This window comes from Dipodomys spectabilis, unplaced genomic scaffold (assembly GCF_019054845.1).
Source record: "Dipodomys spectabilis isolate Male_0828 unplaced genomic scaffold, ASM1905484v1 ptg000145l, whole genome shotgun sequence".
Classification (NCBI taxonomy): Eukaryota; Metazoa; Chordata; class Mammalia; order Rodentia; family Heteromyidae; genus Dipodomys; species Dipodomys spectabilis.
This window is the reverse complement of record NW_024870822.1, coordinates 10,127,003-10,199,091: the sequence shown is the minus strand read 5'-3', so window position 1 is coordinate 10,199,091 and position 72,089 is coordinate 10,127,003. Positions and strand designations below refer to the sequence as shown.

General features: G+C 40.6%; 1 protein-coding gene across 2 annotated transcripts; it reads right to left on the bottom strand.

The window, feature by feature from the left end:
* Positions 1–18,586: 18,586 nt before the first annotated feature.
* Positions 18,587–50,499, bottom strand: Bdnf (brain derived neurotrophic factor). Of its 2 annotated transcripts, none has more exons than XM_042691563.1 (2): positions 50,417–50,499; positions 18,587–19,710 (listed from the first exon to the last, which is right to left on the bottom strand). In XM_042691563.1, exon 2 carries the CDS (start codon positions 19,687–19,689, stop codon positions 18,946–18,948), a length of 744 nt encoding a protein of 247 aa, XP_042547497.1. In that variant the 5' UTR covers positions 19,690–19,710; positions 50,417–50,499; the 3' UTR covers positions 18,587–18,945. The 2 variants fall into 2 exon arrangements, with proteins under 2 accessions (XP_042547497.1, XP_042547496.1); XM_042691562.1 differs by lacking the exon at positions 50,417–50,499 and adding an exon at positions 34,381–34,599.
* Positions 50,500–72,089: the final 21,590 nt, after the last annotated feature.

Sequence of the window (72,089 nt, the reverse complement as noted above, 5' to 3'; positions counted from 1 at the left end):
GAAATATTTTTACCATCTTCATCACTGTTGACATTTCCTTGGAAAGAGAATAAATATTTTTTAAAAGAACATTGTACTCAGAAACTGACATGTTGAATTGAGACTCCTTTGTACAACTACGCAAAGAAAATAAATTCTTTTTTCTTAACAGAAATCTTTCCTCCTCAGGCTCAGCAATGAGGCCCTTGGAAGGAGAACAGGAAAGACCTCCAGGCCTAGCAATACTGCGTCTCAACACAAATGTATCACTTGCAGAATGGTGAAGATGTCAAACCTGGGGAACTCCTTCAAATTAAATAGTAGCTCATTTAACTCAAATAATTATTTCCTGACAACCTACTTCATACCCACAGTATGCTGCATTTTGTAAAGACAGAAATTTGACTTACAATTCAAAAGTAAGCCTGGCACCAGTGGCTCATGCGGTTCAAAGCCAGCCCTGGCAGGAAAATCCATGAGACTCTTATCACCAATAAACCACCAGCAAACCACAAGTGGTGCTGTGGCTCAAGTGGTAGAGTGCTTACCTTGAGCAGAAGAGCTCAGGGACAGCGCCCAGGCCCAGAGTTCAAGCCCCATGACCACCCCTCCTTCCCAAAAAAAGTAAATGACATTTATACAATAGAGGCTGGGCAGCACAGTGTCAAAAGTTGGAGCCACAGCACCAGCCTAAATAGTTGATAGCAGTAAATTTTTTAGCTCAACGTTATGCTCTTTCTGCTTCTAGTTCTGGATTCATCAAGTGGAGGCTTTCTGTCAGTCTCAGTGAGGGTCATGAGTTTAAGAAAAATCAAGTGTATATAGTCTGTGTCATAGTCAATACGAGAGTGACTGATTTTGTATAGGATCTCACTGGGACACATCCTAGCTCTGTGATGTAGAAACCATCTCTCTTTGATAGAGGAGTAAGTGGAAGCTAGAAGGTCATATAACTTTGCCTAGGTTCACCTTGAGTCAAGACTCAAACCTCAGGTCTGTGTACCATAGATCCCTGGCCTCCTTAATTCTGCCATGTATTGCCTTAAACACAAACCTTGTTCTCAAGAAAGCTGTGTTCTAGAAAATATGTCCTGGCTGAAAATACTAAGTACCATGAAAGAGCCAGAAATAATATAGGATGGGCATTTCAGGGTAAGGCCTTTGGGAGGCTGTGCATAGACTGGGAAATCAGAAGACACTTCTAAGGGGAAATGGAATGGAAATAGAGTCTGGAAGGACAAGTATGCAGACGTAGAAGGGAAAAAAGAGCTAAAGGGTTAGGAATGGGAAAGTTAACATGTAGATAAGAAGCAGCCAAAGGCTAGTTCACTAACACTGGATCCTGAGGTCTGTACTAGAAGAGAGATGGTAGGATAAAGCCTGAAGCCACAGCTGAAGCCAGAGCACAGGGGCCTCAGGTACCAAACTAACAATTGTACATCTCAGATTTAAATTTTTCTTTCCTTCTTTCCTTCCTTTCTTCCTTCCTTCCTTCCTTTCCTCTTTTTTCCTCTCTCTCCCTCTCCCTCCCTCCCTGCCTCCCTCCCTTCCTTCCTTCCTTCCTCCCTCCCTGCCTCCCTCCCTTCCTGCCTCCCTCCCTCCCTCCCTCTTTCCCTCCCTTCCTGCCTCCCTCCCTCCCTGCCTCCCTCCCTCCTTCCTTCCTTCCTTCCTTCCTTCCTTCCTTCCTTCCTTCCTTCCTTCCTTCCTTCCTTCCTTCCTTCCTCTTGGTTAGTTGTAGGGCTTGAATTCAGTGCCACTGTCTCAGAGCTTTTTCGCTCAAGGCTAGTGCTTTACCACTTTGAGCCACCATGCCACTTTTGGTTTTCTGGTGGCTAATTGGAGATAAGAGTCTCACAGACTTTCCTGCCCAAGCTGGCTTTGAGCCATGATCCTCAGATCTCAGCCTCCTGAGTAGCTAGGATTGTAGGCATTAGCTACCAGCACCCAGCTTAGATTTAAATTTCTTAAAATGTCTTTTTAAAAATATCAAATAGCAAAAGAGCTATGCCAAAAAAATAAGGCTTAAGACGTTGAGGCATAAGGCTTAAGACTTTGAGGCATAGTAGTTATTAGTTAGTTGAGCCTGCTGCCTAACGGGCCTCAGGGATCCTCAGTTCAAGACCAACATGGGTTATACAAGTAGTTTAAGGCCTTCCAGGGAAATTAGCAATATTCTGTCTCAAAGGAAAACAGGCAGGGGAGACTAGAGATATAGCTCAATGGTAAGCATGTGCAAGGCCATGAAGAAAAAGAACTGGCAAAAGATGGACTTGCTTACATGGTTTATTCTTTTCTGGAAAAAAAAATTCCACGTTAAGCCAGGCATAGTGATACATGCCTATAATAGCAACATTAGAAGTAGAAACAGGAAGATCAAGACTTTGAGCTAGCCTGGGCAAAATTAGCCAGACTTTATCTAAAAAAAACAAAAACAAAACAACAAAAACAAACAAAAAAACCCACACACCACAAAAAAAACTTCCTTGGTTACAGAGAAAAATCTTTTTTTACACCACAAAGTGAGTAGATTTTGCCAACAACATGTTTGTTCACTTTAAAAGTTCAAGTATTTTTAAAATAAAATATGATCTTCTTTTCATATTTAAATAAAAATACAATTATAGATATATTCCTAGGTTGGATAAAATAGATCCAGAATTTTATCTGTGGCTTCTCTTCTTCCTCTTTCCCTCTTCTTTTCTCTTCTTCCCTTGCATTTCCTTTACTGCTTATATTTGAGGTTTGTTCATTTACCTGTCCTAGACAACAAGTATTTTCTCATTGTTCAACTCTAACTGCTTCATGTGTTGAATTTTGCTCTATATTCAAATCTCATATTTGTTGTGACAAAAACTCTGAACCACACAGACATTTAACACCCCTCTCTTGACAGAGTTGAAAGGAGTAATAGATGACTTCATCTAACAGTCATATTCCAGCTGAGAAGACACAGACTCAGAGAAAGAACATGACCTTTTCAAGCATGAAGAGCCAGTTCAAGGCAGAGCTGGAACTTGGACTTCCAACGCATTAATGAGTCCATGTGCAACCTGTGATTTGGGAAGAAACTCAGCTTCTTTGAAATGGTTCCCAGAGGCTCAACAGATTTCTCATGTACTGCTCTGAGAGTTAGAGTCCATTCTGTATTTATGGACAGAGGAAACCTATAGATAATCAGATCCAACACCCTCTTTTCTATGGCCTGAATGGGTCCCTCAAAACTCATCTATTGGAGATTTAATCTCCAATGTAATTTTAGCAGGTTTGTTGTTGTTGTTGGTGGTCTTGGTGCCTAACTCTGGGCCTGGGCATGTCCCTCAACTCTTCAGCTCAAGGCTAACTCTCTACCATTTGAGCCACAGTGCCACTTTTGGCTTTTTCTGCTTATGTGGTGCTGAGGAATCAAATAGAGCCTCATGCATGCAAGGCAAGCACTCTACCACTGAGCCACCTTCCCAGTCCCATTGTATTTTTGGTCATGAGGACTCTGTCTTAATGAATAGATTAGTACCATTATAAAAAGGCTCCTCAGAGGAAGTCTGGCTCCTTTCCTCTCTTCTGTCTCTTCTGTCATGTGAAGTTACAATGCTCCTCCACCTCGGTAGATACAACATCAAAGCACCATCTTGGAAGCAAACAGTAGCCCTTGGCCAACAGCTAACCTGCTTTTGCCTTGATCCTGGACTTAGCAGCCTCCAAAGTTGCAAGAAATACATTTCTATTGGGATATTATGTTATAGTAGCACAAATGTCTTTTTACAGAGAAGACAGAAACAAAGAAAAAAGGGGGGGGCCTGCCCAGTGTATTTGGCTCGAGAAGGGCAGAGAAAGGTCAAGAATTCCATTGTGTTGACTTTCAGACCCACATTTTCTCTGCTGATGCTCATTCTTATTCCTTAAAGCCTCCATTTCAAGAACCCATCTCTTAACAGTCACATATACTGAAAGGAATTCTACTTCGCAACACCTGGAAGAGCCTCATGTGGAATGTATCCAGACCAGGAAGGAATCATGCTTTTAGCTTTCCTCTGGATGGTCAGTTGAGGTCAGTGTGTGGTAGGGGTGAGGTGTGGAAAGCTCACCGGTTCTGCTTCAGCAAGCACTTTCTCCTTTTGTCCTCAGGCAGTGCTACGGTTACTGAATTCTTGGTGAAATGGGAACCTTAAAGAAGGAAGGGATCCAAACCAGGAATTTAGATCCTAGTGAAGCAATACCAACCCAGCCAATCTCCAGGTCATCATTTGCGCAGCGCAGCGGTTGTGGGAGCAACTTGTCCATCACAGGCTTGAAGTGAACATGTGACTGAAGGTTCAATGACTATTTGGTGGGTGTTGCGTTGAATAAATGTGCATTTGTGGGTGACAATACCGTGTAAATGATAAAACGTACAAAAGGGAGAAAATTACAAAAACAGTTACAAAGAGACCTAGAATTCTTTTATTATCCTGTTCTCTCTCCTGTATCATGAATTAAACTCAGAGAAAATATTAGGCCAGATCTCTAACATCTACCTTTAGTCTTCACCCTTGCTTGTGTGATAAAAATCACCTGGGAGCTGTCAAAATAATATTATACCCAACTTTCAACCCCCAAGATTTTGATTCACTTGATCAGGGATGGAAGTCTGGACATCGTACTTTTTAAATTCCTTACATGGCTAACATGCAACTATGGTAGAGAATTAACTCACTTAAACTTTTAAGTAGATCTTCCTGATTACTGATACCTATTCTTTGTTATTTTAGTTTTTAGCCACTTGAGGCCAAATATGGTCTTACAGTTTCTGGCATTTGGCTCGATGGATTGTAGTGGGTGCACAGTGAATGGAAATGTCCATTGCTCTAGAAAATGATAGGATAAAGGAGTCAGGCAACTGCACAAATAACTACTAGAAACAATTTTTTTCTGGGAAAATGATTAAGGGCTCATGGAGGCCTTTGAAGATTTTGTAACATGTAGGAATAGTTTTTTTTTTTAATCTTTTTGGGAGGAATATTTCCTTTGTAAAAAGAGACCTGGTTAATTGAAACGTTGTCTTGGTAGTATATAAATGAGCCTTGGGCAAGTATGTGTGTTTGGAAGAGAATGGGAGCAGAAGAGAAGTGAAAGAAGAGAGACTTTGGAACAAAGAGAAGAGGCTCATGTAGCCTTTTTTATGTGGTGCTAAGGATAGAACCCATAGGCTCACATATATCTGTAGCCATCATGAGGTCGTTTTAAATAAGAACTTGAATGTTGGGAGCTAGGTGTAATGGTCCATGCCTGTAATCTCATCCACTCAGGAAGCAGAGATCAGGAGGATAGTTTGAGGCCAGCCTGAGTAAATATTAGCAAAAAGCCCTATCTCAACCAGCAAGTTAGCTATGATGGTGTATGCTTGTGATCCCAGCTACATGGAGAAGTATAAATAGGAAAATCATGGGGCCAGACTGTCCAGGGCATCAACATGAAACCATATTAGAAAATAATTAAAGCAAAAAGGGGTGGAGGCATGACTCAAATGGTGGAGTGTTTGCTTCAATTTTATCGTCCTGAATTCAAATTTCAGCACTGGGAACCCAAATGGTTGTGTATTATGGATTGTGAGCACTATTTTCCAAGTTTCCTACTAAATTTTCTATAAACTACACATTACTCATGAATGATTTGGTAAGAGTGTAGCTTCTGTGTAGAAAATAAAAAGAAGCACTACTTTTAAATGGCCAGAAGGGAGCCATGGGACAGTCATTTATGAGCAAGGCTGCCAGATGTTGGAATTAAAATTATAGGGTACCCAAGTGAAATCTGAATTTAAATGAACACAATATTATAGTGTAAATATGTTCTGTATTAGTCAGCTTTTTTATCATTATAATGAAATACCTGGCAGAGGCTAACTTTACAAAGAGGTTTCATTAGCACATAGTTTTGGAGGCTGAAAGTACAAATAGCATACCACAGGCTGGCGAGGGTCTCATGGCAAGTGGTGGAGCATGCCAATAAGGAAGTGCCACATCTTGAAGCAGAAAGCAGAGCTAGGTAGCACCAGGGTTTTATAACACCCTTTCCCCCAGAACTGAACCAGACTCCTAGAAAAAGTATCTTAATGCCTTTCAAGGGCTTAAGCTCAGTGCCCTAAGGACCTCCTTCAAGGCCTCCTACCTTAATGGTTCTGCCACCTCTCAAGGTCATCGCCATAGGATCAAGTCTATTAACACATAAACCTCTGAGGGACACTCAAACCATAGCACAAGATCTGAATAGGCATATTAAACAATTTCCTATCTGAATTTCTAACTTCTTCTAGCATTGTGTATTTTATCTGGCAATCCTATTATTATTCATAATCGTTATGATGATTGGGCAGAACATTTATAATCAGGGCAGGATGTAGGAAACAAACACACAGAAGAAGGAAAGGGTAAAATATACACAGAGAAGAGGAAGAAGTAGAGTTGGAGGCCAGTGCAAAGTTTATTGTGAATTGTCTAGATATTAATGGGAAAAACAACTGAAAATCACATCATAGAAGACCTTGAATGTCAGCCTCACTGATTTCTACTCGGTCAGAAACCAGTCTCCTTTCCACTGGTGAAAGGTAGTGAAATTATAATTACTTATCTATCTGTATAATGTATCTGTAACAATGTGGCACACTAGAAAAAGTACCTTCCTTCTAAATTTGTGTTGATTGCTATGCTAGTGCTCACTGAGTAATTTTCTACAATTCACAGCCTCTCTCAGCCTTAGTTCCAGATGAAGTGGGCATAAGTAGAGTTACAGCCTACATTTCTCACAGAGAAAGGACAAGGTCACCCTGAATGCTTTTTGGAAGACTCATTTGGAATCTTCAGCATTATGTGCAAAAAAATATATAGCCTGTTGCCGTAAAACATTTCTCCCACTCTGTTTCCTCCCTTACAAAAACACTGTGCAGTCATTGTTAAGAAAGGAACTGCATCTCCCCACCTCTTCTGCAAAAGCATTCATATGTGTGTAGATGGGTGTTGCGACTTGTGTGATGTGTTACAAAGTGTTTTCACACTCATTATTTCGATTGAATCTTCAGAGAAATCATCCAGCTATCATTAGAGGCTAACGTGGATGGGACCAGGAGTAATAAATGGGAGAGAGTGAGACCACTGGACCACTGCTATGATATTCCAGGTGAGATGTAATGAACACCTGAACTGAGAAAGGGAGCTGCAAGTGCAAAGGGAGGGAAAAAAAGAAACAACCCCAAAATAAAAAAAAAAAAAAAAAACAAAGGGAAGTTCTGATACCTGCATTTTGGTCTCCTTGACATTGCTCCATTTCCTCTGGGGACATGTCCTGGATACGGGTGAAACTGGATGCTCCTTGGTCGTTTCAGATAACAACACCCCTAGCTTTCCATTGGATAAGGTGAGGCCCAAAATAGCCTCTGGTCCCATAGGCTAGCGATTACTGGGACTCAGATTCCTATTCTGAAAACATGGGGAAGAAGCCAGGCATTTGCCCACTTACCCTCTCACCAGCTGACCAGGGGCATTAGCACCCTGGTGCCTGCTGACTCAGAGGACCTGCCAAATTCTATTAGTCCTGTGGCTTGGCTAAGCCAGGCATGTCCTGCATTGCTGCTAAAAGAAACCCTCCAGGAAGGGGTTGAAAGACTCCAAGACTCTTTTTTCCATACTGTCGATCCCTGTTGACAATTGAAGTAGGGGTAGGGGGAATTGATATAAGGGTAAAAAGAGCAGACAACGCCAATAGTAACCGTTCTTCTGAAAACAGAATACACTCCAATCTGAATAGTTTATTTTTCTTTACTTGAAGTTTTCAAAGTTCTTCAGAGACCAGGAGGATAAGCTGAGTGTTACTTACCGTGGCTTATTTCTAGTCCAAGTCAAGTTGTTTGATGGTGGAACAAATGAGAAGTCTATGCGCTTATTCCCTCTACCCCTGGGCCAGTAGACACTCACGTGTGGACTCACACTTTTGTAGCCTCTTCTGTCTGTTTCTGATCACAGGGAATCTGTAGGAACTTGAAGGTCTGGGTCTAGGAGTTCAGTGTTAGACTGAACTGCTGAGAGTTTCATTCTGACTCTGAATGCCAGTGCTAAAGTGATTTCCTTCTTCTGTTTGTGTTTCAATTTGTATTCTAGGACCTAGTTCTTGCCTGGTTAATCTCTAGTCATTAGAATCCCATGCCTATGTCCTGGTCACCAGGTTTGGACCTCATTTTCTTTGGACTGAATTCTTTTCTTTATCAGGGAAAGAGGAATCTAGGGTAGCAATTCTACCCTGGCCTGTCATTAAAACCCATGGGAAAATTCACTAAAATACAGATAATTTGGCTCCACTCTGCTAAGATACAAATGCTTTGGCTCCACTTCCTAGAGATTTTCTGATTGAACTCATCTGAGGTTGAGCCTGGGCAAAAAAATAAAAATAAAAATACATTTTTTAAAGTTCTCTATGGGATTCAAATGTACAGGTAAGAATTAAAAGCCATTGGGTTAATGGTTTAAGATTAAGGCTATGACAGAAATGTGTCTTCAAATCTTGCCTTACTAACTGCATGACCTTTGAGAAGTTATTTAGGCTCCTGCATTCTGCATTTCCTTGTCTCTAAAATCACAACTGTCTCATGGCTGATGAGTATTTTACATAGCATGCAAAGCATTTAGCATGCCATCTGGGACAAACAAGAGATGAAATACTCTTACCTGTTGCCAAACTCTTGACTTTGTGTTCAATCAGTTCTTCAGATAATCCCCCTTTGCTGGTGCCTCACAGGTGGATTGTCTCTCAGAAGCCGAAAGGCCACACTCTCGAGTTAGATACCTATAGAACATGTTTCACCCTTTCACACCTAACTTCTGCTGGACCTCAGGGCCCATCCAGTCCTTCCTGCTGGCAGCCTCCCAGCTGCCTGGTCCACCCTCTACTACCTATGAGATCTGTTCTCCAGAAACTGGGAAACTGCAAGAGCAAGGTCACGTTATTGTTTAAATCATTTCTATTCAGTTGTCAGTGATTACAGGTAGCAAGACCTTGAGGAGGGTTCTGAGGCTGAAGGTAAACTCAGCTAGGACTTTGATATCTGCCATATATAGGAAAGTGACATCCTAGAGTTTTGTAGTCCTAGCAAGAGTTTGAGTCATCATCCTCCCTTCTCTTCTCTACCAGTCTCAAATACAAAAAAAAAAAAAAAAAAACTTTGGAAGTATTGCCCCAAGGAGGACTGGGCATTTCTAAGTTCAACAACTGGCAGATGCCTGTCTATCCCATCATAGCAACTCATTGGAACCCCTTCAGATCTGTTATGATGTTAAAGGGATGACAGCTGCTTCACTTCCAGGTATTGGAAACAGCTGGCCCAAAGCTCCAGGAACCCTGCACAGCCCAGAGCAGTGCTATCTCCACTCTGGGAGAGGCTGACATGCAATGTGAGCTTGTTTGCATGTTAACCCTTCAAACAACCAACCGGTGATTTCTGGAAAGAGCATTCATGTTCTTTTTTTTCCTGATGGAAGCCCAAATTCATGTTCTTTTTTTTCCTGATGGAAGCCCAAATCCTCTGTGATGCATAGTTATACCGTTTTTAACTTCTTCTTCTTCTTTTCTTCTTCTTCTTCTTCTTCTTCTTCTTCTTCTTCTTCTTCTTCTTCTTCTTCTTCTTCTTCTTCTTCTTCTTCTTCTTCTTCTTCTTCTTCTTTCTTCTTCTCCTTCTCCTTCTCCTTCTCCTTCCTCTTCCTCTTCCTCTTCTTCTTCCCTCCTTTTCTCCTCCTCCTCCTCCTCCTCCTCCTCCTCCTCCTCCTCCTCTTCCTCCTCCTCCTCCTCCTCCACCTCCTCCTCCTCCTCCTTTTTGTTGTTTGTTAGGCCCGAACTCTGGGTCTGAGCACTATCCCTCAGCTCTTTAGTTCAAGGCTAGTGCCCTACCACTTGAGCCACAGTGCCACTTTTAGCATTTTTCTGCTTGTGGCCTGCTGAGGAATTGAACCCAGGGCCTCATGCACTCTACCACTCAGTCAACTTCCCAGCCTTGCCCTTGATATTTTTGATTTCGCACTGGAGAGCGACTTCAGACACAAACTTCACAGAGTCCAGCCCTGCTCTGCTACTCACTAATACTGTGGCTGTTGGCAACTTGATCAGTTTCTGTGTGCTTTAGTTCCCCCATCTCTAAAACAAGAGTGGAGGTACTGTAGTGGATTGTTGTGAAGTGGGTCAATGGGCATACATGCCTGGAATACTGCCAACTTTGGATCCACTCAAGTCATTGTTGAATGGGTTGGATGGCTGTCTAAAACTGGGGTAGAAGACTGAAGCGGGATTTTCTTGATGCACCATGACTCTTTTCAGGAATGTTTACTGTGGTTCTGTTTTTCTTTTAGACTAAGTAAGTTCTCCCATTCCACCCTGGCTTTGATCTTTGCCATTCAGGTAGGGTAGATGCTTAGAGATAATGGGCTCCATCTATCATGTGCAGTCTAGAAAAAAAAATACTGGTTAATGTACTTGCCTAAGTGTGTGTTAGTGGACATGGCTTATCTGCCAGGCAGTATTGCTAGTGAATAAAGTTGTTTCTGTGAGTCTTTCTTCTAGAAAAGACAATGGCCCTAGGTGCTGATACAGACAATATGGAATCCCTCTCAGGACTCAAGAATGTTGAAGGGACTCTGAAGTCTGACTAGGTGAATCTTGCATATCTTCAGTCAGCAAAGTGACTGCTAAGCATTGGTAAATACTTTTTGAGGCTGTTCCACAAGCTCACCACTTTTCCAAGTGCTGTATATGTTGCATCATTTGAGTCCCATAAAATCTTGAGATGATGTGCAAATGTTTTTTTCTGCTCCATTGCAGGCAAGGAAACAGAGTAACAAAGAAGGCAAATGGCTTTTCCATAGCCACACAGCTCTAGTAGCCACAACCAAAGATCTATAACCTTAACCTTAGTATGTATCTACTGTATAACTACTATACTATGAGAAGTAAGAAATATTTTTCAAGGGAAAAACAGAGCTCTGAAGTCAACAGGAGGAAAGCCAAGCATCAGTGAGTGAGAACTGTATTATCTTAGAAAGAAAGCGTAAATTGCTCAGAGATTCAGGCCTAAAGGACGCTGAACCAGGAATAAACCGAAGTCAGGTGACAGGAATGAGGAATTCCAGACCCTGGTATGCCAGTGAGGTTTGTCTCCTAAGCTGGACATTACTTCATCCAGAATAACCTTCCCATGACTTAATCATGAGACACACTTGTGCTTAAAGACATCCTCTCAAGAAAACTATCTAGGGTGTTTAGAGGTGGCAGTGAAGCAAGCTGAGAGCTACACATCCTTGTGAAAATAACTCACAGAATCAAAGATGTAAGTGTATTTTGTTTCAGAGTTCTAGAAAGAGCTACCCTATCATCTACAAATCCAGTAGTTTAATCTACAACTCAGCCAGACACACTGGATCTCCCTTTGCCAGCAATCATGCAATATGGCATGAAGAAAAGGGGAAAAAAAAAACATAGGTGAATAATATTGTTTGGCATTGAAAAAAACGAGTTTAGAACCAGGAATAAGAAGTGTACACCTAGAAAAAAATACTTGGTCACCTTCCTCAAGATATTTTCTGCCTGCTTGTAACAGAGTTGAAAACATTTTTAGTTGTGTATGAAGTGAAAACCTTCCTTGGGGCATACTACTCCACCCTATTCCCTATCCTGATCCAAGATGCTCCCTGATTCCATCTTGTGGTAAGGGGTGATGGGGCAGGGGTTATTTCAGAATGTTACCCAGCCTTTAAGTTCCTTGGCACTCTCTTATTACTGTAGACAAAATGGAAAAAATTGAAACTGTAGTATCTCAAACCTGAAATTGGCCTCTGACATGGTCCAATTCAGCCTCTTCCTGTGACAGATGTAAAGCTTGGAGACTGAATCCCAGAATGGGTTTGATGCTTTAATTAATAACTGAGCTATTTTGACAATCGACTTCTAAGCTGAGCTTTATCAAATTTAATTTCCCATACTGCCTAATGGTCAAGATGTCTAATAGATTTAGATACCCCCTCCTTCCATCCTATGAACACAAAATCTTAAAATACAATTTGAAGTCTAAAATATGTAAGGAGAACCAAGTATGAGCATGCATACACGTATGGGCAGGTGTGCACACACACGCACACACACACACACACACACACACACACACACACACACACACACATGGGTGTAGGGGCAGTGATGGGCATAGACTATGTCCAGGTCCTCATTTATTGAAAATAGTTCTGGTCAATCTGGAGTGGTGCACCAAGGACTCTTCAATTGGATATAAATGGCTGAATAATTCAAGATGTTTATTTATGACTGATACAGTCTATTTCAGGATAGTGCTGGCATGTGTAGAGCCCAGCTCCACAGATGGAATAATCTTTTCCTTATTAATTTGCTGCACGTTGCTCTTCATCTCGTACAGTCATTCTAAATGTGTTACAAACGACTACATGCCCTGGGTCCCCAATCCACTACTGCGGTTTCTTTGAAATGCAAGAAAATAAAAGAAATGTTGACTATAACTGCAGCGAGCCTTTCTGGCACACATTTCCTTGCTCCCTTTAAAATGATCAGTGCAACACGAAGAACTGCTCCACCTCTGAGCGAGGATTGCTCCTGTTATAGGAAATAGAAATCTAGATGTTTCAGTGGTGATGTTAGAGCATGATGCAAAAAAAGTAGTGTTGTGGCAATGATTGGAACTCAATTTCAAATTCTTGGATTTTGCCAACTTCCTACCTAGAATACTTTGTGGAAGACAGTTGTCTTTTTGTCCCCGTTGGTAATTCTAAAGTGAACAGAAACACCTGGTGGGGGAGGACTTGAAAAAAGCAGATTGCTGAGCCCTATTCCCACAGCTTCTGATTATATAAGTCTATGAAGGTGCTTAACCAGAGGTGCTGCTACTACTGCTTAGAGGCCATCCTTTGAGATTCACTGAGTTGATCTTGAGAGACAAGCAGAATGCTACTAATCCTCCAAGGAAACATTGCTTGATCCTTAAGGTTTTTGTTATGTCTTTATTTCCCCTTTTGGTCTTTTGATGTGAAACTATTATACAGTGTTGGGCCTCAATGGGATATGTAGCCTGATGAATAAATTTGAATGTGCACTGTAATACTTGATCCTGATTTTCCTAGAATATGAATTCTTAATCTAGACAAAATATTTCTCTTGGGTTCAGTTAATGTATATAGACCAGCTCCTGGTTTTGTTTTGTTTTGTTTTTGAACAGAAAACATTTGAGAGAGTAGACAGTACACTACACAAACATCTCTCCTTTCTAAAGGTAAGAGTGCATACTTTAGGTTGAGTATTTCACCCAACACTGCTTGGTCATTTAACATGCCATGTCATTATTACAGCATTTTGTATGACTTTTTTTTTTCAATACAGCAGATTCCCTTTTCCAAGGGAAACTCACCTTTGTTTTGCCAGATGAAAGTAGTAGCTCACACATAAATACATGATGGATGCAAAGGTCTTGCTTAGTGCGTGTGTAATGAGATTTATTAATTGGGAGATGAGTCTTTGCAATTCCATGACTACTGCCCTTACCAAGCACATATGATAGCTATTATTCAGAAAAGCAGTCAGGTTTGAGAACCCGAGCAGGTGGTCTGTGCTTATAAAATTCCAAAAGGTAAAAGCCTAGGAAATACTACATTACACCCTATAAATAGCTTTTGGTTGGTGAGAGATATGTGATATAGACCACAGTATTTTTCTTTTAATATTGAGGTGACTTAATACTGCCAATCACATATCAAAAAAAAAAAAGAAGCAGTTGCATTTTTTTCCTAATAAAGAATAGTAGCTGGAATTGAGTGAACAAATTTTGATTTTCGGTGTTTTCTAGCTGGATTGTCCATGAATGAGGCTGGTATCAAGGGATTGTGGTCATTCTAGTTACTATTCCATTCTTTCTGCCACCCCTCATTCTCAACCAAACCTTTGAAGCAACAACTAACCCACATCTGAAAGAATGGCCCAGGTTCTATCAAATACTAATTTGAGTTTGGATTTTTAAAAATGCATGGATGATTCTCTGTAGGCTAAAAGCCTTTATCTATATTTGTTTGGTTCAATACATTGTTCCTTATTCTATTTCATGGCTTACCAACAATGCAAAAATGCATTTCACTTGAACTGACCATAGAACAGTCTTGAGGTTAGAATAAGTTAGAGAAAGATGGATAAACTTTAATGCTGTTGGGAATTCTGTCTGAAACAAGTAGGACCTGAAGTTGTCTATTGGGAATTAGAAGGTATTTGATATTTTCTCTAGAGTTTGGTAATTAAGTTGAATAAATGATACTTTCAAATAATTCATTCTAAGACTTAAATCGCCACTTATATTATTCATAAAATTAGTATAGCTAGTACAAAAAAAACTTCACAGGCATATCTGATGACCACAGAGGTCATACTGAAATGGTGGAAAGCAATAGGTCAATGATTTATTTCCAAGATTCTAATGTTTAAGTGCTTACCCAATGAACTCAGTACGAACTGGTTACTTGTTAATTCTTAATTTAGTTGATACCTTCATTTTTGTTATTGTTATGTTTTCTCTGAGTTTCCCTTCTAAGGAAGATTTCTTCATATGTATCAAACTTCCTGAAATACTTTTAGGGGGTGAGAGAATGGTGGGGTTTGAACTCAGGGAGGATACTGGGTTTGGATATAAAGCCTTGCATCTGCCAGGCAGGCACTCTATCACTTGAGCCACATTCTCAGCCCAGCTTTAAGTAATTTAGATGTCACACTTAATTCTCATTTCTTATTACTCAACCCTGTCAGAAAATATTTTAGTTTTCATCAGCTATGAAAATTGGGTAAGCCTGAAATATACCAAAGTTCTAATTCCACTGCTGAGCTGTCCTGACTGACAGCCGAGGGTTTCTCAGAGAGTTTAATACACTCTGCAAATGGACTGGACAGATTAGAATAGAGTAATTCATCTCATCTGATCTGTTCTTCCCTATATACAACACACGTCAATGTTTGTTATGACTTTCCTGATCCTTATTTATAAGACAATACAGAGGAAACCATGTGTGTATGTTTGAAATAGAAATGATACATCACACAGATATAGTTCACCACGTTCTGGGATGGGTTGTCAGTGTTAAATGGGTAGTTTGGAGAGTAGGAACAGATGCTTTTTTTCCTTAATGGCCCTTTCTCTAATTTAAAACCCTTCCATTTATTTCCCTAAGATTTACTGATAACTTTAAACACTTTAACTAAATTACCCAGCGGCTTGGCAGCCATCACGGAAGCAAATCTTTTTAGAAATCCTAGCAATCTGTTAGATCATGGATGCTATGATACAAAATCTGTGTGCTCCACGTACAAAAATTAAATCAGTGCAATGGATACAAATACATAGCGCAAATGCCATCCTTTCCAAACAAGAGTACATGACCTGTCTCCAAATATTGAATTTCTGTGTTTTTATTTTTTAAGCCATTGACTTTCTAAATTTGAGCCAATTTATTTCATTATCCCTAACTAAGCTTACTTTGATTTTTTTAACAGTTATTTTATAATCAAATAGAGACAGCCAGCCCTGATTCATGGATCCTGATGTTGCTAGGATACATGGTTTGGTATTTGATGAAAGCATTATCACTTCAAAGGGGAAAACTTTCAAGTGTCCTAGAAAATGACACTCCTCTCTGGCACTGCAGAAGACAGGCCCAATCCTAGAGCTTCTCAGAAGCTCCAGACTGCAGGATTGGCCTCCCAATACTTGGATAAGCATCCTCTCTGGAGGATGGTTAACTGCTACTGCTAATCAGGTTAATCTTAAAGCAAGGAACACACGTATTTATAATAAAACACGTTCTCATGTTCATTTTATAGTGAAGAGAAAAAACCCAGAACCCCCAGATTTTATGTACTTTGAAAATATATTTAAAAACATTAAAAATTCTATATTTAAAACATATATTATATGTTAATTGGTACACTTAAATAGAACTTATATTTACAATAGGCTTCTGATGCGGTTACGTTTTAATGCCAATTTTTTCAATAACATAATTATATAAATATACTAAAATACAATAAATATTTTTTCTTGTTTTACATGGTGAATAATATCTTTACCATAGAGAGAACAAGGCCACAGACATTTACTTACATTTTCAATGGGAATCACTATAAAAAAAAAGCAACAGGTCTGCTGCCATGCATGAAACACTTCTGCCACAGAGACCACAGCAAGACTTTAAAAACGAAACAGAACAGAACGAGAACAAATAGCAACACAGAGAGATTTTAACAAAATAAATCTTAGATCAACATAAACCACCAAGCATGTGACTGTGATGTATCTTATTGGGTAAGAGAGAGCCGCTGACCACACAATTGCTGAATGTCTCCTGTGAAACTCTTAACAGATCTGACCCTTGCCATACTTTCAGATTGTGATAGGGACTTTTATTTTGCTGTTGTTGTTCTTTCTTTCTTTCTTATTCTTTCTTTCCTTTCCTTCCTTTCCTTTCCCTTCCTTCCTTCCTTCCTTCCCTCCCTCCTTCCCTCCCTCTCTCTCTCTCTCTTTCTTCTTTCTTTCTTTCTTTCTTTCTTTCTTTCTTTCTTTCTTTCTTTCTTTCTTTCTTTCTTTCTTTCTTTTTCTTTCTTTCTCTGTCCCTCCAAAAGAAGCTGTGAAAAGTTAATATTCAGTAGATATTCTATGCTTTCCTTACAGATTAAAAATAATTACAAAGATAATATTGTCAAAATGCCACACACACACACACACACACACACACACACACACACACACACACACACACACAAATCTATACTACAAAAAGTCTTTCTTTTAAAGACAGGTATTCAAGTTGGTATGGTAAAAGACAAGCTAGTTCAAAAGGAAACACTGAACAAACAAATTATTTGCTGATGGTATCTTCACTCCCTGAGTCACGGTGGACATAGTCTTTTGCTCTTACCCTACCAAGATGCAGCAATTGCATGTAGCCTTTTCTGATATTCAAGTTCAGGTAGTAACCCCTACCCTTTTCAAATATGGAAGTGGGTTGGATAAGTAAATGACCTTAGCACAATTTTCACTGGCTCGGTCCATTTTCCCCCAATTTAACTTCTCTCAATCCCAAACAGCAGAAGTATAGCAGGGACCCTCTCCATCAACAGACAAAATGGACACGATAGTGCTGTGGCCTTCACTGGGGAAATCTGTCCTGATCTCTTCTATGGAGCAAGGCACTTTCCCAAACTTTGTCTCTGGACAAGATTTTTAACTTATCAGGCCTTCATTGTTTAGCCTGAGTTTTGGGGGCTTTTCCTGTTCTCATTCTTTCTACCAAAAGCTCTCAAAAGATTAAAACCCTGGTTTCCTCAAATTTAGCTTAAAAGCAAGTAAGTGTTCTTGTAGCAAACATCTACCTCAGTGTACCAATCTCATGATCATAAATGCTACACTTGGCTCCAGACCATACTTTGGGCTAATCGGACTTTTTGCACACTGGATCCAGCAATGGGATGGAGAACGTAAATCAGCTTGAGCATGGTTCTCCAGTAGAGAACCTCTTGAGCACAGTTAGATAATGTAGGCACTTAAAGCACAAAGTCCAAGCAACTTGACACGTCATTCTAGAGCCAACTGTAAGGGGTCTCCTAAGGCTTTCCCTTTGGAATGTCTCAAGAACCATTTCCCATCTCTACCTAGACATCAAGCTAGGCCCTGAGAAATTCTTCCTGCACTGCCAGAAAATGATCTGTCAGCTCCCCTCAGCCTCCATAGGGCTGGTTCAGTTTTATTTCTCTGATCCTGCTCTGATCACTTGCAAGACATCAGTAAACCTTACCAAGATTTTTTTTTCTTTTAGCATTACCAATGATTTACTCAAATGTTTACCCTCATTTAAAAAAAAAAAAAGTCTTTATTTTGGGGTTATTTCTTATTGTTCAAAAAAAAAAAAGTCACTGATTTCCATAGTGCCATTCCATGCCATGACACAATTTGATCACAGCAGTGGTAAAAGATTTCAGAGCACGTAACTAATTTTTCTCCTCAAGATAAAACAAAATAGGGCAACCAGAGGGGGGGGGAGGGAAAGACCATGCTCTGAGCAAATGCAGATCTTTCTGATATACGCAGCTGTCCCTGACCCACACCCAAGGGTGAGCAGAGGTACCTGGGAAATGCATCCTGGGAAGTGGAGTGTGAGCTCTTTATTCAATTGCCTTAATTTGTATTCACTTTCCAGTCATCTGACTGATATTGCAAACATCTCTTACAACAAACAAATGTATCTATTTATCAACCAAAATAGATACCGAAGGAATTCTTTCTCCATCCCTATTCCTTGTGAGAACTGAAAAAAAACAAAACAAACAAACAAACAAAATAAAAACACAAAACAAACAAAAATATAACCCTCCCATCCCCCATTCCCTAAACCAGTAAAGCAATGACAACAGCACCTTGACATTGTTTTAATTCCAACTCTATCAGAAGTTAAAAGCAGTAAAACAGAGTACTAACAAGAACGAAGATACTTACTGTCTAAAATGTAAACGGAATGTTTTGGTTTCAATTTTTTGTTTCTGGTTTTTTTTTTTGTCTGTTTTCTGAAAGAGGACAGTTTATTATCAATTCACAATTAAAGCAGCATGCAATTTATTATTATCATTTTTTTAGACTTTTTTTTTTAAAGTTTTCAATTCTTGGCAACAAACCACAACATTATCGAGGAATGTAATGCAGATTTTTTTTTTTTTAAAGTTGTGCGCAGATGACTGTTTACGTTCTGGTCATGGATAGGTCCAATAAATAGGTTGTCGAACCACTGTAGTGTATAAACTTCATTTATACATGCAGTTCATAAAATTAATTTTTTCTTAACTGAATAATTTACCCTGTTATGTATATATACAAATAGATAATTTCCGTCTCAATATAATCTATACAACATAAATCCACTATCTTCCCCTTTTAATGGTCAATGTACATACACAGGAAGTGTCTATCCTTATGAACCGCCAGCCAATCCGCTTTTTGCTATCCATGGTGAGGGCCCGCACGTAGGATTGGGTAGTTCGGCACTGAGAGTTCCAGTGCCTTTTGTCTATGCCCCTGCAGCCTTCTTTCGTGTAGCCCATGGGATTGCACTTGGTCTCGTAGAAGTATTGCTTCAGTTGGCCTTTGGATACGGGGACCTTCTCCAGGACCGTGACAGTCCCACCCGACATGTCCACTGCAGTCTTTTTGTCCGCCGCGGTCACCCACTCGCTGATACTGTCACACACGCTCAGCTCCCCACGGCGGGCAGGGTCGGAGTGGCGCCGGACCCGCATGGACATATTTGCAGCATCCAGGTAATTTTTGTATTCCTCAAGCAGAAAGAGAAGAGGAGGCTCCAAAGGCACTTGACTACTGAGCATCACCCTGGAAGTGTACAAGTCCGCGTCCTTGCTGTTCTCTTCCTTGGGTGGGATTTTCTGGTCCTCATCCAACAGCTCTTCGATGACGTGTTCGAAGGTGTCAGCCAGTGACGTCAGGCCGCGTGAACCTGCCTGGGGCCCATTCACGCTCTCCAGAGTCCCATGGGTCCGCACACCCGGATAGGCCAAGCCGCCTTGTCCTCGGAGGTTGGCTTCTTTCATGGGGGCAGCCTTCATGCAACCGAAGTATGAAATAACCATAGTAAGGAAAAGGATGGTCATCACTCTTCTCACCTGGTGGAACTGCAGGGAGAAAGCAGAGAAAGAGGCAAAACTGGTTAGCAGATTGCTTCGCCGGGATACCATGTGGCCCATCTGATTGCAATTCAGACCATTCTGTGGGGTCAAGGTTTTTGGTGATTTTTTTTTTTAAAAACGTCTTGGTGATCAACTCCAGCTGTACTATACACAAATCAATGTCAGCAGTGGGCTCTATGGGGTTTAATATAAACCAGAGACATCCAGTGTTTTTCCTGAGACTTAGCATATAAACCTGAGATTAAATGTCTTCTAAGCAAGGTGGGGGGGGGGGGGGGGAATGGCTTCATTTCCCCTCCTTTCTCCCATTTTAACAGCTTTGTAAGTTTAATTTTTAATGATCTCCACTCAGGCTGTCATGAGAAACACAAAATCAGAAATGTTACTAAGCAACAATTGCAAGTGTAGTAGGAATTTTTTTTTCCCCGTTAGCTCTATGGTCCTTTGCTAGCGTATGTGACAAAAATAGAGTGGCCTGAGGGATTTGGTGGGTCTTTTGAGCTAAGGGATGTCTAGAATAACAGCCAAAAGCTGTAAGAAGCCTTCACGTTGACACTTTTCTCTCCCCTAGAGATAATCTATTATAACAAAGAAGAAAGGCAATTTCATGGGGCCACCATGTTTTACATAAAGAAACCAAAGACCATATAGGACTTGTCTTCTGTCATGAACAGAGTTTATATTAGTACGCAAGCTCCTAACCCCAGTGTTCTTTGTACTACACCTGGGTGGTCATGACTGAAAAAAAAAAATGTTGTACTTATTTCCAAACAGAAATCATTTTCTATAGGTTCATTTTAATGATGTGTCTATGCCTGAGGCTGATGTCATGAAAACAATGTATCTGGCTAGAAGAAAACTGGAAAAGTCAGTGTTAATAAGGCATTGAAAGCATTTAATCAATTTCAAATACCTCCCATATGCACACTTCACATTGTTCTCCACATACACTGTGAAGTCCCTCAGCCTTTGGCTTTTTCTGGACAGATTTTGTGAGTGTGTGTGTGTGTGTGTGTGTGTGTGTGTGTGTATACAAGTGTTTATGAATGTATGTGTATGTCCATGTGCATACGACTCTGAGTTTATCAAACTTTTAAAAGGATGAGCAGCTAGTGCTTCTTTCTGTGCTTTTTGAAGTTTTCTGGGAAGTCCCTTAACAGCACACCACAAAATTAATCTCTTCCTGTTTGCCAGAGGGTTACTGTACTCAGAATCTGGCTTTACGTCTATTAGCATGCTCCAAGAAGCCAATTAGAGTGAATAAATAAAATAGAAACATACCATACCTATGGACCAACCCAAGGTTATCGTCAGGTGGCGGAAGACTTCAGAATCACTTACCTGCATCCCTCAGTGGTACAGAGAAGCTGCCCCCAGCCCTGATACAGAACATTATGTTCTGGAGCACAGACTTTAAAAAGACACACACTCCAATCACTAAGGCTGTGTAAATCCACAGGAAATGAGACTTAGTTTCTGTCCTTGATTTGTCCCTACACCACCTAGGCAACCTACCTCCAAGCCAATACGTCACAATGCAAAAACGGCTGAAAACTCTGGTACTAAAAACCCAGGATTTCTATTATGCACTCTGGAAAGATATAGCACTTTCTACCACTAGGGGAGATTTCAATATCATTCCTGAATATAACATTTCCCTATAGATTCAAAGTTACTCTGCAGAATAATGAGCAAGCTCAGGAAAGCACAGCTTACACAGTGGTCTAAGATTAGGAAGAGAAAACTGGTTTGCGTGAAATGCATACATTCATTCTGCTGATACCTAAAGTTTTGTGAATCTTTTGGATTCTGCATCATCAGAGAAATGGATTCTCCAAGGAGGTTTCTATTCTGGGTAGATGGTAGTTATACTACTGAATGAAAACTCTTTCTTCTCATATTCCCAATCCAAATTAAACCACCCCAGGGGCTCCTCCAATTGAGGTGGATGAAAGAATGCAAATTTAAAATACTTCATTCCTCTGTATTTCACTGGTGTAGGTTTGTCATGGTTGACTATTTCAATACCCCATTTCATCAATTGTAAGTTACCATTACTTAAAAACTCACCCATTTATGTACCACCCAAACAAAACTGCAGGCAATATGGTCTTCTTTACTTAAAACTTTACTGTATACTTACACAGAGCATTGTTTTAGATTTATTTGGACACATTTTTTCCTAGGTAACTTTTGTGCATGCATAAAGCAGAAAAGGAAAGGGAACTGGTAAAGGCAGCAGCATCCACATCATGACTAGTTAGCCAAAAAAAAAAAGTGGCATCACCTGGGAGACACAAGCCAATTTGAGAAATGTTAAAATATGAAAAAAAAAATTAAAATAGGAAAAAGTGAGCTTTAGAATTAACGAAATGTAAGCTTGAAGTACATATTCACTAGGTGCCCACAGAAATTGCTTAAAATGCCTGGAGGCCTTGAAGCCTTTTAAGGCAGAGTTAGGAAATTGTTTTATTATCACTACTACAGTAATGAGTCTTTCACTGAGACCTCTTTATATACTTGACTTGAAGTACTACTTAGAAAAAGCAATTAATGCTTTGTATCATTTTCTCATCAGTTCCCCATGCAAATATTCCAAAGGAACAACTGGCATCTGGGTAAATATTACTTGGCATTAATTAAAGTCCACACATGGGTATCAGTCAAAGCTGAACACAAGCACAGATTCAGTAATTAACTAAATGATGATGAAGTCCACCTCCATACCTCCAGAGCTGCCCTCTGAGTGGCAACTCTGAAATTCTGCTGGCCTATTTGAGATAAGCGGATTAAAAGTAAAGTCAATACCTTCTGTCAAAACAAGGGTTTTGCTTTTTAACAACGGTTTCCCGACATTGTAGTTAATCCTGGTGTTTCTTAGAAATTTTAGAATGGGGTTTGACTGTACACTTCTTGCATAGCTTTTGAGGTAACTTAGTAAAAATATTCTACTAAAATTTTTTTCTTTTACAATATTCCTCCTATCCCTTTTTTTCTTCACCCCACTGCCACCATCTTGGCTGAGTCATTACCATCTCATTTTTCTGTCTACAGTTATCTTCTTGCTGAATTGGATATCGTTCCTGTTCTATCTGAGGTAAAATAAACATGTTCAACTTATTCTCTTACATGAATACTTGTAGTGGCTGTTTGATTCCTTCAGATCAAATTTAATCTCCTCTATCTGTTATTCCATACCTCCAAAACTCTGGCCTTATCCCACTGTGCTAATATTGTTCAAAATGCTACCAACTGTTCTCTAATAGGGCCAGAATCCTTGAAGCCTTCTATGTATTAGTGCTAAGAAGTAATTTATTATACTATTCTGGCAGCTCTCTTTCTCCATGCTTACATGTATCTCTTCCAGTTGGGCATTTTTCACAACCCTCTTAAGCATCATATCATACATGCAACCTTCTCTAATTACTTTCTCCTCTAAAATTACACAATACTATCTTATTTAGAATTCCATTCCCAATTTGACTGTTGCTAATGATATTTTCTAATTATGATCATTTCTCAGTTAGAATTAAGATTTCTAAGGAAATGGATCATACCATAACACCCATATGTTTAACACAGAAAAATTACTCGTAGTATTCAATAAAAACTTACTAATAGCTTTATGAAACCAAAAGAAAAGAGGGCATTGACACAATTTATATAAGAAAACTTTTCTTTTGGAAGTCATCTGTGAACACATTGAAATTCTTGAGTAAATTCTTGATTAGTGTGCTAACATCAAATTATGAACTCTAAGGAATTTAACTAACAGATGACAAGTATTGGCTAGAAACAAGTTCTTGATTTCTTCTAATGGGATAAAATTTTTACTTGAATGTTAAAGAACAAATAACACTAAAATATTTGAACTCTCCTACTATGTTTTATGTAGCTCTGTTTCCAGTGAATCCATTGATGGGAGACTAGAGGAAAAAACATGGATTAATACAAATAATAGCAAAATCCGGATTATTTTTACTCTTTTAAATCTTTTTCTTATTGTTAGAAACTGTTCAATAAGCAAGTTTATATTTAGGCAATCATAAAAGGTTGGATAAAGAATTTCTGTTATGCTTGAATATGTAATATTTTCTAGAGGCTCGTGTATTGAAAGCTTAGTCTCCAGCTAGTGTTACTATTTTAGGAGGTGTTGGAAACTTTGGGAGGTAGGGTCTGGCTAGAGAAAGTAGGTCACTGGGAGTATGGCTTTGATGGTGTCTTGTCCTTGGCCTCTTCCTCTCTCTTCTCTTTGCTTCCTGGTGTCATGAAGTGAGCAGCTTTCCTCCATCAAGGTCTTTGTCTATGGAGCTAGCTAACCATAGACTGAAACAGTGAGTCAAAATAAAGTGTTTCCTCCTTTTAAGTTGCTATGTCATAGGGATAAGAAACTAACACAGCTTCCATGACGATTCTCACATTTTTAACCTTGAGATGAATCGATATGCAAAAGGAAAAGGAGATGCGAAATGCTGCTAAGTAAATCGTAAGTTTATGCCTATTTTTACTAAACAAATTTATTGGTAACTGCCTAATTTTTCTGTTAGGCTTAACAACAACCTAACCATGTCTATAAAATGCTAGGAAGATTTTCATAGTTCTGCTCTAAGTACATAATACTGAAAAGATAACCAAGAAGATTGAAAGAAAGTTTATTTTGAAGTCTGAGGCCACAAGTCCTAAACACTCAGCTAAAGAGTACCTTTAGATAGCATGCTTGTCCTGCTACATTGCAGCAATAACTTGCATTTGTCAGAAAGACTATAGAACATTCCCAAGCATTAACTAATTTGATGGCTACAAGTAACAGGACAGGTAATATAATCCCCATTACATGGATGAAGCAATTACACTTCAGAAAGTTTAAATAACCTGTCAAATGTCACAAAGCTAATAGGTTACCTGTCTCTGGTCTAAGCTTTTACCACTAGAACATAATTGTCAGTTTCAGACTATTAATTGCAGGAAGAGAGAAGCTAGGACAATGAGGGAGCTTATAAAATAGCAACAGGGGCCAATTTGTTAAAGGTAACACTAAGATACTACTTTGTTATGGCTTGAATCAAAAATACCCTTTAAGAAACTCATATGTTGAATACTTGTTCTCCGCTCCAGTTATGCTCAGAGATAGGCTTTCTGGAAGTAATTGTCCATGAGGACTCTGATCTCATCAATATTTAATCCATTGATACAATTGGACTGAACAGACTATTGAGTCATGTTGCAAACAGTAGGAGAAGGGCCCTCGTTGAAAGATGCAGGTCACTGAGGGCTTGCTCTGAAAGTGGATCCAAAGTTTCTCAATTGTTCCCCCCTTCCTTCCATTTCCTTCCTCTTCTTCTCTCTCTTCCCCTTCCTTCCTGGCTACTTCGAGAGCCACCTTCTCCACTCTACTAGACCTTCTGTCGCCATGGCGTTCTGCCTCTCTATAGGCTTAGAAGTAATGGAGCGAACCAATCACAGACTCGAATCTCTGAAAGTAGGAGCCCACATAAGAAGTTTTTATCTTTCAGGTTGTTCTTCTTGGACATTTTGTTCTAGCAATGTGAAACTAGCACAATTATGATCTCTGAAAACCTTCAATTTTAAGTTTTTACTCTACTCAATGGCATTTCAGAGAATGGAGTTTCTAAGGGATAGCTTTGCACACATTTATATATATTACAACCACATCTCTATAAAAAGGGGAGCCAAATAATGATAAAATTGAAATTCATAAATTTAAAAAGAAAATATTAAAAAAATTGTTCCTAGTCCCTTTGGATTTGTCTATGAATATGCAATCAAACAAAACACAGTTTAATCATAGAACGGCTCATGTTATACAGCCCCACAAATAATAAGCATACTGGCAAGGTTGAAGAAATAATATGTTGATTTTTAGTTCCTAATATGTAAGATGTTGACAACATCTTAACAAAGTCTTGTCAATGAATATTAAAAGTATTGGGCTGGGAAGGTGGCTCAGTGGTAGAGTGCTTGCCTTGCATGCATGAGGCCCTGGGTTTGATTCCTCAGCACCACATAAACAGAAAAAGCCGGAAGTGGTGTTGTAGCTCAAGTGGTAGAGCGCTAGCCTTGAGCTGAAGAGCTGAGGGACAGCACCCAGGCTCAGAGTTCAGGCTCCATGACTGGCAAACAACAAACAGACAACAAAAAAAAAAGTACTTAGTCTGCATCCAGTTTCACCACATCTATATATTAGCCTTCTTTTTGTTTGTTTAGTTACCAGACATTAAATCTACTTTCCAGTTTCAGTCTAGGAGGGAGGGAAGAGAAATGTGTAATTAAAATATAAAGGTAGAAATTACCAAGGAAAGGTAGGAATGAAATTCCAGAAAGGAAATGAATAATTTACAAGTAGGGATGAAGAAATGCTGGTTTAAAAAAAAAAAGATTGCAAAGGATTTGAATGTCTCCACACAAGACAGCAGTAGATGATAGTAGCTTGGTTAATGGCATGGAAGTGTGAAGACATGAAGTATCTGGAGAGAAGAGTTCTGGGCTATTAATAGTGAAAAATAAATTGGAATGGTTACCCAATTTCGGAAGACTCTACCTGTGGTAGGAAAGAGATTAGATATTGCCTCATAGGCAGTGAAAGCTTCTAAGCAGCAAAATGCTTTAAGAAGACAAGTTTAGCCAGCTACTGGGTGCTCATACCTATAAATCCTATCTACTCAGGAGGTTGATGTCTAGAGAATCAAAGTTTGAAGCCATCCCAGACAGAAAAATTCAGTACATGTCATCTGTAACATAATAAGCTAAGCCGGGTGTCGGTGGCTCACACCTGTAATCCTAGCTACTCAGGAGGCTGAGATCTGAGGATCGCAGGCAGAAAATTCCATGAAACTCCTATCTCCAATTAACCACCAAAAAACCGGAAGTGGTTCTGTGGCCCAAGCAGTAATGCTCGCCTTGAGCTGAAGAGCGCAGGGATAGTGCCTAGGCCCAGAGTTCAAGCCCCATGACTGACCAAAAATAATAATAATAATAATAATAAGCTAAAAGCAAGGCTGGAAGTGTGGCTAAAGTGATATCATAGAGCGCCAGCCTAGCAAGAGCCAGGCCTTGAATTCAAACTCCAATAGTACCCCACAAAAACACTAATTTATCATCACACATGCAAGAGAATTGAAAGAATGAAAGACTGAAAGAAACAAATTCCTGATTTTATTCCTAGTGACTACCAGGTTTGTTGTTGTTGTTTGTTTGAGACAGCCGTTGGCTATATAGTCTGGGGTCTAGCCTCAAGCTTGCAATCCTCCAGACTCTGGCCTCCTGAGTACTAGGATTACAGTGTGGTATTACCACACCCAGCAGTGAACTTTCAAAATAAACAAGCAGTTACTTAATATGGAATTACAGGTCTGGATGTGTCTTATCTATTAGCTGAAATAGGCTACAGCAAGGGAAGAAGTTACAGAAGTATACCGAACCAGGTGGCAATGATCTGTAATGTCTGGGTTGGCAAAATGAAGAGGACAGAAAGAGGTGGAGGTGAGGTAAAAATACAAACTTTCATTCTAATTATAATTACACTGAACTTTGGTTCCATGGCTCAGCACTTTTAATTCAAAGATCTCCAGACACTTTGCAAATATTAAGTAATTAAGACTCATAGGACCCTAGAGGTGCAAGTAACTATAATTATCTCCATCCCATACCGGAGGAAAGAGGATCAGAGTTTTTAATCAACTCATCCACTCACTGTGGTTCCCCTGATAAAAACAGGTCAGAACCTAGATTCCAAAAGAAGCAAACCTTAAACTACAGGTACATCCATCTACGTTATTTCCATATAATTTTCTCATTATGTTTGTATTACTAATCCAAGACTAAAACAAAAACCAAGACAACATTAAAAACTCCCACACATAAAGCCAGAAAATAAAAACTGTGATGATCATTGTAGATACTCATTTGGATGAACCTTCTATGGAAACCAATACATATTTTAGAAGATGCTGTCGGACAATGTGGACCCAAAACTTCAATGCAGTTTTTAAACTGTAGTGTAGTTTATGTCCCAAGTATCCAAATATACTCCTGTGATGGTTAATTTTAGGTGCCAACTTAACTGGATGAAGGAATGTTTAGAAAACTAGTAAAGGATTATGTTGAAGTGCATCTATGAGGGTATTTCCAGAGTAGATTGGCAGGACCATCAGTGGATTCCATTGAGAATCCACCTTCAATGTATATGGACACCATCCATCCAATCAACTAGGGCTCAGAGAGAACAAAAACAGAAGAAAGGCAAAAATATCTAACTGTCTGTCTATCTATCTGTCTATCTATCTACTTATCCATCCATCCATCCATTCATCCATCTATCTACCTATTTCCTGGAGTTGGACTACTCTTTTCGCCTGCCATAGAACATCAGGATTGTAGGCCCTCTGGGCTTGTACCAGTGGCTGCTCAGGTTCTCCAGCTTTCAGACTTTGGCTGAGCCATGCTACTATTATCTCAGGATCTCCAGCTTGCATGTAGTCAGTCATAGAACTTCTTGCCTTCCAAAATCATGTGAGCCAATTTCCCTAATAAGTTCTCTCCCAGATACCTATATCTTCCCATCTATCCCCTCCCCAAGTAATAGAATCTTCTAAAAACAAAAACAAAAAACAAAGACCTTCATAAAAAGAGTACTCATTCATCCCCCAGTTTTCCCTTGGTAGCACTTGCAAACATTATTTAATGTCAAAGTGCCAGAGAAATGACTGGTACCTGTAGTAGTAAATATATGTAGCTACTATGAGAAAAACAATGCATATTTCTCTACTCATCAAATTGATACATAATTATTTGATAGAAAGCCCCACAGCTTTCGTCTACTCTCTCAGCCTACTCATGGGGGGAGGGGATGCAGTGGGGAGGGGGAGGGAGAGGAAGGGAAGGAATGTGGGACAAACGAATTGATTTTTCTATTGGCAGAGAACTGCCTTCATTCAAGAATTAGGAATAGAGGTTGGGCACTCTCTCCTGAGCTATCACCTAGAGAACATTGTACAGTATGTTACACAAATGAGGTTCTGTGGGCACTGAATAACTCAATTCTCTTTGTAGTGGGTACTATTTAAATAGTGTTTGGGGTGAATTAAAGTATGAACAGTAAAGTCTCAACGTGAGCTGAAATGAGGTCTTAAATTTTGGAATAAAGGATTTAAAATACACCTAAAAAAAGGACCAGACCTGGGCAGAGAACAATTTACCTGACATCCTAACCTCTAGCATAGATGTACCATACAAGTAAACCTAAGTGCAGCCTTCATTACTATTTCAGAGAAACTACTGTTCTTCTGTATCAATGGAGGCTCCCTGAACGCCAGAGAAACACAGAGCTGGCAGTCACATCCATGACTTGACCTTCTCCTCTGCCCCTTGTCACAGACCCAACACTGCACAAACAACACACAGATCTAATCTATAATAAAGAAGTCTTATAACCTTTCTTCATGGTGTACACCGTAATCCCAGCACTTAGAGGCTGCGGCCATATGATTGGGAATCTGAGCCCAGTCTTGGCTACCTAGTGAGACTCTGCTTAAAATAAATAAATAATAAAATCCTTAACAAGAAGCATGCCCAACTTGCTTGCCTATTAAATGAGTAGGTTGTCAGAAATGCTTTTCTAAACATCCTTTGTAACTTCAGTTTTTTTTAGTTGATAGTTTCTAAGACCCAAATGATAGTTGATGGTCAATTAAAAAGTGTAACTTCTTTAATTAGGATTCTGCTTTCATTAAAATTTCGGGTGGGATTAATTATAATTCACCAAAGCAAAGTTAGAGTTAACAGTATAATATTTACCAAATTCCCATACATGGTGGATAGTGACATTAATTAAAAAGATAATTAATTCCAGTTAGTTCCATGAAGTTTTAATGACTCACTCTGTAATGAGCAAACTGGAAAATTTGTGAAGTAAACATAACACTTAATGACAGGTGTTCTTCAAATATTATGAAATCACAGGAGTGTAATCCTTTGGAAAAGGGACAATGACTAGAAATGGTGAACAGGAGGATTTTTCAAAAACAGGGCTGGAATTGTAGCTTAGTGGTAGAGCACTTGCTTACTCAACAGTGCCAAAAAAGAAAACAAAAACAAAAGAAGCAAACTAATTGTGACATCATTGTGACACCAACCCAAATAATTTAAGCCTGATTAAGTTGTACTTATATCTCTCTATATATACTTCTCCATTTATTAAAATTCCAAATATGAATTTATTTTTATAGTCTAAACTCCTGAACTTTAAATCATATTTTGAGCGTATTATTACAAATTCAGTGAACTGATATAATGCAAAGTTGTCAGTAAAAATTCTCCAGCAAAAGAGATTTATGGGTCTTGAATTTATAGTGTTAGGAAATGAAGGCATGGGATAAAACTCCAGAGACTGAAATAAAGTACAACCTTCCTTCTTGCTCAGTGTGATCAAGAGAGAAGCAGCATTAGCAACACCTAAGAGTTTAGAAGAAATTCGGACTCTCGGCTTTCCCTCCTCACTCCACCCCACCCAGTCAGAACCTGCATTTCAGCTAGATTCATACATACCCTTCAAGGTAAATCATATTGTCATTACAGTGAGAAGCACTAGACCAAGCGATAAAGAGCAAAGAAGCCAAGAAAGATAAGGTAGGAAAGGGTTAAAGTCAACTTAAGTACTATGGTACTTTCTCAACATGCCATGGGTTACCTATCATCTTTCCTCTTTGGTTCAACTTGTTTTCTTGGGACACTCATTATGTGGGAACGTATCTTTGCTTTTGTAATAGTATTAAATACAAAACCTGGGTTCTCTTTATGGTAACTGGCTTTTCCACTCCAGTGCAGGATACCTATAAATGTGACTGGTTAAATCAGAATTTATAGAGTACTGCTGATATAAATCTGGACTGCTACTCAATCATTAATTTCTAACTAAGTGCTACAAGGCAGGTGCAAGCATATCTGGGCTCCCTAATCACTTAACATAGCCAACCTAATATTATCCTCTCCATCAGAATCATACTGGAAATGATGTGACTAGCTAAAGCAGGTGGTAGATTTCCAGGCATTTTGTTTCAGCCAGATGTCAAATTACTTTCAGCCAGATGTCTGTGGTCCTTGTGAGTTCTTTCTACCTTGCAATGGTGATTTCATGAGACAGAGAAAAATTACTCACTCAGTGGTAGTTTTCCAATTTATAGACTCTTCCTGAAATTCATATATAGATCCAATTCTCTACTACCAAGTGCCATGAAACTCAAAATAAACAAATGAAAACCTCTCTAAGTTGGGCACTGGTGTTTCATGTCCATAATTCTGCATGTTTGGAGGGTAAAGATCAAGAGAATCATGGTTTGAGGTCCACTTGGGAAAAAAGATTGTGAGACCTTATCTCAACCAACAGTTGTCTATGGTGGTATTTGCCAGTCATCTCAGCTTCAATAGGAAGTATAGATAGGAGGACTGCAGTACAAGATAGCTCGTTAAAGAACATGACACTGTCTTGAAAATAACTACTGCAAAAAAGATTGGATAACTGGCTGAAGTGGTAGAGGGCCTGCCTAGCAGGCACAAAGTCCTGAGTTCGAGGCTCAGTAGCAACCAGCTCCCTGTCCCTGTCTCCCTAAGTAAAAGAGCATTAGCAACAAAATCCTAAACTATATTAATGTATGTTTCAAGCATCAAACACCTTCCTCCAACTCATCTGAAACTAAGTGCCCTCTAAGTAGCCAGATTTCTCAATTAGTAGCTAATACTTGAGATCATTTGAAGTTCCCTAAATGGCTCAAAAAGAAAGTTAGAAATCCAAAAGGAATGAAGCAGAACAAAGATGTGAGTTTCACTGCTGAATTGATTCACCCTTTGTCCCACCATTTCTGTGCTTCCCCTTCCGCTCCCCAAATCAGATAAACTTATATACAAGACAAAAGTACAGAAATCAAAAACAGCAGTGCCATTCTTTCTGATGAAGGCATAAAATTCCATTTTACACACACACACACACACACACACACACACACACATCACATCACATTTTCTTGATCCACTCATCTACTGAGGGCATCTGGGTTTGTTTCATATCTTAGCTATGGTGAATAATGCTGCAATAAACATAGTTGTGCTGGTAGCTTTAGTATGGTCTTGTTTGTGATCATTTGGGTAAATGCCCAAAAGTAGGATTGCTGGGTCATAGGGGAGCTCTATGTGAAGTCTTTTGAGGAACCTCCATATTGCTTTCCAGAATGGTTGAACAAGTTTACACTCCCACCAACAATGTGGTAGGTGTTCCTTTTGGCCACACCCCTCCAGCATCTGTTATTAGATTTCCTGATAATAGCCATTCTAACTGGGGTGAGGTGGAATCTCAATGTTTTGATTTGCATTTCTTTTATGGCTAGAGAGGTTGAGCATTTCTTCATGTGTCTATTGGCCATTCTTATTTCCTCTTCAGAAAAGCCTCTCTGAACCCCAAGATAGGGACACAAGAGGTTTTATCTTTGTTGTTGTTGTTTTTAATGTACTTATAAGGTACTGTGTGATTTTTTTTTGTTTCTTTTGTATGTTCTTCCCACATGGTATAAACCCTGTTTTCACAGTATTTGATTCTGGTGCCCTGCATCTTGTATATACATTTTTCTAATTTGGGGAGGGGAAGGGAAATAACAAAATGCTGAAATAAGGATACAGGTTGACCCATTGTAGCAATGAGATGTACAAGACACAATGTTGAAAACAAATTTTACAACTTCTGGGGTTGGGAGAGTAGTTGGGGTGGTGGGGAGGAAAGGGAGGGTAGGGGAAAAACAAAGGAGGGAGTAACAATGCTCAATGGGAAATGTACCCATTACCTTACTCATGTAACTGTAACCGCTCCATACAGTATCTTTATAATAAAAAAAATATTTTAAGGGGCTGAGAAGTTGGCTCAGTGGTAGAGAGCTTGCCTCGCATGCATGAGGCCCTGGGTTCAATTCCTCAGCACCACATAAGCAGAAAAAAATGGGAAAAGGCGCTGTGGCTCAAGTGGTAGAGCGCTAGCCTTGAGCTGAAGAGCTGAGGGGCAGAGCCCAGGCCCAGAGTTCAGGCCCCATGACCGGCAAAAAAAAAAAAAAAAAATTAAAAAAAGAAATTCAAAGCAGGGACAGAAGGGAATAAACAAAGGAAAAATACACAAACAATACAATTTTTTTTAAGAAATGCTCTTGCTTCCATTTCTTAGAGTTAATTTCCAGAAATGTTTTATATGATCATATGTACTTAGTTATTGAGCCCTTGTGATCCTCTCCTAAGAGTATCCCCCTATGTTCTTACTGTGTGAATGTCTAGACTATTTAATTAATCAGTTGTGGCAGGGAGGGAAGTTGGAAGGGGAAAAACTGGGAGAGACTGAGTAGGAGGGTGACACTGTTCAGAAGGAAATGTACTCATTACCTGACTTACATAACTGTAACCCTTCTGTATATTACCTTTACAATTTTTTTTTTTTAAAAAGAACAAAGATGTGAGGGAGTTGATGAGGCAGTTTTATAAACAGAACTTGAGACTAGTCCACATTCAGGCTCTTTACAAAAGTTCATCCAGGATTGCTGGATTTCAAATGCCAAGAAGTCACCAGATCCATCAAGGACTCTCAGTGGGAACTCTGATATGTTTGGCAAATAATTTGCAAACAGGTGGGGGCTGAGGTGACCCTGAGCCTTATTTTCCTAGGTAGTATCTCAAAATGATGTTAGTTTCCACCTTCAATCCCAGATTAAAAAATACAATTGCCAACACAGCTAAGGGATTGTATGCTCTAAATTCCACACTGGCCCACCTACTGGAGGAGAATGTTGCGAAGGCAAAGCAAAACCTCATCTTCCTGCCTCCAAGCGTAAGTGTGTTTGGACCAAAAAATAATTCAAGGTGATGCAACTGCAGTCTTTGTACGTAAGAGAAGAGTGTGTGGTAACTCTCAGACCAGAGGATAAAGGGAGTCCTCCTTTAAGAAATTTTGTTTGCCAATATGTTGGTAGGTTGAAATTGTGCCAGAATCTCAGTTTAAAACAAGAGAGAAAAAGAGAGTTCAAGCATTCTGTCTTATTTCAATCTCTCAGAAATGGTTACTTTAATCAACAGTTTGCCTATATATAGGTCATTGCTAGATGCCCTGAATTACTGCCATGAGATGCTATGAGAATCCTCACAGCTGACAGCCTATAACCTACCTGATACTGCAATCTCACAGTCACACTCTTAATGGATTCCAAAGCGTTGGTAAAGCCTTTCCCTTCCTTCCCAATTTTTTCCACAATTAATACTCTTGAAATGCTCCATACCCAATATATTTCAATTAATAGAATATCTTACACAAGTTTTAATAATAAAAAGAACAGCTGTACACAATTAGGCACTGGTTTTGTTAGGCTCAAACTAGTGTTGACATCATTAACCAGAAAAGACAAGGTGAGATTGAGAGAGCTAACGTTCACCTGACAATGAATTAGACCTTATCTTCTGAACACTACAAAATATGAGAGGTAAAAAGACATAGAGGAAGAAACTAGAAAGATAAGTTGCCTCTGGAGCCAAAAGAATATCATCCTTCTTCAAAATACTATTCCACGATCTAGGGGAAAGATCTAAGCACAAGAAGGCTATTCGTTTCCAGTTGCTCACCTTTATGAGACCATTTTCAGGAATCGCTTTGTTCCATTCCACTGAAGTGCAGAGGCAAACACCACAGGCCATCTGAGATGCACAGTCATGCCATTCAGATGTTTGTGGGTAGGTGCTGCAGCATGTGTGGACACGCAGCCCTTTCTGTAGAAACCCAGTATTCTTAGCATTAACAAGGATTAACCTGCACACATGGAGAAAACTGGTGGTTCCACACATCCAGTTGTCCTTCGGGTTATGTTTGTATCCAACTCTATAATTTCTTTTAATTACTTACTGTGACACACAGGAAAGTGCTCATTATATCTGTAGCTTAATGCAGGGGGAAAAAAATTACATAGGTTTTTTTTTTTTTCTCCCTGCCCATTGAACTATCCCAGCTCTTAATTCTTCTAAGCATCATGGCTTATCAGAATAGTGCAAATTAACAGAGTATTAGATCTTGTGTCTATTCAAGAAACTGGCTATGATCTGAACTACTATAAAATATAAGGAAATTAGTATCATCTCAGATGACAAAAGATCCATATGGCTGAGGAGAAAATACCTGTATTAGTTAAGCCATTAGAATGAATGGTAGTGCCCTAACTATAAGAGCAGAAAGAGCTCTGCCTTTCTCCATCTCTTTTAACTAACCACTGATTCCCGCAAATGACATGTCAATTCAAATGTCAAAACTTTTAATCTAAGCATTGAGATGGAGATAGTATTTCTACCTGGAATCTATAAAGTAAGTATTACTGAGAGAAGCAATAAGTAAGAGGAAATTTTTGGAATATGTTCTAGCTATCTGGATAAATAATTTGTACCAAGCTTTTCTTTGTATTAAATGATCCCTCAATGTGGCCAAAGGGGAACACTACTACACTGTTGGTGGGAATGTAAACTTATTCAATCATTCTGGAAAGCAGTATAGGGGTTCCTCAAAAGACTAAACAGTTTCCCTATACCCAGCAATTCCACTCATTGGCATATCCAATAGACCACAAACAAGGCCATGCTAAAGCTACCAGCACAACCATGTTCATTGCAGCATTGTTTACTACAGCCAAGATAGGGAATCAAATCAGATACCCCTCAATGGACAAATAGATCAAGAAGATATGGTATATACACACAACGGAATTCTACTCATCCATAAAAAAGAATGATATTGCATCATTCATAAGGAAATGGAAAGACTTTGAAAAGATTATATTGAGCAAAGTAAGCCAGATCCAAAGAAACATAGGTTGCATGTTGTACCTAGAGTGTGCCTATAAATCCACAAGTAAACAGATCGGTTGGTAAAAGACAAAAAAATACACTTGGACATAACATTTTATACGAGATTCTAAAACACAAAGAACAAAGGAGGCTACTCTTGGGAGAGGATCACAAAGGTTCAATAGGTATGTGCATACAGAAATGATATTTATTGAAATGAACTCCAAGAAATGGAAACAAGAGGTGTTTTTTTTTCCTTTGATACTGTCTTTTGTTTTCTTTACCTCTTACCTCGTTTGTTATTTTATCTGTCTTTGGGAAGGTACAGGGGGACACAGAAAGGGTGGGCCAAAGGGTGAACAAATGCAGCACTGATACTCATTAAAGACTATGTTGAAGATGAACTATATACCTTGTGGGTGGGAACAGAAGGGGAAAACTGGGAAAGAATAAGGGAAGGGGTGACACTGTTCAAAAACAAATGTTTGTTTTTTTAAAAAATTGACTCCCTAAGTGGCCTAACATCCACTCATTATAAAGCAAATAACTGCACCAAGCAGATTATAGCTAAAGGAAACCGAGGCTCAGAGAGATTCAATCAATTCCTTAAGACCATGCACCCAGCATAATGGAGATGACTCTGAACCATGGCTGCATGCCTCCTCCATAGGGGTAGGGATGGGGGGATCAGATGGGATCTAGTGTTTTGCATTTGGAGGGAGATCTATGTGGCACATATATGCACAGTCCCTATGTGTTTATGTATTTAAGCAAAGCCCTATATGGCTGCTTACAAACTCATGCCACAGATGTTGAGTATAATCCTACTATGTCTTTGTTACTACTTCCCCCTAACATGAAATTATTCCCTCAAGGTCCCAACCATACACACATACTTAATAGGACCATGTCAAAACAATCCATGAAGGTAATTTGTTGGGACATGTCAGAACATTTTCCCTTGGAGATCTCTTTGGGCGTTGGAAAAGAACCACACACTTTTTAAACCAGTAACCATAGCTACCAAATACTCTGTCAATTCTGCTTGAGTAACAATGATTTCAACCAAGACCTGTGGGCCTTTTAAAATTGTAACAGGGACATAAAAATTTATTTTTAATACCTGAACCTCGAATCCTTCCTATCTGTTACTCTATGTCACCTACTTGTGATCTCTGTCCTTTAAAGAATACAGTTGAGAGGTTAAGATGTAAGCAGAAAGATAGCTATCACAAGACAATGTCATTGAGGAAAGTGAAGCCACTCCTCCTAAGAGCATCCGTTGGGTAGGTATAGTTGAGACAACTACTGAAGACCCTCGGGCCAGTAGAAGAAATGGTCTAACCTTCAGTGAACATCAGTGCAGACTGTACCACCAAGAGCAATGAAGTCAATACAGCCCAAGAAACAAAGGTCTCAAAATTATCTCCCATCATACTGCCTTTTAGAGGCCTATAGTATGAATGGAGGACAAAGACAACAGTGCCCTCCCCCCCCAAATACATCTGGACTGACATCCCATGTGCAATGGTGGAGTGTGTGATGATGTCACAGTGAGAACACTTTGCTTCTGCCATTGTCCGCCCTTAGGAGAGAAAAGATTTTTCACAGAAGCTGCTGTAAAGAGCCAGAGAGCAAAACTGGAAATGCCTGTTGTGGAAGCGTTCATAGACATTATCATTGAAAGAAAACGTATTTGTCAGTGCTGTGTCAGGTAGCTTTTCACAATCCACCCATATGCCTGGGAAAGGTCTCTCATGCAATGCAGATACAACCAGGAATGCAACTTTCCAGGTACAATGATTCTACACACAGAAAGAAAAATGGCTTTCCTTCCTTCTTTTTTTTTTTAAAGTCTACTTTTACAAAAGATCACTTTGATTGAATAACTTTTCTGTCAGACTTCATTTGCCATACTTTCTGTGCAATGGAACTAAAGGGATTTTTGTTTGTTTCTAAAGAAGAGCATACTGTTTTCAGAGAAAAATGAGCCCGAGGGTCAATCTTTCTGATAACAATGGTAAAAACTTACAAGAGGTCAACCTGGAATATATCTAAGTCATACACAGGTGGTGTTTTCCATGGATTTGCATAATACACAGAACTGCCTGGCAACATTAAAGAAACCTAGCAATCCTGTGTCACAGTTCAGTGTTTATATTGTACTCTGGAAGTTTTCATTTATCTTGTAAATTACTAATTAAGTTAATTACAAACCTTTAGGGAAGTGCAGAGTCACTCCTCACAAGAAGCATCCCTTGGGTAGGAAAATTCTAAGCTTAACAAGACTTCCTCTGTGATTTGAGATATACATCTCTTACACTCTGTCCCTAGAAATAATGTTAATAGCTGAGGAAAGAGCACTGCAAGCCTGGTACACAGTGTGTTTAGGCAGAACAATTTTCTTTTTTTTTTTTTATATTGTTTCAATAAATACTGATGTGCTCTTGGGAGCCAGCATTGCTAGTTGGGCAAATAATGAATACAAGCTCAACTTTCCATTACAGGAAAGTCTACAAGTGACAATGTGGGTCCATTCTATGTCACAAGGGCTGGCATAAGCCCATATCCATGGTGAGCTATTATTTCCATTGAAATTGATGCCTGCAGCAGCTCTTAGGACTGCACAGTAATTCCACCACAAGCTAAGCACAAAGTAAATGTCTCAGTCTTCAATTAGAACTTTGTCCCCCATTTCTCATCTCATCTCTCAGACTCCACTGATGAATGTATAGAGAGACAGGTGTTCTCATACACTGATAACGGCCATACAAACAGCTCAAGGCCCCTCATAGATCATTTAGAGAATATCTATCCAATATGTAAGTAGACTCTCCTGACCCAGCTACTCCACTGCTGGAAACTAATATACAGATGTAGGTGCATACACACAAAATGTGGTTATTAATAACAACAGATTAGCAGGAATAATAGAAACAGCCCAGTTTCCCACTACAGGAAAGTAGAATGGAGTACACAATTAAAGTAGAATCCACACAACTATAAAGGACACATTTTTTTCCCATATAGTAAAATAGAAAGCTCTCGGGAATACATTAATAAAATATAGAACTGAATAGTGGACATACATATCTGTGTGTGTGTGTGTGTGTGTGTGTGTGTGTCTAACAGAGTTACCCCCTCCCTTGTTTTCTCCCTCTTTCCTTCCCCTGGTCTCCCCTTCCTCTCCCCCCAACTTTGTAAAGTTCATTTCCAACCAAGTGTCTTGTGAGTATCTCAGTGTCAGTGGTTCACCCTTTGTCCTTTGTCTCACCATTTCATTATTTCCCTTTCCCTCCCAAATCAGATAAATGTATATACAAGACACAGGGTACCAAAATCAAAAACAGTGACCACAGGGGATAAAAGAAAATAAGAAAAAGAAAAAAAGAAAAGAAGAAATAACTCTAACCTACAGAAACCAGCCACCTCTACTCTTGATACAATTCCCTAAGACATTTTTGCAAGATAGGGTCCAATGACAATTCTTGGGACTGGGAACAGGAGGCTGAAGACCTGGGTTCTGATTGTGCCTCTTCCACTTTGTATTACATTGACCCTATAAAGTGGCTATTTGGCCATTTTTACAAGCAAATTAGACACATTCACGAATGAACAAATTTAAGGCCTCATGTCAAGCAATTTGAGGAAGAGAAGAAAACTTGCTCTGCCTGACTCACAGCATTGCAAGAAGGATCAAAGGATCAATGACAAATGGGAAAGGGTTTTGTGACCTCTAAAGGGCAATCTACAAACAAGAGTTGTAGAGCAGAACATATGGCGGGGGTTGAGGGGGGACCATGGCCAAATGCACAAGTGCCGGAAGAGGAAAGAAGCCCTCCCAAAGCTGGAATAAGAACAGAAACAAGAACAGGCTGATCTGAAGAGAAAGGTGTCATTAAATGACTCCATATGTGGTTACCTGAAATTGAGTATGTTGTACATTTATTTGGTACAAGCTAACAGAGGAATTAGAGAGACAGGGGAAGGAACTTTTGGGAAATAAGATTTAGTATGAATAGGAGATCAATGTTGAACAAAGGATCCAAAAGGACAGTCCTTACTCTTCAATCACGGTAGTTGGTGAAGATGTGTGTCTGTCACCTCAGCTTACCTCTGAACCAGACTGGAACTTCAAACACTTCTGAAAATGCTCCCCAGAGGACCTTTTACCCCAAGTTTAGAGACTGAATGAAAAAACACTCTCTCAAACCTCACCTCCCCCACCAAAAAACCTTCTCATCTTCATGTCAAGTCATCTGGAAAGCATATCTCCCATTAAACGGATGGTCAAAGCTAGCCCACAATGTTAAACTAATCACAGAAATCCAAGAGCTGCTTTCCTCACCTTCCCTAAGTGAAACATTCCAGGAGGCTGGAAATAACCACATGATGGAGTTCACTGACAGTGCTCTATTGGTGCTGCTACCCAGATGCTGTGTTAAGAAACCAGTTACTTGAAACAAGGGAGGGAAGCAAGGAAAGCCCACTATTCTCCTTTGATTGGCATAGCCCCTATGCCAGGTATCTGGAGCTTGGTTCTAAGCCACCTTGCTAGTGCAGTGCACTCTGGGAACTGCTGTTAATAAAAAGAAGAACTTCAACTGCAGTCTCAACTGAACAGCTCTCACGGTGGCCATCTTGAGTCAAACACAGTGCCCTCTTGGCTCCAATCTCAAAATGTATAAGATGTTTCCTTCCAGAAATGTTTCTAGGAAACATACTATCCTATCAAATGAAGACCTCCTCTTACACAAGAGACTTAAATTGCCTCCAACTAAGAATTAAGAACGTGGGGGCTGGGAAGGTGCTTGCCTTGCATGCATGAGGCCCTGGGTTTGATTCCTCAGCACCGCATAAGCAGAAAAAGCTGGAAGTGATGCTGTGGCTCAAGTGTAGAGTGATAGCCTTGAGCTGAAGAGCTGAGGGACAACGCCCAGGCCCAGAGTTCAGGCCCCACACCAACAAAATAAAAGGAATTAAGAATGTGTTATATTGTAGTTCTCGACTCACAGTTTAAGAAATTATCAACCTTGGATGTACTGAGATTAACTTTAGAAAATATTTTTTAAAGTTTTTCCATATAAAGTTGAAATAATTAACTTGGTAACTAATTCACTGAGTGATTATCTCACTGATTTAAATGGCCACTGATTTTCCAGTATAACAAGAAAATCAGAAAGTCATGGAAGTGGACAGCACTCCACCTATGAAGCAATTTGTAAAAAGAGTCTATGTGGTAGAATAAGAGACAGTATTTTCTGACCTGCTAGCCCCCTGCAGCAAGGCAAAGTATCCATGAAGAGTTCAATGTTGGTGACCGAGGGCATATAAACTGAAAACCAAAAGTTGCATTTTTATGGGTACTTATAAAAAGCTTATTTATGAAATTGATTCAGCTGCCTTCCTAGTGGATCATACTACTTTTTTTCCCCTATGAAGAAAAGACATGTTGAATTTAGCAAGAGCAATCTACTATGAGTATACCTAACAAACTGTTGTGAGCAATGAGGATTATGGGATATTTTTACTTTGAAAGGATTTACAATCTAACTGAATAGCTAACATTAAAATGCCTATTCAAGTAGATATGGGGTGGTGGAAGGCAGACCTAGAAGATAGCATCTTTGGGAAAAGGACCACATCTTGCTATTTTTATCTATTTAGGTTATAGTAGCCCCACAGAAAATCAGAGAATTAGCTCAATTTCAGCACTGTGGTCCATTGCTTTGGTTTATACACTATAGAAGCTGACAGATCTACAGGTCTCATCCATCAGATGAATCGCTCCCTTCTCACCAAAAGGAAGAGATAATGAGCATGAGAATGGCCTGGGTATTCCTAATAGTGTTCTCGTTCAGGAAGCAAGTCCCCTTGAGGAAATATTGGGAGGGGAGTAATTTCCTTCTACATTATTTTAGGTACAGAGAACTGAAGGAACTTTCCCAATAGAATCTGTGTCTGGGATCAAATTTAATCATTTGGCCCAGAAATACAGGTACCATACTTGCTCTATCTCAAGAAGGATTTATTTTTTAAGTGAAAGGACTATTCTGAGCAAGTCACTCTGGACCATTTTCTAGAGGGTACCCTATCAATAACACAAAACACGACACACGTGACTCAGAGAGGGCAGGTCACTCTGAGAAGGAGTCTTCCTAGAGAAGAATTGCAGCTAGGTCTTGAAGAAGGACTAAGATTTGCACGAATAGATTTACACTACAGGAAAACAAAGTTCTGCTCTTGTCAATTTTGCTATAAAGTGAAGCAAATTTAAGCATGGCGCATGCTGATGAGGCTCCTCAGTGCTGTGGTAATAAGCTATCTTGAAAATGTTCTATTGGGGTTAGAAAGTGCTCATAAAAATTGTAGCTACCGCAAGACTTCTAAACAGTTTCCATCTCTTAACACATTTAATCTCTATCACTACCCTGCTAAGAGGTTGAGGCCCAAAGCACCTAAGTAACTTCCCCAAGGTCACAGACTTAGTAAACGTTGGGCCTAGAACCAAACTCCATCTTCTAGTTCAGTCAGGAACACTAATTCATGATGTGCAACTGCTGGTTCATACTTGTAAATCCAAGCTACTAAGGACTCTGAGATCTGAGGATGAGGGCAGATCAAAGCCAGCCCAGAAAGATAAGTTCTTGAAACTCTCATCTCTAATTAACCAGGAAAAAAATCTGGAATTGGAAGTGTGGCTCAAGTGGTAGTGCACCTTGAACAAAATAGCTAAGCAAGAGCTTGTCCTGAATTCAAGCCCTAATACTGTTTTGTGTGTGTGTGTATGCACACACACACACAATTAACCCAGGTCTTCTGCCCTCACATAGAGAACCCTCTGCCCTTACAGGAGAACCTTTGGCAGGACTGCATCTCCAAGCCTCTGAATGTCTGTTCTTCATAAGGTTACAAATCCCTTCTAATCATGTCCTAATCTAAATATTCTGGTAATAAAATAAATGATGTCTCTCTAAATCACAGAATTTTCATTTGTCTTTTAGATCAGCACTCAATTCATGTATAGAAAACTACACATTTGGACAAGATCATTATTTTTGTGTAGTCTTGCCTATGTGACTTTAGCCAGTAAAGTTGGCATGCATATTATGCACTAGCTATATTTTCAGGATTCAGGAATACCACATACAGATTCCTAGACTACAAATTTGAGCAAAATTATCTTTGCTCCTCATGGGAAAGTGGAGAATTATCAGCTTCTTCATTTGAGTACTGTACTCCTACTACCACAACCCCAAATTTCAGCCACTCACACTTCTGGCTCACATGCTCACGTGGATCTTACAACTGCTTTTAAATAAATGAATTCCTTTCCTTTCTACAATGGTTATAGTACATTCTCTAAAACTATGCCTCCAATTCCCTGTTTTAGCCTGTATTGATCCAACTGACTTTGTCAAACTTAATCCCACTATTTTCCATGTAAGTAAATGCAACTGATCCAGCTTCTATCACTGAGCAGAACGAGGGCAATGGCTGCTGGCTTTATGTTTCACCATGGTAAGTGTATCATCTGTGTCTTCAGATAGGTCCTCCCTCAGCCAACCGCAGCTCTGGGTGTACTTTCCCAAGATTGTGTAAGAGAGGACACCTAGGAGAGCTGGGTCTAGGAATGTGGCCTGGGACTCTGCCAAGCATCTCCCTCCAGATTCATGAATGCAGCTCTCTCTCGACCTTCAGATTGTACGTAATGCAAAAGAAATTTGCCTGTGTTTAAAAAACACATTCAAGAAACAAGTGAACATGTGAAAAGAGAGAGAAACTTCTCTCAATGTGGGCTTCATTTCAGTTCCCCAAGGCAGAAAGAGGCAGTAGAAAATTCAACTACCAAGGTACATAGATGCTCCAACACCTAGATTGAATTCTGTGTGGCAAAAATATAACTGAAGCCAGGTGCTGGTGGCTCCCATCTGTAATCCTAGCTACTCAGGAGGCTGAGGTCTGAGGATAGCAGTTCAAAGCCAGACTGGGCAGGAAAGTCTGGAGACTCTTATCTCCAATAAACTACCAGAAAACCAGAAGTGGTGCTGTGGTTCAAGTGGTAGAGCGCTTGCCTTGAGCTGAAGAGCGAGGGATGGCACCCAGGCCCGGATTTCAAGCCCCATGACCGACCAAGTAACTAAATAAATAAATAAACTGAATGAGATACTCTTTCTCTCTTTATATAACACTATTGTTTTTGGAGGGGTTATCTTTTTTCCTGAATAAGAAAGTTTCGACACCTGATTGCTTCTATGAATGACACACGTATAAAGATTTTCTTGGGGAGTCTTGAAAAACTCAGGGGAGAATGATGAGGGGGAGACACTGATCAAGATGTATTATATTCACAAACTGACATGTTGAATTGAAACCTCTTTTGTACAACCATTTGAAGATAATAAAATAACTAAAAATAGTGTGTTGATTTGGTTATCATGCAATTTGTTCTGTATTTACCAGAAACTGGCACAAATTTACAATGTACTGTATTTAGTCCCGGAAGTACAAGAATTGCTGTCTCCATTACTATCCAAAACTTAAGACATTTCAAAGAAAATCCACCAGTATGCTTATAGTTGCTGTCTAAATCATCTCTAACATTTCAAATCTTCTAAACATAACTTTATGAGTGAATCAAATTATGCACAATTTAAAACTAAGCTAGCTAAATGACTTCTATAATAGATACCAGGGGGGGAAATATGTATATAAAATTATTTTTGTTATCATTACGTAGTTGTACAAAGAAAGGGTTATAATTCAACATGTCAGTTTAGAAGTACAATTCATCTTCATCAATATCACAACCCATCATTCTCTCTCATCCCTGCCAACCCCACTTATCAAAAAATAAGTACTATTAAATATATTTTCTACAATTTCTACCTTCTTGCCAGAAAACAAATACACATTTCCCCACAGTTATATAGCTGCTTTGTTGGCTCTCACTAGTCAGAATCTGAAGCAAACATGACTAAATTTATGCTCTTTTAAGAACATTTAGGTCATCAATCTTATCCCAAATGCTACTATGGAAGCATGTAAAAGCGCACCAAATACTGGTTTTGTCATCTAGGAATTCTGACCCCTTCTTAATGGGTTCTTGGTTCCATTACTAATGTTTTGCCTGTTGACTCAACTATGTGTTTTTATCTGTTCCAAGATTGAGGCCATCCTTACCATCTTCCTTCTACTTCTCTTCTGTTTCTTACTTTTTCTTTGCTTTTAAAATGCTGATATACATATATATAGACATATAGACATATATATGTATACATATATATGTATCCCTGCAATTTATAGTCTTCTCAAGTCATTAAAGTTAAAATTAAGTAGAGATCAAAGGCATTCTCAACATTCTCTCTACTCCATTTACTTGGAGTTATTGTATCTCAGAAAGTGTAATGAATGGCCTGTGGCAAATGGATAGACTCAGAACCTTTGTACTCCATGCTATAGCACAAACCTTAGAAAATAATAAATGTTAAAAAACAGAGGCCAGCCCTTGATTTCTGGCCCTCTACATTTGCTTACTACTTTTAAACACTAAAAGAACTCTGTGTGTGTGTGTGTGTGTGTGTGTGTGTGTGTGTGTGTGTGTGTGTGTGTGTGTTTATTGGTTTTAAATGTTTACCTACAATTCCAAATGTACCTTCTCCTTTCTCTCCCTCTTCTCTACACACACTGACCAAATCTGCAAATGTGCTTATTATAATGGTTAGAGGAAATACTAGGACTGTAACCTTGGAAGATGGCTCATTTGGAAGGAGACATGTATTTGGCTGGTAAGGCTGGTGATTCTGTTCTCTAGGTGGCACTATTACTTCAATTTTTGATGAATTACATAGCTTAATTTAAAATGTTGCTTCCTTAAATCAACAATATGCATCTTAATTCTGTACATACAAGTGATAATTAAACAAGTTGCCAGTTTAGATATTGTTTTAGAAAATCAAGATGAAGGACAGCGGAAAATCAAGATGAAAAATCAAGATAAAAAAAATCATGCAATCTTATATTTCAATGGTTAGATTGTCTAGGAATTAAGAAATCCTCCTTTGCCGGTCCTCCTCCCTCCAAAAATAAAGAGGCATGTCAAAAACACAGAAGGTCATCATAAAGTTTCAGTCAGACCAAAGGAACCAAGATGAAAGAGCAGTTAAAATTGACTAAGTTCTGCAAGCCTTCAAAATCAGAACATTACTAGCATGACAACCAATGAAAAGTCCTTTCAAGTGAACCTTTGGGGAAAACTACATAAGATGCGTTACTCTCTGGGCTCTTTGGAACTAAACTTTTACTTTATTATGGCTGTCACTGAAGCTTGTAAATTTATGTACCCCCCCCCCCCATCACTCTCTCATCCGATATTCATTTAATGCAAGCCATCCTTGAACTTCAGGAAATCGACAAACAGAACCTCAGGACAGTGAGTGAGCTCTTAACATCCACTGTGTTCCAGCCGGTTTGTCTCACCCAGAGTATAAGCGTCATAGTTCCTATTTGTGCATTTACACGGAAATGAAACTCATGTGTTTTACCGTGAAGGGAATATGTTCTGCCCCATTTAGAAAACGTGCCCGATGATGCTTCCCCTCTCCCAACTCCGGACAATTCTTCAATGTCAACACAGGTCTAGTGAGGGCTACTTTTTAATCTGTCAATAACAATGACTCCATGTACTCAATAATGGGGTTGTGGCTTTTCTGAGTCTTTAAGTATAAGCACTATGGAAATGTAGTGATGTATTTAAGTGTAAAATTAGGGTTAAATGCTTCTGTGTCTTAAGTGCAAGTTTTAGGGGACTCTCAGGACATGTGAACCTCAGCTTGGAAGCACCAAAACCTTCCTAATGTTTCCCAGAGTTAAATCCCACATGCAAAAGCCATACGGATTTCATTTGCCACCAGCATTTATTGCTTCACATTGCTCCATACGAGCCAGAGTAAATGGAGGCAGAATGTAGCAGTAAGTTTGCTCGGTTATTCATGCTTATTATTCGTCCTAATAAAGCAAATGTATCACAACACCACTTCATGTGATTCTGGATCAAACAGCAACTTCCTTCCTGGAACAAGAACCAACATATTAAACCTAGAATTCCACAGAATTCTCTCCTGATTCCTCTTTCAAATGTGATTCACAGTTTGAGCCTGCCAGTGGCTGAATGGCTGCACTGGATGTATGAGAGTCCTTCAATTAAGCAGCAATTTTGCAATTATTGAAAACCAAGTGCTCCATAATAATTGTTTGAAAACAAGTTGAGACAAGTGGGCAATTACCCTATCAAAGGGATATGTTCCTTTGCAGTGGGCTAGAAGATCCCCTCACACAAACTAAATGCAAAGCCTAGCACACAAGGAGACAGATGCAAGTTGAAAGTTACTTCTGACCATTAAATTCAGTATCATGCACATCTGAAATGCAAAAGCTTTTCATAAAAGAGATTCAGCCATCAGGATTCAGCGGTCATCTCCTCTCCATGCTCTCGGTTTTCATTCAGGAAGCCTAAAATTCTTCTTTCACTCTCCTCGGGGGCTAACTTACTAAATCTTAAAATGTTAATGAGTTACTTGTACATGACTTTTCCATTGTGTGCATCAGTTGTCTTGATGTTTAGTAGAAGATTATGTCCAAGAGATCTAAAGCTGGCTCTGTTATATGTCTCAAGTTCACTCTAAGAGGGGTAGGGGTGAGGGGGAGAGAAAGAGAAATAGGGGGAAAGGAGAAAGAGAAACAGAGAGAGAGAGATGCTTCCAGAAGGTTTTCAAAGATGAGTGTAAGGAAAAGTAAACAAACTCTTTGCTATACTATCAGGTGGGCGGGCTCAACAGGCTCAGTGTGCTGAGCTCCAAACCAGAGCTATTTATATGGAAAAGAAATGAGATGATCAATCATCTACCATTTTGCCGATTAGAAAGCTGGGACTCTTGAAAGATTCCAGGAAGAAGGGAATTGCTTCCGTTCTAAGGGCCCCCTTTTAAACAGGAAGCCAAGATCTTAGAGCCAAGATTGCAGAAATTTGCATTTACATTAACATGACATCCCTTTCCTGGTGAGGCAAATGAACCAGCAATACTCCAACACCATTCTCACCTCCCAAAGGTTATGATGAGATTTAAACAATTGATTTATATATAAGCCTGAAGACCATTACTGCCTCTAGGCAAATGGTTATTTATTTATTTATTTATTCTTTCCCTTTGTTTGCCACTAAAAGTTTCACTGGAAGGAGATCGGCAAACCAGATTTCTAAATAGTTTAACCTCTGGATCTGCAGATGTTGACATACTATAATCTTAAGTGGCCTTACATATCACCTCAAAATAAACAACATTTCTACTTACCAGCTTTGCTCTGAATGGGCTATGACAGGCTCCAAAGGTATGTGAAAAATTACTGTTATTTTACTTTTAAAATATGATGTCTAAGTGTGTCTGCAATGTTCTAATGCTTCAAAACACGTCCGTCAGTCTTGTTTATCTGGAAATCATTTCTTTGTGCTTATATCATTTATAAATAGAAAATGTTCTGCAATAACTTAAAATAGTTCTATATACATAATAGCTTTTCATGTCATAACACTATTGGTCTATATTTACCAACATTTATCTCATTTTGCAAAATAAAGTACAAGAGCAAAGAGACTCTATGGTCCTGGAATTCCAGTAATGGTAACCAACGTGTTTCAAATTCCAGTAAAGGTTATGGTTACATTTCAACAAGTGTCTCTTGCTCTCTCTTACCTCTGCTGCTAGGTCAGAGGTAAACTCAGGGGAAAAAAGTTTTAAGCGATATCAGGGGACAGAAGGCTTGTGGTTGTTTTGAAAAGGGTGTTGGTCCCACGGACCCATTTTCATGGTGTAATTTCAACACAGGATGAGATCAATTCATATCACAACCTTAGCATCTCTCCAACCCCAAAATGATCATCTTGTGCGAGATAAACGTTGAAAGCTGTAACGTTTAGCTGAATTAAACCTGTAATTACACCCCAGTAAATAAAAGGGCAAAAACAAGCTTGTCAAATTGTAAGACCCAAATGGCTTTTGACTTTCTAGAACTAACGTTTATAACAGCAAGCTTAAACAGAAAGTTTAAAAAATAACCGTATGTCCCCAGTTATATACCACTTTGCTTTAAGAGATAACTGTAATTGCAGAAATAATAAACACTCGGAAATATGCTTTTCTTTGCTTCTGGCCAAGAACATTCCTGCATTCTTGTCAGAAAGTGTACACTGAGGAGTCAGAATTGCAAGGTGCCCGGAAGAACCCCAAATGAGATCCAGGAACCCTACCTAGTCCATCACCCAACTTGGCTCACCAAAAACACTCCAAGGGGTAGCAAAGTTTCCCCACCCCACCCCCATCTCCACCCCCACCCTCATCATTGGAGCCGAACACCCGCAACGAATCAGAACCCAAGACGACAAGCCGCACACCGCCACCAGCAGGTCAGCAGCGTCACTCAACAAGTCCCACCTACCAGCTCCCGCCGGGATCCCGCAAAACCCAACCTCAACCACTGCCCCACCCCCAGCCTCCAGCCCCTCCGCCACTGCTCTCCAAAGCATGACCAGCAGAGGGCGCGCGCTACCTTCCTTAGCTCCAGCCTTCCCGGGCCTCTCCTCCTCCTCCTCCTCCTCCTCCTCCTCCTCCAAACCGGCCCCCCACACCAGGATCCCTGGTCCCCGCTCCACCCCCAACGCACAAACACTGCATCCGCCTCCAACTAGGACTCCAGCTCACCCCCCACAGCCTGTGCCTTTTTCCCTTTGGAGAACCCCTTCTCTGCCATTTCCTCTCCCCACCCCACCCCCGACCCCCGGGCACAAAGCTCCCCGGACCCTACCCTACCCTATTCTTCGCCAGTCTCAATTCACCCCCCCCCATCCATCTCTTTTCCAGGCCCTGAATCCTGCCACCCCCCAAGAAAAAAAACCAAGACCGATCAGCACACACACACACACACACACACACACACACACACACACCTATTTCATTCAAGTCAAAACTTTTTTGCCCGTGGGGGTACGGGGGGGTCTCCAAAGAGAGGCGCGCAGAGCCGGGAGAGTTAGGGACGGCCCGGAGTTTCACCTACCCACTCAGGTCCCAAATGTCAGGCCAACCTCCCCCCCCCCTCCCCACCGTACCCCAAGCCCAAGCCCCTCCCCAAGTTCTCCAAGCGACACTGGTGAGCCCTGGACGTGTGAGTCCGCTTTGGGTCTCATCTCCAGGAAAGTAGGGGAGGCGGAGTGCGAAGGTTCCCCCCGCCCCGACGACGCCCAGGCCGCCTCGCCTCGACCCCCTACCCCGTCCGGACTGGAGCCGGAGCGGCGCTCAGCCTCCCAGCCCCGGACACCCTCTGCTCGGTCAGAGCCCTCCCCCCCGCGCGCCCCCAGCTCCCACCACCTCTCCACCGCGGCCGCCCTACGAATCTCTCTTACGAGCTCTCTTCTTCGGGGCGCAGACTTCGGGGATCCCCGGGAAGCCGTCTGGGCTCCCGAGTGGCGTCTCCTCTTGGCCCGTGTGCTTTCGCACTTCGGGGATTCTCGGGGTGCTGATCCCTGGGGTTCAGAGGGTGGGGTGCCAGCCTCCCCTCTCGGGCTGGTGAGAGACGCGGAGAAAGCTCCCCCCCCTCACCCCCCTCCCCAAGAAGCAACTCCAGCCCTCCTTCTCCGCCAGGAGAGGCGAACGGCGGAGTTGTGTCTTCCCACAACTTCGTGGTTCCCCCTCCCCTCCCGCACCTCCACCACCGGGCTCCCGCGTCGACTCCACTCCCCACCCCGTCCTCCCCCCGCTCCCCGAATCCGGCGATCGCCTACCTCGGGGTCCACACAAAGATTTCGGGGGCGCAGTAGCGGAGTCACATCGTTGTCCCGCTCCTGGCTCCACCGTCCAGTACGGGTCCCCGTGATGGTGGCGGCGGTGCCGCTCTTCCCCAACCGGGCGCCGGGCAGCGCTGGGCACGGCCGTTCGGGTGTCTCATCCACGCTTCCCGGGAGGGAGATGCGGGACGCGCGCGCGCGCGTGGGGCGGGCTTGGACCGCCCGGCCCGGAGCCCGGAGCGCGGAGCCCGGAGCGCGGCGGCGGCGGCGGGGTGCGCGGGGTGCGCGGGACAGCGGGCGGGCGGGGACGCCCCGGCGCGGCGGCGGCTGCGGCGACCGCGACCCAGAGCTGCAGCCTGCGCCGGGCGCCCGGGTCAGACATTATTTAGCTCTTCGGTTGAGCTTCGATTGGTCAGACGGCGACGCCCCCATCCCCTCCTCCCCCCCCTCCCCCTCCCCCCCCCCCCCCCCCGCTCGCCCGCGCTACCGATACCCATTCTGGGCGGCTGCTTAAAGGGAACGTCGCGCCTTTTCCTCTCCAGAGCTCAGCCCCAGGGACCCCCCCATGCTTCCCCCCCCCAGACACCTCCCTTGCGCCTCGCACCATCCATCCTCGGCTCGGGCCCCCCCCATCCAGCAACACCCCCTCCCCCAGTCATGCATCCCTGCGATTCGCCCCTCCACCTCCCCCCCACCCGGTCAGCCCTCCGCTCTTCCGAGGGATAGCCTCGGGCTTTGGAGGAGGGGGTCGAGCCCCAAATTCTGGGGAGGGGTGGGGGGGCGGGAATCCCTTCGTCCCACGCCCTCTGCACACATCCCAGCCAGAGGCCCTGGGGACGAAGAAAGTGAGTGTGAACCCCACACGTCGACGTTGTGCTCCCCGGGGATGGCAACCCTCCCCCTTCGTTTTCAACCTGGTACCTAAGTTCTGTGGGCGGGAGTTCCCTCCTCCCCCCCCCCCCCCAACACAGACACACCTTCCCGCACCTTCCCGCACCTTTGCGCACTGCCCAAGCCGGCGGAACGCGAGCCCATGGTGGGGGGTGGGGGGGAGGGCGGGGGGGGGGTAGGAAGGCACCGGGGTGAAAGGCACCCGGTGGACGAGGCTGGGGGGGGGGGGGGAGTGGACTCCTTAAACATCATGCTGGCTTAAACAGAGTTCGCGCACTGACCTCTCCCGAGTTTGCCTAATAGGAATTCAATCAAGATAATAACACCATTTTTTATTAATGAACGCCCGCAGATAACGTTACACCAAGTTACTTGCTCCAGCCAGGAAGCCGAGGCAATAACAGACCTCACTAAAGCCACGCGCTTTCCCAGCACATCAAACCCAGGGGCGGGGAGAGGAGGGGGCGGGGGGGGGGGGGAGGAGAGATACACACCAAAAGAAAGAAAAGAAACCCACCTTTCAGCCACTACTTGTCAAAGTAAACATCAAGGCAGCTGCTCAGGGGGAAGACTCCAGCCCCCAAACTCAGAGACTCTTAATACAATATATAATATAATATATAATTTCCCCACCTTCCTTTTGGTTCCAAAAGGAGGGGGGGTAGGGGTCGAGTCTTTGGGTGCCCGCTACAGTACTCCCGTTCTGCAGCAAAGAAGTTAAATTATTGATAGTGGAAATTGCATGGCCGAGGTAATACTCGCACCCCTTGAGCGAGGCGTTCCATTTGATCTGGGCAGACACTGGGAGATTTCGTGCTAGCTCGCCGGGGGTGGGGTGGAGTGGGGTGGGATTGGTGGGGACCGGGCCGGGGTGGGGGGGGTGGGGGAGGGAGGCGGTGCGAGCAGTCCTCTCGGTGAATGGGAGAGCGGGTGGAGTCCACGAGAGGGCTCCACGGCGCCTTGACGCGCACGCTGTCATATGATGCCTCCTCTGCCTCGAAATAGACACTCCAATGCACGAATTACCAGAATCAAAATTCAGCGCATTTAAAATGATACATCTTTTATTAGAAGAGTTCCGTTCCAGGGCATTCATTGCACGCTCTTGCAGATTTTTTTTTTTTCGTTGCCAGCCTTAGCCAACTTACAACATAGAAACCAGACCTTTGAAAAACGAACGTGGGCAGCCAAGAGGAAGATAGACAGATAGACACATAGATGGATGGGTGCATAAATACATAGATAGATACACAGATGTTAGAGAAAAAGATGTGGAGATACATATATATATGGGGAGGGGGTCCTCCCGGTCCCTATTTTGCCTGTGGCCAAGACCCTTGGAACCAGAAGACTATTTTCAATAAGCCATTTGATGATCTCTTGTCTATGGTCTCCTTGGCTTCCTGCTTTAAAGCTAGATGTTCTTCTCAGCTACTTCAACCAATACCTACACGACTAGTCTGGACCTTAAAATTTAGAATGAAAAGCAAGACGTGGGTCTAGAAGGTTCAAGAGTCCTAACCCTGTAATTCCCTGAGTGTTAAAATGAAGGCTTTTTCTGAAATTAGGCTCCAGTGAGGTGGGGGGGAGGGTGCAGGAATTAGTATTTAAATAAGCATCCTTAGCCATTCTGAGACAGACAATCTTGAAGTGACACTTTGGGAAACACTCCCCGAGGGACACAAAGCTGGCAATCACAGGAACACCTTCCCCTCAAAGTTCTGTGGGTACAGACAGCTATGTGTGAGTATGCATTTTTTTTCCCCTGTAATCTCAAAGGGTTAACTAAGCGTTACTAAGACTGGTTGCTTTAAGAATAAGAATTCCCCTACACAGTCTAACATTCATTTCGGTAGAAGGAAAGACTTCTAAACAATTTCCTTTCCTGGACCTTCTTGTGGTTATCAAGAATGCACTGTTGAATATATATTATTGCATACTGGGTTCAATTTGCCTTAGGGTTGGCAAGTAGCAAAAGGAATTCACTCCTATTAACTATTTTAGAGCTTCAGAAAAAAAAAAATGTTCCTGTTGGTCTAAATGAAGAACCTGAGGCTCATTGCTACAAAGTAGTTTACTCAAGTTCACTCACAGAGGGAAAATGCCAGAGACAAGACTTCAATGAACTCAAGAACTCCAGCTAGAAATAACCCTGTTTTCTACTCTCCCCTCCCCCTCCAGTAAGTAGAGCTATCTATTCCTTGGAAGTGTTAGCAGAATGTGTGATCATTCAGAGTGCCTTTGCAAATTGTTGGTCTAAATAGTCAAGTTATTCAAATATATGCATATTCTTAGAGTGTCACACATTTAGCTTTGCACCTCTGTCAACTTGATGGAGCACATGATCAATACAAACTCCCCTACAGACAGATGGTGGAGTTTATTGTGGAATAGTCAATGTATGTGAAATGTGCAGGGTAACCAGAGAGCAACAAGGACAGAGGACCTGAAGCTGGGTGTGGCCATCTCAAAACCTCTCTGCATCCAGTTGCCAGGGTATAGGGTGGATGCAAACAAAAGGTCATCCAATGTAATGCATGAAGCTATATGTTTTTTAAGTAAATACTTGTGTCTCTTTATAAAGACTGGAATAATCTCAACCCAGACTTTTAACAAATAATTTTGTTTGCCTCAAATTGATGCTTATTTTCCAACTTTAAATTTGCTAGAAAACAAGTTCTGTTCCCAAGTTTCAAAACTCAGTTATTGTATGTATGTATATATACGTATGTATACATATATGTATGTTAAGTCGATGTCCAGAGTCCGCTATGATTCGCTACAGTTGGAGCAAGTCTTTTACTTGCTGAATTCATCTTTCCCTGTCAGAATTTGTACTCATTTCTGAGGCTGTGATTGGATGAGTCTATGGCCAATCTTCTTGTTCCTATTCTCCCTTGATATTATATAAATAAATGTTTGTATCTTCACTTTCCAGTGTGTGGTGCAGTTTCACTGAGAAAGACAGAGAATTCAGAAAAGGCAAAGGATACTTAGAAATACAAGAAGATTAAGTATCAATTCAGATGAGCCTTACAAATAGGACCTCTTCACAGTTCTGGGCATTTCTAACTTTCTGATTTGTGTATGAGTCCCCAAAACAATAAGAGATCAAACTTCAAACACTTACCTGTTAGCAATAAAATGACATTCCTACAGTGAGAACAATGAAGCCAAGATAAACTATGCACCATTGCCTGGCATGGACTTCCAAATATTTTTATTTGTTTAATTCAGACTACATAGATTATATATAACTATATATATGTATATAATTTTTGAGATCTAAGATCAAACCCTTTACAAAAAGTCTTGTTTCTTTTCTTTTAAACGGGGTCTCTGTATAGCTGAGGCTGGCAATAGACCTGTACTCCTCTTGCCTCAACCTGCTGATCAGACAGAATCACAGCTGCTTGCCAAAGTACTAAAATTATTTTCTTATTATGATCAAGAGCAATGCTGCTAAGATAGTATGTATGTTTTTAGTCTTAAACACTGGTTTCTGGCATAATAGACAGGTTGAGAGCAAACATGACAAATTTATATAATAATTTTCTCTATCAAAAAAGAGGGAAAAGCCAAACGCCTGGTGGCTCACATCTGTAATCCTAACTACTCAGGAAGCTGAGATGTGAGGATTGTGATTCGAAGCCAATCCAGACAGGAAAGTCCGTGAAACTCTTATGTCCAATTAACCACTAGAAAACCAGAAGTGGAACTGTGGCTCAAAATGATAGAGTGCTAGTCTTCAGCAAAAGAGCTCAGGGACAGCCCTAAGTTCAAGCCCCATAACCAACCAAAAAAGGAAGAAAAAAAAAAAAGGAGGGAAAGGGGAAACTTGAAAATAAAAGTTACTCATTTCACTTTTGTGAGGTTTTGAAAATTATCTTTGAAAGAGTGTCTCTATTGCTTTGGAGTGCTGGTTGGATATTACCCTAACCCAATGTCCCAGGAGCACCATGAATAACTCATCTATACTTGTCAGGAAATAGAAACTAATCCTCATTACCCAAATGGGAACGGAGGCAGTAGGCTCAGATGTGACTTTGTCATTTTTTTTCTATTAATACTTTTAATTGGCTGAGGTCAAGACTACTATCATTATAAACATTTTATGTTTAATTATGTTTACTTAAGTTTCCTAGTTACTTCTGCCTTCAATCTTCCTTGCAAAAATAAATAAATAAACTCTGAAACTCTCTAGTATCAAATGAATTGACCTCCAACATTACTGAAAAATTGGGAATAAGTAATTAACATAGGGGAAAAAATAAACAGAAAACTCCTCTGTTGAACAGAGTAGCAGAGTTGTTCTAAAATTCATTCTGTGTGATTTCTAATTCCAAAGGCCCAACACAGGCTTGAACGGTGCTGCTTACCCTCTTTGAGATCACTGAATAATACCTGCCCTGAGAAAATTGTTAAGGGAGAAATAGTTTCCATACTCATTGGGTAGTAGTTCTCTGCAAGCATTTCATAAACTGAAAGAATAGCTCTACACCATACTTAATTATGACCTAATTGATCAACACCTGTTACAGAAGTTATGCAACAAGCAGGGCTACAAGTGTCAGACAAAAGCAAGGAACCACAGAAGGAAGTTTTAGAAGTTCCCAGATTTGGAGTGTAGAAAAAGAGGGTAGAAAAGTGATCCCATCTGGGAATATTTGACTAAATCAAGAAAAACCACACAAAAATCATTAAAAATTGCTGAGGCTAACCTCCCAACCATATGAGAATCATCAGCTTGGAACCCTAGGCCTTACCAGATTTCCCTGACAACATTTAAAAAGTAACAAAGAAGAATACCTTGGCATACCCATTGTTCACAACATCCAGATTTCCTTTTGAGATAAAGTCTCTCGAACTTTCTTAACCTGGGCTGGCCCCAAACAATAAGGATCCTGTTTTCTACCTCCTGAACCCCTGGAATTCCAAGAGGGAGCCACCATAGTGGTAGTTCTGGGCTTCGTAAGTAGACTTTTTTTTTCCTTTTTTTTTTTTTTAAGATTCATCTGATGGAATCTTCAGAGATCATTACATGCTCCTCACTTTTGTAGGGCCATCACGACAGACTAGGGAAGTACATTATGTGTCTTTCCTTTTAGGGACTTCTCTACAGTACAGCAAGACTAGAGCTTGGGAACTCCTACTTGTAACATATTCTTGTTCTCGTGGCGATTTATATCTTATTTCATATTGTCCAACCTTTATGAAAATGGAGAACATCTGCTTACTCTCCTCCTGATGTTATTAAGTCACCACTCCAACTTTTCTCATAGCAAGCGATCAAATCTCAACCTTCTTCATAAACTCCAACTTCTAATCCATTAATCATTTCCCTAGGACTACACAGGACCTCCGGCCAAAGTCTCCATATTCTTCTGAAAATGTGGAGCCCCAAACTAGACATGTGTATGAGATTATCCAGGGTTCAGGAAACATGGGAGTCATGAATTATCTGAACACAGCTGCTAGGAAAAACTAAAGGGAAGATTCAATCAGATTGACAAATATTTTCCTTGCTAGTTGGGAGACACAGTGGTTGTTTAATAAAATGATGAGCCTTCATGTCAAAGCTGTGTCTTTTACCCTTAGCTTGTAGATGAAGCTTTTTCCTTTTTTTTTTGGAATGAAACACATCTTGAAGAAGATATTTAGTTTCTACTCCCTCTGGAACAAAATTGTTTAAGAACAAGAGGGTTTTTCCCCTGTATTATATCTCTAGCTGCAAGCCTGTAACTGCTAAATTGGAGTAGTACTTATGCATTCTCTGGTGGTTATGCTCTGATACAATTTCTCTTGGGATGTAAAAATCCATGAAACACTACCCTAGTTTTGAAATGTTCACTTCCCCGTGAATTTAAACATTAAAAAAGTCAATATGTGAGATCTAATTAAACTGAGTAAATAAAACTAAGCTAGATTCCATACAAGGGAGCTGTGCTAACCAACGCTAAGTTTTCTTGAACATATCACTCATCAGATATATCTCTTAGAATTTCACAACTAAAGGGAGAGGAGATATTTTCAATCTTCTACTCCTTTATAGCCCAGGTGAAGAGTAAGGGCTCAGCAGAAATTCCATTTCTAATTAGTCATGACTGTGTTTAGGAAATATTCAATAGGGACTGTAGAATCAACACAATTGCCCCCCAAAATTAGGCTACATGTACAGTGAAGTCAACAATCCAAAAAAGAAGTTGAAGGGAGGAGAACATTAACTTTCTGATCATAATGTCACTTGGAGAAACTGCCAAGGGACATTATGCTGAAAAGGGGAATGGTAAGATCCAGGTTTTAAATTTTAAATTAACAACCATTTCCTACTGGTAAGTCTAGTTGGACTTGAGAAAAGGAGAAGTTGAGGCGGATGAACAAATTGAACAAATTAAATGTTTCATTAAAGTTGAGAACAGAGAAGTAAAGTAGACTGGAGAGTGGAAGGGAAGGAGGAGGTATTCATGCACTTAAGTTCCAGGACCCCCCCAAATCAATTTATTTATAACTTTAGTTATTTATAATTTATGTCTTTATAACTCATTTTTGTACTATGTAGACAGTACATAGAAAGAAAAGAGAGAGAGAGAGTGTGTATGTGTGTGTGTGTGTGTGTGTGTGTGTGTGTGTGTGTGTGAATACGATGGTATATGATTAGATATTCTATTTTGGAAAATAGATGTCGGCTCCATGATAGAAATTAAATATATTTCTAGGCCACAAATTCAGAGTACAATAATCTTTTCCCAAGACAGTTTCTATACTAAATTTTTAAAAAAAGACTCAACAACTCCTTTATTTCTAAATTCCATGCCTCTCCCCAATACAGTCAAATGTTTTGCATTGAGGATCTTTTATGTTTACTTGGAGGCCTTGGGAATAATGAATCAAAGGTTTAGCCATCAATCCACCTTTTTAATTAAAAAAGCAGTTCGCAGTATGAATAACTGAAACTAGCTTTGCAAGGCTTGTTGCTTTAAAATTGATACTGAATATGGACTTCAATTTCCATTCACACATGATAAACATATTCTTATAGCATGACAAGCAGATTGTGGGGTAGATCATGTTAGAGCTACTTTGCAAGCCAAATTCCCAGTGCCTTCCATTTTGTCTGCACACAGAAACTAATTAGAGTAAAGTGAGTAAAAATAAGCTGTAGTCCATAAAAGACAATCATGCCAATCTACAGGGTGCCAATTTCTCTAAAATATGTCCAGGTTTGACATAATTTTGACTATTTACTAGGCTAATATCTTTCTAATTTTACTTTTTATTATTGTAGCTTTAGAAATTCATGTTGTCATTGTATGATTTTGGTTTCTGTTCCTAGGAAGAATTTATAAAATATCTAATTCAATTTTCGCTCGTTGATGTTTATAAGAGTGCCACTTTAGGACAAGATTTCATAATGGAAGTTAATCACAAAAGCAGAATTATATGGATGGATCTCACATGAAGAACAAGAAATAAGTAAATAAAAACCCTGAAGAACACTTCTTTGGAAATTGGTAGTTTAAAATATAACTTCTAAATTAGCAACCATTTCCTAACATTGCTAAGGAATCTTAAGATGATTAATTTTAGAATTCTTCTTTTTATTTTTAAAAATTATTTTAAAGGGACAGTATTGTTTTTTGAAGTTTTCTTTTTTTAATGCTACTAGAGTTTGAACTCAGTGACTTCTACAGTTACACTACCACGTATACCAATTCCATTTTGCATTAATTACTTTTTTGAATAGGGTCTTGTTTTTATGTCCAGATAGCCTAGATCATAATACTCCTATTTATACTTTCTGCATAGCTGAGATGGCAGATTTGGCCCACCATACACAGCTTTTAGCTTTTATTTATGCATTGAGATAGAGTCTCATGAACTTTTTGCCTAGGCTAGCCTCAAACCATGATCCTTCTGAACTCTACCTCCCAAGCTAGGATTACAGGCATGAGCCACCATATCCAAAATAAATTGATTTTTTAACTAAAAATGAAATAAAGCTATTATCAAATATCAGATAAGAAAACCAAATGTAGTAATTCTAAAGTATAAGTAATATAATAGTAAATATAAACTTATATTTTCAATTCATCTTGTCTTGACTAGTATTTCAATTCTCATAAATTAATTATGGGTTTCTAGAAAGTTTAAAATAGTCAGATGCCAGTGGCTCATGCCTTTAATTCTAGCTATTCAGAAGGTTGAGATTGGGGTTGGAGGCATAGCTCAGGTGGTAAAGCACTAGTCAATGAACGAACATGTCAGGTGTTGAGTTTGAGTCTTGGATAACAAAAAGAAGAGAAGAGAAGAGAAGAGAGGGGAGGGGAGGGGAGGGGAGGGGAGGAGAGGGGAGGAGAGGAGAAGGGAGGAGAGGAGAGGAGAGGAGAGGAGAGGAGAGGACATCAGAAGGCAGAGTTTAAGATGACTGTAGCTCTAGGCCAGCCTAGTCAAAGTTTGCAATATCCTACCTCAATGAATAGCTGAGAATGGTATGTGTACTTGTCATCACAGCTACAGTGGAAAGTGTAAACTAGGAAGATCATGATCCAGGTCAGCCTGGATCAAAAATAACCAGAGCAAATAGGACTGGTGATAGTGAAGTAACTACCTGGAAAGCGTGAAGTCAAGTCCAGACTTCATCACCACCAAAAATAAAAATTGTTTAAAATGCAATTAGTGTTTTTCTTATCATTTTGAAATAAATAAATATTTGTCTATTAGCATAATATTACTTTTTTCGATTGTTATTTTAGTAATTAAGGTAAGATATATGCAAAATACCTTACTTTGAAAATGAAAATAATTAGCATCCCACACAGACTATCCATTGTTTCATTTTAATTACTGGGAAATCAAAGAAAGATACTTATCATGTCAAATGATTTCAAGGCCTAGATAGCAATCAGGAGAATTTGGGCTCTAATTAAAAATCTGTTACTCTTTGGCCATGTGATCTGAATAAGACCATTTGTTAATCCAAGCTTATTTATGTAAAGGCTTATAGAATAAACTGAGCAGCTCAGTTTATTGTACACCTTTAGTTACCCCATCAATAGAAGGAAGTCAGTGGATGGAAAACTGAAGCTGACAAATTTCACATAACGTTCAGACTTCAACCCAGAAAGAACGAAGGGTCCAGCTCATCTCAACATTCTAGGGTACCATTCAATTAGCTCGTCTTTAGGGTACTTTTTCCACCATATAAATCTGGATTTTTCAGGAGCTGTATATTATTTGGTAAGCTAAGTATGAAACTCATGTAATTATTTGTTAAGTTGGAACCTTGAGCAAATAAGGATTCATATTATTTAATTTAATGTATTACTCAGCTAGCTCTGACAAGGAGTTAGGTGGACTTTTTTGTACAACAAAAACTCTACAAAGGCCCTACTTTTCTACTACATTGGCTTCTATACTCTGAGACATATAAAAAATGGTATGAGTTTGGATATTCTTCCCTGCATAAATCAGGGTAAATTGGGATATGTTTTTCTTCACAGATTTTCAAATCTTTTTTTTTTTTTTTAAGATCACTGACTTGTGCTATCTCAGATTTACCAGTATGCATCCAGTCCCTCAATGGATCTTTCTAGGAGCTGCTTTCTAAAAGGATGCTGCTGCAAGTACACATATTACCTAGGCTAATTCCCAGCTTTCTTCTAGAGCCGATGTTCTCAATGCTGAGTTGAAGGAAAGACACAAGAGACCCAGGCACCAATTCCTGGCGTTTCCCCAAATGAGATGTATTTACGTAGAAGTTTCAAGTTTGGAGTAGAGCCTTTGGAGAAAGAACATTGAATTGCACAAGGAAAGCCAATAAACATTTTAGTCCCCATCAGGGACTACAAGCCTTCCAATTACGTTTAAGACTGTGCTTGTCCATTCTCTTCTCCCTATCTGTAAACAACATGTTAGCTTTGGAGGTTTGTCATGCACTGTGAGTCTTTGGAAAGGGCGTTTCTCATCACAGCATTTGCAGTACTCCAGCCAGTAAGAGTTAGGAAAGGCAAACTTATGAAATGGCTTCTAAACACACTAAATCCTAATCTAAACAATTTATAAGGTTTCTTACTCAGTAACTCTCAGAAGTCAACTAACTAAGAACTGCCCTAAACAAGTTAAGAAAGGAGTTAGACATCATCCATTGGGTAATAAACTCAAGTACATGGGGAAAAAAGAATGTGCAGGTAAAGAATTTCAATTTTTAATCTTTCTCTTCAGTGACTGTGCTCACTTCTGTCTTGATGGTGTTTTAGGTAGGTCACAATTATAACAAGAGTAACTAAAATTGCATATGGATCAGCAGATTTAATAATTGAAAGAAAAAAGTTTGGCATTAGGCCAATATAGGTTTGGTCCAGTTTTGTCATTTCTGGCTCTGTTAGTTTAGAATAATGCTTATCTTTAAATGAAAAAGAATCCCTGCCTGGGGAGACAATTATGAGTAAGAGTCAATGAACTATAGAAATGTAGATTATCCAACAAAGTGAACTCAAAATCAGATTTGATTATTCTTTTATTTGATCTCAACAAGCTATTTTAAGTATTATCACTTTCTCAATTTTATAATTATGAAAACCAAGCTTCAAAAGGAGTAGGTGATAATTAGCAATTTGAAAGTTTCCCCCCCTCCCAATTAGCAAAAACTAACAATGGTTCTCAAGTAGTATTTGTGGCCACTAATTTTAAGACTGTTAGTCATCTCAAAGGGTAGTGGTAAAGATCTCTCAAGAAAAGCCATGAAAAATGGGGATATCCAAATGAAATCTGACTGGTAGCAAGATTTTATAATGGATGTCAAAATCAGAAAACTTGATGTTTGAAATTCAGTTTATTTATTTAAGATCAACAGATCTTAAATAAAAATTTATTGGTAAAATGCTTGCCTTGCATGCATGAGGCCCTGGATTCAATTCCTCAGCACCACATAAGCAGAAAAAGCCAGAAGCGGTGCTGTGGCCCAAGTGGTAGAGTGCTAGCCTTGAGCTGAAGAGCTGAGGGACAGCACCAGAGTGGAGTTCAGGCCCCATGACCAAAAAAAAAAAGATCTGCTGTGTTGAGGCAACTTAAATTTTCAGAGCTCATTTCCTTGTTCATACAATTAGAATGCAATCTATCTCTAAGAGTTATTGTGAGAATTAAATAATATATGTCAAAGTCAAGCAAGAAACTTAGCACTAGATAAATGAAAGAGAGGTGTTTTCTCACCTTGCCATAACATGCAGATACTTTTCTCTAGTTGAATGAAAAAGAAGAGCTGTGACAGTCTACTGAGGTTTGTGAGATAAGAGTGGGTATCTGAGGCCATAGTCCCTAAGTTAATGTCCCAAGTGTGAATGTTTCTATCTTTTCCAATAGAGTGATGGATTTCTAGAGCAATGAATAAGCATTCAGGTAAAGCAAGCTTAGTCAATGGACACATGCTTATCATACAGCCAAAAAAAACCCCAAGTACATATATTATATATATTATGCCACACAATGTACTGTTTTAATTTGGGGCTGTGTGTGTGTGTGTATGTGTGTGTGTGTGTACATCTGTGTGTGCACGCATGTGTGTGTGTGTGTGTGTGTGTGTGTGTGTGTGTGTACTAATCCTGAAACTTGAACTCAGACCCTGAGTGCTATCTCTGAGCTTTTTTGCTTAAGGCTCGTGTTCTACCACTTGAACTATACCACCACTTCTGGCTTTGGGTGGTTAATGGGAGATAAAAGTCTTGCAGACTTTCCTGCACAGCTTGTTTTGAACTTTGATCCTCAAATCTCACTTCCTGAGAAGCTAGGACTATAGGTGTGAGCCACCAACACTTGGCTTGTTTTCCTTTTGTTGTTTTTTGTCGAGCTGAGGGCTAAACACAGGGCTTTGCACTTGCCAGGCGAGTATTCTTCCACTGATCTAAATCCCCAATCCCTGTTTTAGTATTTTTTTGACTGTGTATCAGTGTAATTGTCTTTCTTTTTCATCTTCTAATTTTCATTTTATTCATTTGGAAATACTGCTGTGAGAAGGGTTTATGTGGGTCTTACCAGAGTGCCAAGAGTCTGTGCCACAAAAGTTAACTACAAATGTCATATTGGTTCAACATGTAGCAAAGAATAATAAAAGAATAATTCTTAAATATTGATTGTGGAAGTTCTGGAGGAGAAAGAAGTCCTTAGTGGAAAATAAAGATGAAAACTGAGGAAATTGTGTCCTACTAAAGTACCCAGAGCAATAATAAGCAAGGAAGTGAGAGATCAGTCTCATAGTCAAATGATCTGGAAATACAGAGGACTCAAGAGCTCCTGTATAATTCTAGCCAGGTCTTGGTTTCCATGTTTATTTCTCTACTCAGTTCTCAATTCTCTCTCTCTCTCTCTCTCTCTCTCTCTCTCTCTCTCTCTCTCTCTCTCGTTCTCCATGAATATACCTTTAGATATCTCTAGATTGTTTGCACAGTCACCTAACTTGGATATTTTTTCCCCCAAAGCTTTAATGCTTAGGAATTATAGGTAGTTGATCTGTTTCCTTGAGGTTGGAGAGAAATCAGTTTTAACTCCTTCTGGCACTGGGGCATTTACCATATTCTGAAGAGATTTCTAGATAATATTCAATACATGTTCTACTATTGAAATCTCAGGAATTTCTTCTGCTGTTCACAGTAGCTGAGTTGGGTCTCCTCTCCCAGTTTCTGAAGGGTTTAAAATGCATTTAACATTCACGCAGATTTAAAACATGGGCAAAATACTTTATACTTCTTATAGTGTTCCTGAGAATGCTCACCTGTTTAACCACCAGCTTCAGGCTGAATTGATAAATTCACAGGTCATAGCAGCCATTGGTAAACTGACTTTTTGGAAAAAGAAACCACTCTAAAGTTTCTCATTTTCAAATTAATACTGTGCAAGATATATTTTTGCCATTTGTCTAAAATAGAATTTGAGAATGATGTCTGTCATCCAGCCCTTGTACATCAGAAGTTATTTTAAACATGGCATCTTTATAAAAGTCAATAGCTGCCTCATCAAAGGGCAATCATATCCAGTGTGGGTGGCTGTGCCAATTGTTTTTGAACTCCTGCAGCAATCTAGCCAATCCTGGGGAATGGCTTGCAGTCTTTCTACACCCACATTTTTTTCTTAATTATCTCCACCAGGCTAAGTTAGCTAAGGACAGATCTATAGCATTTCCTGGATGTCAAAATGCCCACACACCTTCTGCAATCCTTGGGCTACCCGCTCCCTTTCATGTTTCCACTGGTTGGTCCACCTAATTATCTATTATCGTGTTCATATAATACATTATTCATGAGACCTAGACATTTTCAGCATGCAATAGCTTTGATTTTTTAAAAAGAACTGACCTGAAAAATTAGAACTATGCCAACATGAAGAAAATTTGATGGTGGGTCTTCTAACACTTGCTTCCCTTTTAAAATAAATCAGCAGAAGTTTGTAAACATTGTTCAAATTAAAACTTTATTGTAAAGTCATTGCTCCTGAAGGAGCAATAGGCTCATCACCTACATCTCTCTTATTCAGGTCTCAAGAATATTGCTTGAAGTTTCATAATTGACTCAGAAAGTTAAAAATGAGTAGTGTCTAAAATTTTAAATCACTGAAGTTTAGTATAATTTAGGACCTGTTTACCACCAAACAATCGGTACAGACCATATCTTTTATATCACTCAAACTTGGAGCTGAAATGGAATATAGGATTTATCTTGACAACATCCTTCTGGTTTGATGGGTAAGGAAATAGAGATCATGTGACTGATTTTTCTACTTATTGACAACTTGGGAGTAAAGCTTGAACCTGGGTTTCAAATCCCCATCACTGTATTCCTTGAAAAAGGCAAAATTCCAGAACTATGGGCCGTTCTAGAGCTCAGAGCTAACAAAGGGACCAGTCTTCATCTCTAGCCTAAAAGCCCCACAAAGATAGACACCATTCATTCTTGCTCAGGGATGAATACCCAGATTCCAGAGTAGATCCTGGAATGTAATAGACAATTTATCTACAGAATAAATTATGAATATAAAGAGTGTCTTTAGACAATATACTTGGAGGGCAGCAAAGTAAGAAACAGCCAGTTAAGCTCATGAGCCACATAAGATATCCACAGAATATCTATTAAGGTAAATGAGTATCTAGGCATCTAAGTAGGATGAAATTCCAGAGGGTTGAAAGAAAATAAGCCAGCATGAATTCATGCATTGGATATGGGCTGTGTTAGGTGACCTCTGAGAAACTTCCTAGCCTTCAGATTCTATGACTCATCAGGGAAAGTAATGTACTTCTTGGCTTTAGCCTGTCTGTCTTATGTATTTTGTGGGCTTTTTTTTGGGGGGGGGGGGAATTACTGACTGTAAATTAGCATACTAACTAGCCTTCAACTCTACTAGAGGCAAAGAATTATCTGGCAAAAGAAAGTCACAGACTAGTTAAAACTTTCCAGCAGTCTTGCAAAGTTCTTGAATGTATTTGTCATGATTTAAAAGAAAAGAATCAAAGACCTCCTTCAGAGGTCTTAATTGGGATTGGAGAACATCGTCTAGAGTAGAAGCAGCATTTGAAGAAACAGATTTCAAGTCATTTTACCTCCTATTGCTAGTGGGTATTGGCAACTCTGCACTATAGTTTCATTCACTAAAGGCTTTGGGTGATATAGATAGATAAGATAGATAGATTAGATAGATAGATAAGATAGATAAGATAGACAGATAGATAGATAGATAGACAGACAGACAGACAGACAGACAGACAGACAGACAGATAGATAGATAGATAGATAGATAGATAGATAGATAGATAGATAGATAGATAGATAGATTTAGAGATATTTGGTTGTGGGACTTGATCTCAGGGCCTGGGCTCTATCCCTGAGCTCTTTCCTAAGCTACCACTTAAGCCACAGCACTACTTCCAGTTTTTGAGTGGTTAATTGGAGATAAGAATCTCATGGGGACTTCCTCCCCCCACCCCATCCTCAGATCTCAGCTTCCTGAGTAGCTAGGGTTACAGGTGTGAACCTCAGGCTCCTGGCTCCATTTGTGATTTTTTTTTACCCTACACACTTAGTTAGGCAATCAAATAAAAGAAACTTGTAAAGAACTTACAAAGCAATGTATTATATGAAGTAGTTACTAGGAGAAAAATAAGTAAAATCGACACTACAGCAAATAATTCCATACAGAATTCTTTTGGGATGTTAGAATAAAAGAAAGAAAAGGAATTTACCTAGACTTTAAGATTTTGGAATTCTTCCCATTTTGGAATACTTTAAAAAAAAATCAGTCAATGAGAATGGATGCAGAAATAAAGAATTCAAATACCAGCACAGAGAGAGTTGTTGATAAACATGTGTCTCTTTCAAAAAAACACTTACTAAAGCCACAGTTCAATTTTACTTCAAAATAAATCCTGAAAAGTTTCATATGTTATAAAAAATTGTCATATTGAAATAAAAAGGGGAGAACATTTTATAGTTTAATAAGTTAATCTTCTTCCATTGAAGCCATTCCATAGTATTCCACAATGATAAGCTTCCACTAGAAGCTAATAATGATTTGTATTACTAAATATTGCACACCATTCTTTACACTGAATATAGTATATAATTTTAAGAGACTTGGTGCTGGTTAAATTTTCTGTAGAAAACACACACACATTCACACACATGGCAGCAGCGAATTAGCATGGAAAGGCACCAGCAAAAGAAAGATAATTTGAGATACTTCTGAGGTAGCAGTTGTAAAATTAAAATAGGCAACTCATTAAATTATCCATAGAGTGAAAAGAAAGCTACAAAAATAGATATTTTTCTGGCAAGTCAGTGCTGTTCAGAACAAATTTAGTTTTAAGCAGGGTTTTTTTTTAATCAGATGATATCAGTTCATATTCATTATAATCACTTAAATGCTTAGAGTAGCTTGTCCTAATTAAAAGCAAAAATGAGGTAGAAGTATATTTAGTAAAAACTGTATTCAGTTAGACATCATTTTAACTGCCAGATTGTTAGCAATATGATCAAGTGAATATTATTTGAGCAAGCTGGAGCCTGGTCCCCAGATCACAGAATTTAAAATAAAATAAACACCCTTTTGTAAGTCATGTCTAAAGGCACATTTCCCCTCTATTTTATCTGTTGGGTTTTGTGACCATCGTTGTGTGTCCCTCAATGCCTTGCCTTCTCATTCTTCCTGCTTAATTTTTGCAGGTTGTTTCTTACTAAAGCTTCCCCTAGAGGACAGGCCAGGAAAAGGAAAGAAACTAAATTCAACAGCTTCTTTTCTTATTAAGACTTTAGATTAAAGATTAGCTAGGAAAATAATCTAGCACATGAAACAGGGCCATTATGTATGTCAATTTTTTAAAACGTTTTCAGAGCTTTCCTTCCAATCTACATTGATAGACAACTGACAACATTTTGAAAAACCAATACTTTAAAGAAGCCAATTTGGCTTTTTTTTAAGCAATTTTTTTAATTGCTTAAAAAAATCCATTTACTAACTTGACCATACGAATTAGAGGGTGTTTTGGATGATATTTTTTGATTTGATGGTTTAATCAAAGGAAATGGCTGGATGCAAGGAGAGCAGCCCTTTCAGACATTCTCTTCCATACTCTAAATGCTGTGTTGTATGTCTTGTTATCAGTGACACTGAAAAAAAATGGAGAAGATGCACATATTTTCATCTAAGTCAGTATTGGTTAAAAACTATTGGGGAAGCCAGACTAAACTAAAATCTCACATACAGAAACATTAATATGCAAGACCAGGCAGTGCAAAAGTAGGCTAAATTACTGTTAAAATTTTAAGGTCTTCTTTAATCTCTGTATCTATGTGTCTATGTATGTATCTACGTATGAATGTATGCATCTATCTATCTATCTATCTATCTATTTATCTATCTATCTTTTAATCTTCTGGCTGATTCCAAAGAAAGCAATTGAGATTTCTTGCTTTATGCTGAAGAGCCCAAGGTTCACTGATACAGTGAATACCAGGTGCATCATTCTTAAAGTGAAACTTTAGAAGAAACCATTTCTTCTTCCAAGTTGAGGATGACTCTGTGTGTGTGTGTGTGTGTGTGTGTGTGTGTGTGTGTGTGTGTAAGAGGATGATGTGACACTTTTGAGGTTTATTTTAGTTGCTAGTTAAAGATCTCAGGGTTAAAATAACCAGGCTGTTAAGCATTTTCCCCTCTTTATCACCCAGACATGATATCTACAATTTTCTCAGCTCAATTGTCACATAAATTGGCAAGTCGTCTAAACGGATAATATTCCCTTAATGGTGCACTCATTTGAAGCCCTAGCAACTGTATGAGGCAGCAGAGCATATTCTCTAGCAAGGCCTGGCGCGGGGAGAGGGAACTCTGCAATTTAGAATGACAGATGATTCCCTCCCTCCCCCCCCATCCATCAAGTCGCCTCAAAATGTCACAATATTTACACCTCTTCCGCGGTGAATTAGAATCCAGAGAAAAGTAGACAGGAGTGCGTGTGGGGGGGCGAGGGGGGGAAATTCCGACCGGTTGCCGCTTGGTTGGGGAGAAAAGCAGGCATTGCACCTTTAAATTCTGCCCTGTCGCCCCCCCCCCCTCCACTCCACCCTTCCCCTCCTTCTCAGGATTTTGCAATAAATCTTCCAGTTCTGTGTTCAGCCCTGCAGATCCGTATTTAAAACAGCACCATCTGGGAAGGGTGGGTGGCGATGGTGATGCGGGCGCCTTGGAGTTCCTCTGCAGCACGCTTGAAATTGCATCAGACTGATCAGAAATCCCCCCGCCCCCAAGCCCAGCCCCTCCCGCCCCTCCCCTCCGCTCCCTCCACGTAGATCTGCCTGAGAAAACGACTGGATCTCGGAACAATCTGTGCCCCATTCGCCGCGGGCTGGCTCCGTAAACCCTGCCCTACGCTCCCTTTGTGTGCCGAGCAGCCTACCGCCGTCACCGGATCCAAGTGCCTGGGTCCCCCCCCCCCCCTTCTAAATTTCCACAATATCCTCGCGTTGCCTACGAATCCATCATTTCCACCTGCGCAGAGTTGGGAATTCTTCTTTTCGTTCGCTAAAAAGAAAACAACAGCCCATCTTGACTCTTGAGTTCTGGAAATGAGTTTATCCCTAACTCCCCTTCCCCACCACAGCGGGAGCCCTCGCCTCTTCATGGCCAAGGGTCCAACCAGGGAGGAGTCCGGGAACAACCAAACCTCGGGGCGAAAGCGGCCACTGTGGCCGGAACAAAGGGCCCCGGAGAAGTGGGGGGGGGGGGGGCGGGGGGGGAGGTTGAAGGTTGCCGGAGGGTGGAAAGGTTGGTGGCCCCCGCCCAGAGGCGCACAAGTCCCTGGACTCCCGGAGGAGAGACGAGAGAGGAGAACGCAGTCTCAGCTCCAGCCGCTCGGGGTCCTTCGGGGCTCATCTGGGGGCAGGGAGGGGAAAGGGAAGGCTGGGCGGCCCCGAGCCTGCTTCGATCTCCCCCCCCAACCCCGCCCCCCCCACCATCACCGCCCCGGGGCTGGGCCCCAGGCCCACCAGGATGGCGGCGGAAGCTGGGCGGAGAGCCCGCACTCTCCGCCCGCGCCTCTGGACGCAGCCTCGCCCTGGCTGGGCGGTCGGCGCGCCCAGCTGATTGGCGGCTCCGTCCAGCCGCCGCACCGCGCTACGAGGCTTCCTCTCCACCCCGTCCAGCCGCTCAGGGCCCCCTCCCCCGGGCTGGCTCCCAGGCACTGGGGTCCCGAAAGGACCTTTCACTCCTAAGCGGAGGCCCTCCCCCTGTTTCCCCGGAGTTATCACGACTGACTCGGACCTGTGCTCAGTGAGGCATCCGACCTGGCAGGGAACGCGGAGCGCGGTCTCAGCGGCTCCCCTTCCCTTGAGAAAGCGGGAGCCCTCCCAGCTAGCGCCCGAAACTCGCGGGGAGGGAAGACAGGATGGGTGGGTGGGTGTGGGGAGAGGTGGGGAAGCCAGAAGGAAACATCCAGCCAGGAACGAGGGTGACGGAGAAGGAGAGATAGAATGAGGGAGGGATGGAGGCAGGAGGAGGGGGCGGGGTAGAAGAAGGGGGGCGGGAAGAAGGGAGGGAGGGAGGGAGGAATACTGAGAGAATGACTCCTTCTCACTAGAGGAGCTGAAATTACCTTGATTCATTTTATGTTGGAGATTTAGCGTTACCTCTTTCCCTCTCCCCAACCTTCACCTCCCTTTCCCCAATGAACACTACCTCCACTGCCTGATCCTAAATGGTACAAAGTCAAATTTCAGGAAATCGAATGTTGTGCCAACGCTTCATAATTAGTAATGAATTACTACACATACACACACATACACACACGAGCAAAAAGAACGGAAAAGAGGGAGGGAAAGGGGGAGAAAATGAGAGAGAAATCTTACATTTAAACCAGGCGTTTGCAGGTTCAAGTTAACTAAACTCATTACATCCGCAGGAAGACTGAGCCCCCCCCCCCCCCACACCACACACACCTCCCTTCTCACCTAGGGAAATTTAAACTGAGCATATATCAAGAAACAACCTTCTCTCATGCTTTCCCTAGACTTCCTCCCCTCCATCACGCGTCCTTTCCGGAAGATCAAATATCAAAATAGATGAAGAATTGGGGATGCAAGGGTCCCCGCCCCGGTGCTTACCTTCTTTGCGGCTTACACCACCCCGGTGGCTAGATCCTGGAGATAAACACTTGCATTTCCCAAAGTTAACCCAGTATACCAACCCGGAGCTTGCCAAGAGTCTATTCCAGCCTACACCGCTAGGAAGCCAACTTCAGCGAGCTCAATGAGGGGGCCAAACTGGGACTCGCTTTCCAAACGCTCAGCTCCAAAAATCTGACTCTCTCTCCAGCCCCGATCTCAGTGTGAGCCCAACCTCAGAAAAGACGCTTTTTAAGGGCGACACGGGCTCGGCTTGACAGCGGAGCGGAAAGGCTACCTGGAGTACCACCACCTCGGACAAATCCGTTGGCGCTGTCCAAGGTGCTGAATGGACTCCGCTCGCCAGATCACACACACTCACACACTCGGCGCAGCAGGAGGAAAGGCTAAAAAAAAATCTCTAATTAAGTGATACTTGATATTGCTCAAGACGGTTTCTTCCACTTCCTTACGTTTTGTCACGTGTGGATGGCTTTGCCAAAGCCATCCTGTTAACAGTTGATCACATGTTGATAAGACCTTTTTTTTTCTTCTATGATTACCCATTTCATGACGGTGGTGGTAGGTACTTCAGATTTTATTTCTCTCTCCCCCAGTCCCCCCACCCCCATTCTTGCCTAACCTAGTCTTTATACCCCAACCTTATCCCCACTCCTCCCCCTAACCCCCAGCCTCTAACAGCATTATTGTATTAGGTGGTAATTAACCCCCCTGTGGATGTCAATTACATGCCCACATATAAATCATAGAACAGGCTCATACAGTCATACGATCGTACACGTAAAGGCGAGGACTGGAACACAAGACGGCTTGGCAGACAAGTATCAGCTTTGAACCACCAATATAACACACCCCCCTTCAGTTCCAAGTTTGTTTCACGCAGTTCCACATTGCAGTACTAAATCTCAAATGATTCCTATTGAAGTTGCACTGTGTAAACAACAACAACAACAACAACAACAAAACCCGATTCCCTTGGCCTGAGTAGCTGCTTTTCTCTGGCGTGGAAAAGTGCTAGAAAGAGCCATGATATGCCTGTTGTTAAGCAACATGTCAAGATTTTTTTTTCAATTATAATTCAGGGTTTATTGCTACTCACCATTGTGCCTTTGCTGTCCTGGAGACTC

What these genes read in the sequence shown, in the direction of transcription:
- Bdnf (XM_042691562.1), bottom strand. Translation starts at nt 34,599, where the DNA reads ATGTGTGGAACCACCAGTTTTCTCCATGTGTGCAGGTTAATCCTTGTT. An exon ending in CTGAAAATGGTCTCATAAAG is followed by an intron (nt 19,711 to 34,380) that starts GTGAGCAACTGG and finishes TTCTCCCTGCAG; the next exon opens with TTCCACCAGGTGAGAAGAGT.